Source organism: Coptis chinensis, chromosome 2, assembly GCF_015680905.1.
Source record: "Coptis chinensis isolate HL-2020 chromosome 2, ASM1568090v1, whole genome shotgun sequence".
In the NCBI taxonomy this organism is placed as follows: Eukaryota; Viridiplantae; Streptophyta; class Magnoliopsida; order Ranunculales; family Ranunculaceae; genus Coptis; species Coptis chinensis.
In genome coordinates, this window is record NC_141457.1 from 82969671 (window position 1) to 83041759 (window position 72089).

Genomic DNA, 72089 nt, shown 5'->3' on the forward strand with positions numbered 1-72089 from the left:
ATTTTAATTAAACTAACGAATATTCTATTCATAGAAAACAAATATAAATAACACAAGTTCATTCAAATTAAAAGGTTAACACATTACATATTGAACACATTCAAATTAAAATAAAAACAGAAGTTTACATATTGACATCCGTTTTAAAAGTTTTGACATTTTCCTTTACAGCACCCAAACACTCACATTTTCCACACACTAGGCACTTCAATAGATCAAGACCTTTTTCTTCAAGGTGCGCAAACTTCTTCAATTCTCTAACACTATCACAACCATTTGAGCATGTCTCTGCATAGGGGCAATACCTATCCCAATGATCTTCTTTGCCATAACAGTTGCACAATCCAAAGTCTTTATATATCTTACTAAAATCAGGACATGGATCATACATACATTTTAAAAATCTATGTTCTTCACCATCTTCTATGAGCATATAACCATTGCACCCTGGTGCTCTAGGACACCTTACATTCAAATACTTACATGACGATGCAAGATGTTTTCTTGAGTTGCAAATTTGACACTTCTCTTGATAGAGAGTATCAAAATAATTGGATTGTTGAGTTGATTCGACTGCCATGGTTTGTTGGGTACTTTTTTCCAATGACGAGAGTTGAGGAAGAAGCAAGCCATGGTAAATGAAAATATTGTGGGGAGATTTTGGAGATGGAGTGTGGGGAAAAAAGAATGTAAATTGAGATTATGACCAAAGAAAACAAAGGAACTTTAATTTTGGTTCCAAAAAAAGTAACGTAACATTTTTTTTTTATTCGAAAAAACAACGAATAGTTTCAATTTCATTTTGATTTTTTACCGTTTGACATTTTGACCAAAGCATTTCTCATGACCAATACTATAGTCACGTGTAAAATTAAACCGTTAGGAGAATATTTCTCTGCTCGCCGGAACCTTGAATTGGAGAGAGTGAGAAATGTGGACATGAGAGGTTTTGATACTAAAACAGAAGTTAAGAAGAAGAAAGGAGTTGAAGTTCTTGGTTTAATTGTGTTCCAACATGTAAGCATCTTCAAGTTGAATGACATTTTGATTTATTCGAAAAAATACATCTTCTTCAATTCCAGTAATTTGAGTTGAACAAACTCCAGATGAACAATGCGGTGCGACCGACAATAGGTGGGGAGACTCCTTAGGTGAGATAGAACTCATAGAAGGGAAGCTTTTACTGGTCGTTAATGGAGATGGAAGAATTCATTGTTGGCGGATCAACAAAAGTAGTTAAATACTTTCTTGGAAAGTTAATGGGGTTATGGGGAATTGGGGCCCACTGTTTATACTAGGAGTTATACCAACATGTATGATTGGATAAATATGATGGTGAAGTGTTTCTTCGATATGGAGGATACCGAGCAATTTTTCATGGTCATGGGAACTACTTTGTGGTTCATTTGGCTTACTCCAAAATGGAGTCAAGTTTAATAGCAGAATACAAAATCCTTTGAAATATATTATCAAAATGAAGAAACTGGTGGAGCTGATAAATAAGATTGAGGAAGGTAATTTAAGGTCTGGGAGAAACAAAGTCACTATTAACATTGGTTGGACACCACCTTCTCCTGGTTGGATCAATCTAAACACTAATGGATCCGTGTTGAATAATGAAGCTGCAGGTGTTGGTTGTGTGATTAGAGTAATGCCGGTAAGTTCATGATGGTGTTGCTATGCCAATACCATATGCTACAGCTATGTGCAATGTTTTGAAAATCGAACCGGTGATTGAACCAATTTTTTGTTAAAATGGTTCAACCACGGTTCGACTCGGTCGGACCGATTGATGTTTATTTAGCAAATTTTTTAATAATTACAATAATAAAATGAATAAATACATGTTTTAATTCAATATGAATTGGTATTATATATCAAAACGAATTTATTATATAAGAAACACATAGTAGTATGTTGGTTTGGAGTTTCGACTGTCTGGTTTAGGTGTTAGGTTCAACTCCCCACATTATCAATTTTTCAAAAAGAACAATGAATAAAGGTGATCCGGTTTAGAGCTGAACCGGTTCAACCGGTTCGCCAGTTTAACTACGTCCGGTTTTCTAAACACTGGCTATGTGTGCTGAATTCTTGGCACTCAAAATTGGACTACAGCCTATTATGCAAAATATTTGAAAAAAACTGTTGCAAAGCTGCCACAGTGTTGAACTTTCTTATAACGAGAAAACCTTGTTTTCATTATTCATAATAATATTTACAACTTGAGGTACAGAAATTCATTGGACATAAGCCAAACAAGACCATTTAGACGCTACTTATTATATTGAACTGCAGCCTTTTGATCATCTTATTCCGAAGCATAACACCGTACCTCCTTACTTACTAGAAGTCTTTACAATTGGAGCAGGAATGAAGCCACTTCCTGATGCGGGTACACCGAGGGCAACAGGTTGACGCGATTCAATATATTTGAACTGAAGTTACTTTGATCATCAAAATATTTATTCCAAAGCATAACACCACCAAACTTCCTAGAAGTTCTAATAATTGGAAGGACTTCATTGGTTAACACATTTGGAGGCATAAAGCCACTTCCTGCTGCACCAGGAGCAGCCGGTAGACCCATGAATATCTTCTTAGCCGGAATTGTGGAAGTCCATCGGTTCCACGAGTCTATAAGTTTCCAAATGTTACCAGGACTATATTGACACTGAGGATTGTTGTAGAACTGCACCCATACATAATCGAACAAACCAGTATTAAGCGCTTGGCCTAAATGTGCATCAGGAAAGGGACATTGTGGAGCTGCGGTCAATAAAACCTTTCTAGCCTGTGTGCTATGTCCCGATAAGTACCTAGCAAGTATATCCCAGTTTTCTGTGGAGCCCAATTCTATGTCGAAATCTATTCCATCTAAAACTGCATCTCCAAGGGGGCGCGATGTAGACTTACCCCCTAAGAAATTGTTCCACAAGTAATCAGCCACTTGTCTGGCATCCTCTTCAGAGGCAATTGAGTAACTGCCAATGCCGCCTCCAAGGGAAAGCATTACCTTAATTCCTTTGCTTTGACAACTTCGAATACCGTTGCTAACGAAGGTGCAACCATTATTTAAGGGGTTACAATGACCAGCCAAATTGAGCTCTGGGGTACGACCACTTCCAAATACATTGAGGAAAGCTATGTTAACATAAGCAAATCTTCCAGTTGCACATGTTGATTCTAAGGAACCTTCGTAGCCATTTTGCCCCCAATAGATTGAAATTGGCACTCCAGCTGCAAGAGAGGTGCTGACAAGTGTGGAAAGAAATAATAAGAAGAGCACTGGAGCTAGCGAAGAGTTTTGGATAGTCATGTTGGGCTTCTGTGTCGATATTGCAAGGTGTGTTCTTATATGCTTAAATTCGTCTTATAGAAGCAGAGTTGCCCTCATTTATATAGACGTTAATATTTTACGAGGCAAGGTATAACAAGTCTATCTGCTTTCCGGAAGGGTCCACCAGCAATATCTTATTAGGGCATCTTCTAAATGGAGAGTGTAGATAATATACACTTCAACAGTTCAACATAGAAAAAATGAACGTTTTGTACAATGAATTTTGCTGTTTTTATTATTTTGGGCCAAAAACTTTTTTTTGAACAAATTGGGTCATGACCTTTCTTTTTTGTATCAATTTAGGCCACCGGTATAGTTCCATTAGAAGATTTGTCTATGTGTACAAACAGCTGCCTATGTGTACAAACGTCTGTCTATGTGTGTTAACGGAAGATGACGTGTTGGTATTCAAATGGACAACTAACAAAATCTGATGTGGCGTTTATGTGACAAGCAACATCATGCTTGTGTGAAATTTCAAGTTCAAAACACGTGCAACGTGTTTGAAATTTCGATGCCACATCACCAGCAATTAGGTGTGCACTTCAACGGTGACACATGAGCATTTGGTCAGACTTATATACATCGGGCACGCCACATAAACATGCTCAGTAACGGAATAGTAACGGTGGCCCAAACTGATACAAAAAAGAAAAGTCATGGCCCAATTTGCTCAAAAAAAAAGTTATTGGCCCAAAGTGATAAAAGCAACAAAGTTCATGGTACAAAACGTCCATTTTTTCCTTCAATACATGAGCCACTAGAATTTTACATCCGCAATCCCACCTTATCGTATAGTTGAGATTTACACCGTAGGTGATCAACTAATGGAGATCGAGTGATAGCAGTTTGTAAATTAAACTCACGGGTGGCATATAAAACAACATACTAGTAGTGGCGGAGCCAAGAATTTGTTCAAGGGTGAGCCGGTGCGTCACTACAAATTTTCTACGCAACTAAAATATTGTGTCCATTGTGCTTATGTTTTTTGTTTCGGTTGAATTTTCTATTTCAATTGGAAAGTGTTGGAATGTGAATCACTAATTATGTTATAGGTCTCATTATCTTATGTTCTAAGACTCATTATTGGGAGAGAAAAAAGTTATAGGATTAAACAATATGTATACGAGCAGGTTCCATTTACCATACTTTATATACCATAGTTTATACCCTCTCCCCTACAAGATGATTTAAGCGTTAATAATTTGTGGATATGATATACTAACCATTGATAACATCTCTATAAAAATCCGTCTCATTTAGAAATCTCTAACCTAGTTAAAAATCGTTCTCAATTTTGATTTTTTTTAAACAACTCTGATTTTTCGATTTTGCAATCATCTTTTGACATAGTTAAACATTATCAAATGAGTTGAAATTTTGTAGAGGCGATCTTCATAGTTAGTTGAACACATCCACAAAAAATTAGGTTATCATTCACGTTGTACGTAAAGTTGTGTAGCATGGTATAAACTATGGTATAAAAAATATATTTGTGTGTGTGGGGTGGGGGGATCAATAGACCATGGTTTATACCATGCCCCACAACTTCACCCACAAGATGAACTATAACCTAATTGTTTTGTGGATATGCCCAACAAACCATGAAAATTACCTCCACAAAATTTCATCTTATTTGATGGTGTTTAACAATGTCAAAAAATGATTGCAAAATTGAAGAATATGGGTCGTTAAAAAAAATTCAAAGTTGGCAACATTTTTTAACTAGGTTAGAGGTTCCCAAATGAGTTGAATTTTGGTGGAGTAGTTATCCATAGTTAGTAGATCATGTATATCCACAAAATATTAGCTCTTAACTCGTCTTGTAAAGGGGCGTGGTATAAACCATGCATGGTATAAAAAACCATGGTAAACGGATAAATATTTTGAGAAAACTAAACATATTATATTAAAAAAACTATAAGCTCATCAATTTATGTAGTTTTTACAAATAAGGTGTGTAATTGTCTATTGTAAAGTTGTAAACTATTAACTATCTTAGTTTTTTTTTTTTTTTTTTTTTTTATCCTTTTTTTTTCGATTGATAAATATCTCAAGTTTTAAATTGAAGCTAAAGGAGCATGCAAGCATTAAAATCACAAGCGTACTATGACCGTATTAACTTTCTTTCACTGTATTCCTTACATTTGAGTCAATGTGTACCATTTTTGTTCCCCAATGATAATAATGAAGTTTACCAAAAGGTCTTTTAGGTTTTGGTCCTCCTAAATAATGGGTATTTGGGGTTTGGTCCTCACTAATTGACTTATTAGGCTTTGGTCTTTCTAAATCATCTTGACTTATTAGACTTATCAGATTGTTTGTAGGTTGTTAGTCAAAATGATTTAGGAGGACCAAAGCCAAGTCTATTCATGCGGACCAAACCCCAAATACCCATTATTTAGAAGTACCAAAACCTAAAAAATGATGAATTATACATCAAAAGTGTTTCTTTCTTCACTTATTTTCGACTAGATTACAAGAGAAATGGTGCATATAAGAAAGCGTCTCTTACTCATTGCAGCAGTGAGTTCTTACATTGTTTACCTTAGTGATCATGGTGAATATTGAACACCTATCACTTTTAAGAGGGCATGCAACGGAAAGTCTCATCTTGATTCCACCTTGTGAGTAACCTCATATATGTTCCATAACTTAACTATCATATTTATGTCTCTCAATTGATCTCTTCAGTTGTAGCAATTATATATGTCTAAAGTTGTATTATGAAGAGTTCATTGATTGGCTAGTCTACGTATTTAAATATTTATCAAATGCATTAGATGTCTACTTGCAATAAGTTGATTGTCTGGAGGTTAATGATTCAATCTAAAGAGATTAATGATAAAAGGATTTTTCCATAATTGAAACAACTTTGCTAATAAGATCAGGGTTTGTACTAGCTACAATATAGATAGCACACATTCAGTTCTTATAAATGATTAACAACAAATTTCACCGTGAATCGTGGTTATTAACTTATTCATAGTACCAACTATCAAAACACGTCTTTCCTACTACATGACACGTAGTAGCACTGAGGTGGAGAGTGATAGAAACAACTCATAGGATCTGGGATTCAAAAGGATGCTAGTAGCATCTCCCTTGGTGCACATATAAAAATTAGAAAGGAAGTATCATGTGAATGCCATTTGATGAGTTTCTCCCTCGCCATTTGAAAAAAGTGTGTAGCATTTTATCACGATCAGGTAGGTTTTCTTGAATGACTGGAACTTCCTTGAAATTTTTTATCCATGCATACAAACGTTGAAATTGTTGAGGTAGGTTCCATAATCTTTGTTGTTATTGCTTCCTCTACCACTCCAAACCAATGAGCTAAAAATCTCATGGCCAAGTCTGCTAGGCCAATCTCATCACCTTCGAAAAATATCTCCTCTCCAAGACCACTGTGTTCTTCTATGGTTCTCAGCACCGCCAAACCTTATCTTGCTATTTTTTCTTGTTTCTCGCCAGTTGTTAAAAAGAATTCAGTAATGCATGAGAACTCCAAATAATCAGGACAATTCTGATTCCAGCTAGTGATATTGTGAGTAATTTAATTTATTGGGATTTTAAGGTTTTGGTCCTCCTAAATAATTGGTATTTGGGGTTTTGTCCGCACTAATTGACTTATTAGGCTTTGGTCCTCCTAAATCATTTTGACTAACAGCACACAAACAGTCAGCTGACTATTTGGTCAAGATGATTTAAGAGAACTAAAGCCTAATAAGTCGATTAGTGAAGACTATTTTGACCAAATATGATCAAAACATCAAGTGTTGATAAAAGAGACAAAGAACGTAGAAAAGTAATTTAGAAAAATGATGGTGATCGGGGGAATAATGAGACTGTACCTTGCGGTTGCCTACGTACCCAAATTATCAATGGGATCAAGTCTCAAGAACGTAGTTCTGAATGAAAAATAGTTTGGTATTTATATAGGTAGAGTAGAGAGTCCTTGTAGCTCAAGTAATCTTGTAGCTTGAGTAATTATGATAGACTATAACTTTCAACTGATAATTATCTCTTTTGATAAGAAACGAATCTGGACATAAATTAATGTACGTTAGTGGCAAGCCATGCCATGTGGCTAAGGTTGACCTTTAGACACATGAGTTAATGGGCCAATACATTAATCCATGGTATTGCAAATTGGGCTTTAGCCCTGTCGATTAAATGAATAAAATAGAGACTCCTACTAATGGACGTTTGCCACGTAGGTGGGGGTCGAAACACCGCCCCCTCTTTGGCATGCGAACGAAGTTCACATGGCAAAGAAGAGAAGAAAAATCAATGAAAACTTCGAATAAAAAAAGAGTAAGCGGAATGTATAACAAAGTGTCATACGAAAAGAAATAATTGGAAAATTGACTGTCGAAAAAAATTCGCGAATTATCGGGAACGAAATAATATCAAGCTAACGTATACGGGACGCAATGTAGTTAAATAAAAGATGGCCGAAAATGCACAGAAATAAAATAAAATATGTACAGTTTTCGATTGGCGAAAACTGTACTGAACGCGTCACGTAATAATACGAAATTTGAATTCGACGATGCGTGCCAACGGAATAGCGATACTTGGATTATGCCGTTGAAAATTAAACGTAGGGGCAGTTTAGTAATAATAGTAATCAAAGGAAGTTAGCTACTAATCGGACTCAAAGTGTTCGGATGAGATAAGAATTGAGAGTAGAGATGAAGTTGGAGTTGGAGAAGAATCCCACTAGTACTTAAGTCGGTTTGGATAATAGAATTAGATAACACATATACCACTGAGTCTCCCACCATATCTTAAATTGTTTTGGATGAGTATTGTACTTGTCTATTTATACGGTTTTAAAACTGATAGTCACCCACTTCGTCTCTGTATAATTTTTCATCGTATATTGACGATTGCGTGAAAATTGCCTCTGTTTGAATTTGAGACCAAACTTCAAAAGTCTCGCACAACGAATGAGATAAGATAATAAGTCCTGTATCTCGTCTCGATCTTCGTATATAGGAAGTTGAAACACATATGCTGAGTCATGATTTGGAGTACATGCGACACTATACAACAATTTCATGAGACAGAATAAAATCCACTTGCAACATCAGGTTCGATCATCCTCTTAACCTTATCATAATGAGGAGGAACTCCTTCATAAGCCTTCAATCTCGTTGTCCCATCAAATATCTTTTGCCTTTGTTCTTGCTACTGACAATATTTGATAGTTCTTGTTTATAGACCTTGGCTGGTAAAAGGTCGAACATAGGTGGTGACGAAAAATATTCACTTTGGTTTTCTTATTTTGAGTGAACCCCCTCAAGACCTGGCTTTGGAGAAGATGGTGAGGCGATACTAATGGTGCCGGTATATACAAAACATGTTACAACCAAACAAGATACGGTGCGGCGCGGGGAAGGAAGGGCACCGTACCGGTGTTGCCTTGATCGACCGGTTCACCCTTGTGGAGTTAGTAAATCCGGTTTTTCAGCAATCTGACCTTTTTTTTTTTTGCAAGTAGAAACGACCGCACTATCAGGCGAAAAATAATCGAAGAAGAAGACTTCGATGGCGATCGCAGACTTGGTGAGGTGGAAAGAAGGTGACAGATACAGCGACTACACGAGGCCGCGTCGATGGTCGACACAATTAAGTTGCGGGAGTGCAATTCTGTGGAAAACTGACAATGTTGTTGATTTATGTAGTTGAAATGAAATAAAACGAGACGCCCCCATGTAGAGAAAACTCCCCCAATGCTAACTTAACTTGGTAAAATTAGAGTTAAGCGAAAAAATGCTCGACGCTTAACTCCATTTAAACGAAATGGGGTAACTTCATCAGATGTTGAAATAGCGCGAGTAACCGACTAAGCGAGCGTAAAATCGTTCAATTTAAACTAACGAAATTAAATGTGGTAAGTTCGTAAGATTTTGTCGTAGTGTAACAGCATTCAACTTAGACTGCCGAAATTAAACGTGGTAATTTCGTCAGATTTTGTCGGAGCGATAGTAACGACTAAGCGAGCGTAAAAGCGTTCAATTTAGACTGACGAAATTAAACGTGGTAATTTCGCTAGAGTTTATTGTAATGATAGTAACGACTAAACGAGCGTAAAAGCATTCAACTTAGACTGACGAAATTAAACGTGGTAATTTCGTCAGATTTTGTTGTAGCGATAGTAACGACTAAGCGAGCGTAAAAAGTGTTCAAACTTAGACTGACGAAGCTAAACGCGGTAACTTCGTCAGAGTTTGTCGTAGCGATTGTAACGAACTAAGTGAGCGTAAAAGCGTTCAAACTTAGACTGACGAAGCTAAACGCGGTAACTTCGTTAGAGTTTATCGTAGCGATAGTAACGAACTAAGCGAGCGTAAAAGCGTTCAAACTTAGACTAACGAAGCTAAATGCGGTAACTTCGTCATATTTTATTGTAACGATAATAACGACTAAGCGAGCGTAAAAGCATTCAACTTAGACTGACGAAATTAAACGTGGTAATTTCGTCAGATTTTGTTGTAGTGATAGTAACGATTAAGCGAGCGTAAAAGCGTTCAACTTAGACTGACAAAATTAAACGTGGTAATTTCGCCAGATTTTGTTGTAGTGATAGTAACGACTAAGCGAGCGTAAAAAGCGTTCAAACTTAGACTGACGAAGCTAAACGCGGTAACTTCGTCAGAGTTTGTCGTAGCGATTATAACGAACTAAGTGAGCGTAAAAGCGTTCAAACTTAGACTGACGAAATTAAACGTGGTAATTTCGTCAGATTTTGTCGGAGTGATAGTAACGACTAAGCGAGCGTAAAAGCATTCAACTTAAACTGACGAAATTAAACGTGGTAATTTCGCCAGATTTTGTCGGAGCAATAGTAACGACTAAGCGAGCATAAAAGCGTTCAACTTAGACTGACGAAATTAAACGTGGTAATTTCGCCAGATTTTGTCGGAGCGATTATAAGGTTCGCTAGAACCAAAATCATACCATTGGAACTGAAGTGAAAGAACTGCTTCTTTATTGATTACCGAGTCTTGAAAAGTGCAAAGATAATAACAGAAAAGAAACAATTGAACTGGAAACAGACTAGCAAATTTTTGTCCAGTTTTTCGTTCAACTTGTTAATTTTGTCCGCTAACTTAGTAAAATAATTTGTTGCGACGAGCAAGAAATGAACATTGTCAGGGGTTGTCGGAAATAAACCAAAAATGTCAAGGCCCCATCTCGTAAATGACCAAGGTTTATAGATTGGATGACGCTTCATCGCGAGAAGTTGACCCATATCATATATCATGTGTTTGACAAGGCACACACTTCGGACAAACGCTTTAACATCCTTTGGCATGTATGGCCACCAATACCATTGGGTCATTGCTATGTGGCGAGACTTCACCCCGGGAATTCGAGCATCGTCGGTGCATGATCGTCGCCGATAGATACCGAGACATTATCGATTGCCAAGCTCGTTAGAATCATCGACAACATAAGTGGTTAATCCGGTGTTGTCATAACAAATTGATGGACGACTTGATTTTCTACGGATAAGTATGCGATAGAATCGGGATGCCTTACATCATAACCACGGGATCTTGTCAAAGAATGATAGATGTAAAATTTCATGCAATTCGTTGAACGAAGTCTAAATAAACGTTCATTCTATCATTGCGAGCGCGATATTATCATTCAAATTGGCTAACGACTAGCTTAGAATAATTAATCGTAACTTAGTAAGCCCCGGTGAAGAGTTGTCATTATATACCACAAATGACGGTTTCGAACTTCGACCATATTATTTGACGCGTCAAATCCCCAATGTAGAGACCTCTCAATTATGTCTTCATTGACTTCAAGATGACACAAACAAGACCAGGAGACAAACTTATTATGCTTAACTATCGGTGTAAATCTAGCAAGTAGTCGATATATCCGATAAATATTTCAAGTCATCGCCCAGGGAGGTAATGACAATTAGAGATCAATGTTTTTCTCATCGAGTAATGCTTCGACATAGGAATATCATCAATAAGAAAATCGGTCATTAGCTTAAACCAAAGTTTGTCTCGTTTAATTGTATGAGTGTCGAGACAATGTTGTAAATGCTAAGGTAACTTTTCCATTCTGCGACTCGATCCAGTAGGCGTTGCGAAAAAACTTGGCGCGAACGGATATTCGACAAGTATAAACTTCGATTAATCCTTCTTTGAAATAAGCTTAAGACGTCTGACAGCATGAAACAAGGCCAGTGTAATATTTTCAATACAAGAATGCCTCGAGACATATGACGGACATTATCCGCAACAGATGACGAAGAATCGCCGAGGCAATAACTTCATCTTTGAATAATTTGGCGATCGGTGGAGCGGTAGCCGAATTGGTATCTGTCGGATGTTGAAAAGGAATAGGAGGGAGTAGTTCGATACCGCCAGATTGACCTGGAACCGCACATTCGCGATGATCGTCAGTAAATGCATCGAGAACTTAGGCTCATCGAGTATTCGTCATAACTTTTGTAGAACGTGATCGTCGGTTTTGCATAAGAACCGCAGACGGCGCCAATTATGTTTCAACCAAATATGATCAAAACATCAAGTGTTGATAAAAGAGACAAAGAACGTAGAAAAGTAATTTAGAAAAATGATGGTGATCGGGGGAATGATGAGACTGTACCTTGCAGTTGCCTACGTACCCAAATTATCAATGGGATCAAGTCTCAAGAACGTAGTTCTGAATGAAAAATAGTTTGGTATTTATATAGGTAGAGTAGAGAGTCCTTGTAGCTCAAGTAATCTTGTAGCTTGAGTAATTGTGATAGACTATAACTTTCAACTGATAATTATCTCTTTTGATAATAAACGAATTTGGACATAAATTAATGTACGTTAGTGGCAAGCCATGTGGCTAAGGTTCAGCCTTAGACACATGAGTTAATAGGCCTGTACATTGATCCATGGTATTGCAAATTGGGCTTTAGCCCTGTCGATTAAATAACTAAAATAGAGACTCCTACTAATGGACGTTTGCCACGTAGGTGGGGGTTGAAACAAAGACCAAACCCCAAATACCCATTATTTAGGAAGACCAAAACCTAAAAGACCTTTTACCAAATGACTTTTAGACCCCTAATAGTTCTAATTCTTGCGATAAATTAAACTTTTACTCGGCAAAAGTGAGAATTCAAGCAAAAGTGGGTGTGGTGTCAAGTGAAGTACAGAGAGTGTCACTTTAACAGTTTTACAAACAGTATACTAGTAGGTTAGCCAAAATCTAGAGCTGAGTTAGGGTGTACCATGACCCCCATGGCTCCGCCACTACATACTAGTGTGTTTCTAATCTAAACATCACTAAAATTGGACATGATGACATCACTAAACACTGAATACGGCGCAACTCCCCCTCAAGTTTCACATAGGTTGACGAAGAGTGATGACAATTTGTAAATTAAACTCACGGGTGTCATCTTATCTAATATCTAATAAAACAGAAAGAAGTGGATGACAGATTCCACATCATAAGGTGAGGCGTGGTCGGCAACCCCTAACCATAGCCACCAATTTATTATTATTATTTTTTGATTGGCATAGCCACCCAAAAATTATGAGGGGTGAGTTAAAAAATGTTTATGGAATGAGTTAAAAAATCTTTCTCACCTCATCTCATCCCACACAAAAAAATTAACAATGGGCTGAACTTTTTTAGATTGTTGGGTTGGATCTTTATGAATTTGGAAATATGAATATGGACTCATTTTAAATAAAAATAGTTGTGGACAGCGGATAGGCGCGTCAAGTGTCAGGGTAGCGGCCTTCGCGGGCCACAAAGCACGGACATGTCCTACCCTAGTATAAAACAACGTACTAGCTAGTGATCGCAGACGTCATTGGCTCATTATAATCGAAACGTCATTAAAAATGGACGGGATGACATCACTAAATTCAGTAAAACTGGAGATTATCGGGGAAAAAAATACAGTACAACTCCCCTCAAGTTTCACATGGGTTGTATGAAGAGTGATCGCAGTTAGTAAATTAAGCTCACGGGCGTCGTACTATTGTGTTTCTAATCTAAACAATCATTACAAATGACGAATGACGTGCCATCACTAAATACTGTACAACTTCCCTCAAGTTTATAAAGTCATCACATTGGATCGTGACTTTTTGTTTCAATTCTCTCTTTTGTGTGATAATACTCAAGTTTAAAAAGTTATCATGTCTTGTAGTCCAATGTGACCTTTTAATCTAAACACACAGTATGTAATGGCAATGTGCCTCTAGCTGTAAAAGCCAGCTTCCGTCGAGTCCAAGACGAGTTGTCTTTTTGCTATCTATTAAAACAGTCAGCACGTTGCTGATAAAATATTTTTTAAAAAAATGTAAACACACAGTAATAACGTCATTTCGAAAAACGTCCGACTCGTTTTTAACACTCAGACGTGAGACCAAATGTCGATCGTCTCTTTTAAGTCGTGTATATCGAGGTGCAAAATTTCTCAACAAGTTTACAAACTGTTACCTAACATACGGTATGCACACTATTGGGAGTGTCTTTTTTAAAGTTAGAGGTGTATAATTTACATACTAATATACTATATGGTTTACACTTCCGATTCGAGATGCTCTAAGTTGACAAAATTTGCTACAAGCCAGAGCCAAATGGGCTATGGGTTGGGCAGTGGACTAAAAGGCCTGGGTGCACCATATTTTCTTCGAATCTTTCTAAGTTCCATTTCATATTTGCCGTTGGGCAGTGAACTAAAAGGCCTGGGTGCACCCTATTTTCTTCGAACCTTTCCAAGTTCCATTTCATATTTGCCATAAAGAACATGCATCAAAAGTTTCAACCAAATCATGTATAATTCCATCTAACTTTTGTTCTGGGTCATGGTGAAAGAGATGGAGAATTATGTAATGGCTTTTAACCTCCAAAAAGATAAGAGGGCGGTCGAATACCTTATGGCAATAAGAAAGTGGCAAAGCTGCCAAGTATATATGGATAAATTTGGCAAAAAAAAAATGTGTCATCCTCCATTATAGGCTCATAATCCCTTTGTATACAAATAATAATTGTCCAATGTGCAAAAATAGTTGTCTTGTCGCCTTTGAAACCATGCACTGTAATAGTTGTCTTGTCGCCTTTGAAACCATGCAGCACAATGCAAGCACTTCTCTGGATTCAAATACAAGTATGACCATATGTGGGATATTTTGTATGATGTGGTTTGACAAGTTGGTATACATGAAGAAAGAGGCTCCCATTAACTTCCTTATAGACCCTAGAGAAGGCAAATAGACACTTCGGCTGGCAGATGTTTTAATTTTTAATTGGTATAAAGAAAAACATGCATGTGTCGACGTTACAGGATTATCTCATATGGTAGGGTTTGGTAACAGTGTATTTGGAGTAGGACAAACAGCAAATAGTGCAGCTGCAACAAAAGTGAAGAACCACGAAAGTTGTTGAGTTGTTTAGGAGAGAGCAAAAAATAATGGACAACAATGTGATGAGGCTGGCAACTGGCTCAAACAAATTTGTTTTTAGGACGATTGGTTTTGTCATTCAGAAAAGACTTGTAGCACAATTTGTAGACGGCACTTGTCCTCTAAATCATTTGTATAATTTTTTTATTTTTTTATCAGCAAGCGAAGTTGTTAACGGGGACCCCTACCCCTTTATTCATAATAAAAAGCTTCTGAACTAGATTACAATCTCTCATACTCTCTTCCTATTACATCATCATCTATAATTTTCATAACATCATTAGAAAAAGAGTATATACTAATATCTACATATGCCTCATCAGGAATAATATTAGCTAAAGAATCCGCTAGTTTGTTCGCTTCTCTGTAAATGTAGACTATACTGAACTCCTCCAGCTCTGTCTCCATTCTTCTAATGCTTCTCATCATCTTGTTCGCTTCCCATAAAAAAACAAATTTTTGTATAAAAGCTATTACATTTTGAGAATTTGTTTGTGCCCGAAATTTCCTAATGTTCTGCGCAATTGCTAACTTCATACCTTGTTCCACGCCTTGAAGTTCCACCAAAGCAATAGTGTTATATTCTGACTTTCCTTTTGCTGTTGTCGTGACTCTTCCCCTTTCATCTCTGAGCACAACTGCCCATGCCCCTTGCTGTCCTTGGATAGTCTCATCTGAATTCACATTATGCATACCTTCAGGTGTCCTTTCCCATCTGCAAAAAATCTTATTTTTCTTTTTTCTCATAATATCCACGTTCTATAGATAAGCAAACCACTCCCTCTTGGGCCCATCCTCCATCTTTAAGTTCATTACACTCAACTTCATCTTAACATCGCTCATTACATTGAAGACAATGCTAACCCCCATTTTACTTCGCTGTTCATTCTTTTATTTCGCTCCCTCCAAATCCAATGACAAAATCCATTAAACACAAGCTTGAACTCATCTTGCTTGCATCCTTTCCCAGCTATAACCAGTATTACCCATTTCACTTCTTCCTCCCAATTGATCGCTTTGATCCTTGAATACCCACATTCGTTCAACAGTTTACTCCATACCTCTTGAGCGAAAGTACAATTGAAGAATAAGTGCTCTTCAATCTCCACTTCCCGCCATCAGAAAATACACGTGTCATCTGTCACCACTTTCCTCTCTTTCATTCTGCATAATGTCTTCAAGCTCTTCTGTAACACCATCCATGTTATAAAAGAGTGTCTCGGAATCCTGTTGGTATACCAGACAATAGAGTGTCATGCTACTTGTTGTTTTGTATCCCTTATACTGTGGTAGGTATCTTTTAGTGTAAACCCACCCCTGTTCGAAACAATCCACACTATCGTATCTTCCCCACTGATGATGCTCACCTCTTCTTCCATTCTTTCAAATATGTCAGTGGCATGTACCCTAATATGATTAGGTACATACCACCTTCCATTCTTAATGAACACCAAAAGCTTGCTGCCAAGATTGCAAGTCGAGTTATATTTCATAGCTTGCGGAAACCTCTCCTTCAAAATCCCATCTAGGTGCCAAGAATCTAACCAGAATAATGTGCTTTTTCCATCTCCAATTTGATGCAATACAATGTGTTTTGCTTCAACCCTCTCTTTTAGAATATTTCGCCGGCTCCAGGAACAGTCATTGGCTATATTCATACTCCATAAGTTTTTCTCCTTAATAAGATTTTTTTTTTTTTTTAATAAGTTCATAATTTATTTTTGATATCTAATAAAATATGTTCTTTGTAAGCAAAAAAAACCACGGCGATTCAAGCGGCCATAGATTCACACAAAAACAACTGTTAATGATGGCTCCCTATGTGAAGTGTGAGCTAATTTAGATTTATATATAAAAGAACATTCTAAAACAGCTAACTTATATTGATTCCAGATATAACACATTCAAATCAGACCATTTTCTAAGGCAAGCGGTATTTGCACCCCCAACTTATGGAATTAGCAACCCGTTTAATATAAGTTCACAGTAAAAGCAACCCTCCATTAATCAATAGACATGACTTACACCTCCTCTATTATTCTCTCAACAGCAAGCACCCCCAGCCACCCTTTCCAACAAAATAGACAAACGGGCTCTTCTCCCGCTCTTCTCTCACTGCCTCTCCTCCTCATGTCGAACTTCACCTATTGTAGCCACCTAGCCACACTTTCACACTAGTTTTGTACAAATCAAATCAGATGAAACAAACACAAACATGAAACGTTGGCACGCTAACCTTATCATTCTTTTTGAAACTATCCGACCATTAATAGCGTCAGGATAACCAGCAAAAGTTTATTCAACATTTAAATGTTTTGCAAAATCACCCAACCTCAGCTTCACTATATTAGATTATTTTTTCCTCTTCCCTCTTACTTCTCTCTTTCTTCCCCATTCTCTTTCTGGTGACTTTCGCTTCATCAAAGATATTTTGATACAAAGAAACAACTAAATCACTCTTTTACAGGTATACACCCTTCTCAAAATTTTGTTTCTTCTTCGTGTTCTATCACAGCAACAAATCTCCATAACTTACTGGTTTTCACGGCAGACACCTGCCGCGGGAATAATTATGTGGCGGCAAAGTACCACCGCAACCAACTAGAACAAACAATGTGAATGGAAGAACGAAAAAACAATTCCATCGGATCTTCATTCCCGCGACACCTTCCTACCACAAAGTGTCCCTTGTCGCGGAAATACCGTCACCTACCAGAAACTTTTCCCATCAAAGTAGTCTCCCGGCAATCAAATTAGGTGAGTTCTTGTTGTTCACAGTACTATCTTAGTAGTACCACCGAAAATTCAATTTTGTTTCTTCTTCAGTGCTGGGACAGAGGTGGAATAACTTTTATTCTACTACCCTTCTGGTGTAAAGGGGTGCCAATCCCAAAAATTGGGGTGTATATACCGCCGCCCTTTTCTATTCTTTCATCCCAACTGTTATGATAAAAGTATTTGCAGTATAAAATGAACTCATTCATTTTACAGTATCTCGTCACTGGTGATGCACAAATATCAGAACAAGACTATTACGAAGCCAACACCATTTGAGTCAACTACGAGTCTGACCACAAGATCCAGACTTTACCTTACTTGCAAAGGCTAAACTCATCCTTTCAATGTTGAATACTTGAGGATCTTATGATCATATATATATAGTATAATATAGGTAGACTGAAACATTTGCTTGCAAACAAAATCACCAAGGCTCATGAAACCTACAATACAAACAAAAGGCCACAAGGTCAGATCTGAACAACACAAAAACATAGGCAGTGCCATTTCGTTAGAAATTTGATTACAGAATTGTCGTAACTAGCATCACTAAATAACGATGAAACATTTATACATCGAGAGTGTCTACAATGAAACCGATTAGCTGATGTCATCTCTCACTGACAGATTAATATCCAGGTCCCAGAACAGCTGCTAAATGCAGATGGTGGTGGTTGTTTTCTTATTACTATGACAACGACAACAAAACAACAAGGCCGGAAATTACCCACAAGGATCACTATCATTTAGTCAGCCCTTACTCCATATTATTCGACTTAAACAAAAGATGCACTACAATGAGTTGGTTACAAATATAAGCACATTTTCAGTGCCTTATTTTGGTAGGTGAGCTAAATTTGAAACCAAGGGTTGAAGGTGTTTGGTGGCTCGCAGGTTTCAATAAAGATTTTCAAGCATTTGAAGTGTAAAGCTCAAGCCCCATCTATGACACCAAAAATTTTGCTTTGATCAATTTGCAATTTTGCATAATTAAATTGTTAAGGAGATTTAGTTCATAATAATACTCTGTTTTATACGATTTTTCATATAATACGAATAAAAGGCGGTCGTTTTAAACCTAGGGATTAATATGCAAATTATATGGTCCAGGCTTATACTTATACTTGCCGAATAATAAAGTCCGTATGTAAAAACCGACTTTAAAAGGTATGTTAATACTTCAAAATGGAAGGTCTTGAAAATCCACTTAAGTTTCGATACCCAAAGAATTAAATTGATAACAAGTATTAACAAAAATCTAAGTTATGCACGTATCGTTAATGAGCAATTCCAGAAAAAAAATATTACATTTTAAACTTAAAACGCAAAAAGATATAACCAGATTTTTTCATATTATGCATGTATAAAATTTATAAAAGACAAATTGTATTTTTGGCGTTTTTTCGCTTTTTTGCTCCGAATTCTCAAACGAATTATTATCCAAACTTTCAAATTTTAGACAAATAATTTATGTATCGAATTTTTGTCGTCCACGAATTTAAAAGCTATGATTTAGTTAGAGTACCAGGACTTTCAAAACGGTTTACTTCTAATTAGGGCTGTCAATGGATCGGTTTGGGTCGGATTCTGGAAAATCCAAACCCAAACCGATAAGAAAATTGGAAACCCGAAACCGAACCGATAAGAAAATTGAGAGCCCAAAACCAAACCGAACCGATAATATATATTACAAACCGAAACCGAAACCAAACCGATCCGAACCGAAAACTATAAAATCAATTAAATCCTAAATTAAATCAATTAATTTCAGCCACACAATTGATACACATATACAAAATTAATCATAAATATTACTAAAATGTCATCTTATCGGTTCGGGTTTATATCGGTTCGGTGGAGGACAAACCCAAAACCAAACCAATATCTTATCGGTTCGGTTTGGGTCGGTAGAGGGCATACCAAATTACCAAAACCCAAACCATTTTTTATCGGTTTGGTTTGGGTCGGTTATCGGGCTGTCAAAACTCATTGACAGCCCTACTTCTAATTGTGGATTTCGTAAACATATATCTGAATGCTAGAGTCCGAATTTGTTCACCAGCAGTTTTGCTAGTAGATTCTACCAGCACCGTAATTGGTCCACGTGTTCAACATTACAGCTGGTTATTAGCATCTTTATTATTTTCTAATTTAATTAATAGTGCACCCAAAAGGAAATGTCACTCCCTCCATCTTCTTCTCGACAAAACCAGCACGAGACCATACTTGCAGATCAACCCATGGTGGTTTCCACAAACTCAGCAACTGCGAGAACCGGGACCGTAGGTCTTAGGATGAGAATTCCACACGTTCAAGTGCCATCTTCAAATCCTAAGTGAGAAAGGAGTAAACAACAGCCCTTGAGCAGAAAATTTACCACCAAAGAGAAAATTTTACAATATTTGATTATTGCTATTTCCACTGTTTGTTTTTTGAAGGGTTGCAATAGAACCCGAACATCCAAGTTAAAGTTTATATTCTCTATATCCTACATCAATAAAGAATCAATATATCAAGTTAGAGTTCCATGACTTTGAGGACAGCTTCACGAACCGCTATAGCGTCCAATTGTCCAAACCAACATCAACAAGAGATATGCAGAAAGATTGGTTATCTTTAATAGCAATCTCTGTTTTCTTTTTCTGTTTTTTTATTTCAATGGATTTTGGTGGAGAAGAAGAGGAATGAGAGAGGTCGCTCAAAGGTCTGGTAGGATACTCGTAAAGAAAACCAGAGCATATTTCCTTTTTGGAAAAATTAATTAAAAAGTAATTTTAATAAAAAGTAGCTAAATTGCTTCAAAAAGCAGCTGTTGTGGTAACACGTGGACCAATTACAGTGCTGGTTGCTGGTGAACAAATTCGGACTCTATCTGAACAGAGCTACTCGAGACCGAATACTAAGCTGACTGCAACATAAATGGCAGGTTTAAGATTGAGTAATCAACCACCTGATCTTTCACAAAGGAATCTGCCCCACCCACGAAAATCCACTTACCATCTGGACATCTGGTATATACTAATATTTGCTTTCTTAATATTCAGCTCTTGTTATGCTATGAAAATAATAATTTTACTTGGGAAGGTATAAAAACATGCATACAATTTAATTCTTCTTGTCCTGAGCCTGACTAAGTTACAGAAACATAAGTTCAGAAAGTGGATTAACTCTTACCAATATGGCATTACCTTATTCCTCTGTCCATTATATGCTGCTAGAAGAACAGTTTCCGAGAGAAAATCCATTGGAAGGTCTGGTACAGCTTGGAACTCGAGGATTATTGTTAGTGCTCACTGATTCATAGTTTTGTGGAAAGCAACCTGCAAAATGCGCAGAGTATGTTGGTCAGGACATCATGCATGAACAAGTGTGTGTGTGTGTGTGTGTGTCTGTTCTTCCCCAGGTGGAATATCGCTATCTTGGTCAGTCAGCATTGAGAGAGTTTTGTTGTTCACAAATTCATACGTTTTGCTTAATCTCGTAAGCATGGTGGGATTTCCTATGGTTGCATATCACCACTGTCGATGGCATTGCTCGGCCGCCAGTTCAACATGACTTATACAAACACTCCCTTGGTGTTTATAGTGAGGGTTCTCAGATAAAAGGGACTTCTAAAGGGCAATGCCGCCTGAAACCGTGTCACAAGTTTCTTTGGCTCAGAAGAATAGCCAGGTGGGGTATTAGAAGTGAAAATTAACAAAGGTCTCTTTTTGGAAGGAAAGTTTTTTCCAAGTTACTGCCAGATCTTGTTTAAGAACATTTCCAAAAATTGACATACAACAGTCATAATTTTCCATAAAAATTGACTTCTGAATAGAGAAGTGAATAGATTATTCTGGGACCTTGATATTAATTAGTCTTCAACCGGAACTACCAATAAATACACTGGCAAGATCCGGTTGACGGAAGACATTCTTTGTGTTAACAAGGAGTCAAGGACCAAAAAAATGTATCATGACCCTATATCCTCGATTACATTCCTCTCTGAATAAAATACATCTTCAACGCAGACAACTGTCCAAAACTTCAACAGTACAAAGTCAAGTTTACTTGAAGTTATGCAGTTGTTTTTTGCTTGATATATAATTTAATAAGAAAAGCAAGGAACTGATAAGTTGGAAAGACACCTAAGACATCCCTTAGGCCACTTATTGGAGTGGAGAACCTCTATCATTGCAACAAACAAAACTGAATAAAGATTCCACTTCTGTTTGTTAATTCTAGTCGCAATCAATGCATATGAATGAGCAGTAGAGCTTCGTGAACTACTCCTTAATGTCCTTGACATGGCAAAAGAACATACTTATGATTCTCATCCAATGTCTTCGGAACTTGGAAGTGTGTTCAGTCACAAATATTTGGTCAACCGACATAATGATGCTAATACTTTCAAAGTTACCAGTACATACCGATGTTGACAGTTTTAGAAGCTCTCTTATAGCCATTGTGGCATAGCAAGAAGCTGGCAGAGTGAAGCCTAGCTTAAGAGCGATTTGGGGTGACGAAGTATCAGGGTTTTGGAAAGAGTTGACTTGTATTTCCACCACTCCACCGTCCCCAGCTTCAGTTTTACTTCCCAAGGGCATTGCCCCATTGTTTAGATTCTCTAATTTTTCCCTGCAGTCGACAACTTCATTCTCGGATTTTCTTTCTTCTCTGAAATTTTTTAATGGTTTTGATTTTAATATGGCATCCAAATCTGTCTCCGCCAACGGTACATCACCATCTGTATAGTGGAGCAACTCCCTACAATGTCATACAAATGAATGTGGTTAGCAAAAAGATCTGGGTCTTTTTAGAAGAGATTGGGGTCTTCTTAAAAATCCTTGCTTATACGAATAATATAATTAGTATCCTTCAGTTTGGCATCTGTCTCACACCCCAAGAGAAAGTGACATGTAGAGAAAAGATCAGTAACAAAGAGAGAGGGAGAAACATAAAAAGGGGAGTAGATGTTTCCTTGGTAACGTTAACTAGTTATTGGTTGGGAAGCAGGTCGTAAACTTAGCAACAAACAAAATGCTCGTGTTAAGAGAAAAAAGGGTTGACAAAGACATACATACCATTCAAAATCTACTGGCTTTTGGAAAACCCGCCTATAACCTCCACTCATATTGGTTATTGAGAACTCCCTACAAAGAGTTGACAACCACAGTCCTTTTAGCATTATGCGAGATTTATAACCTGTGCATACCAAACAGGAAGTTGCTTCACGATAACTTACTTCGCGTTGTGTACGCAGTCTGTCAAGGTGATCCCATCCTGAGATAGTGGCAAACAAAAACCAAGGTTTAATATACAGCACTGTGAGAAAATCTGTTTGCAAATTCAAACAAGTACTGCTTATGTTCATGACGATGAAGAATCAACCATTGGGAGGCCTCTGTCATTGGGAGGCATCAGTCAATAGAATGACAGAGGCATCCGTGCATAGATACAAAAATAAACTGTCAAATGCCGATAACAACTCAACACATGGCAGCAATCAAGAAAACAGAGATAGAATTCACTAACATGTAGCAGAGTAAGAGTAATGATAAAAAAAATTAAATACCTTATTGGCCAAATCATGATAAACTTCAGCAATATCATTCATTGGGTAGAGAACTCTTGAGCTGTAAAAAGATTTAAGATGTTGATATGCACTGAAATCCTTGAAAAATGTCCAAATTAATGAGGCCAGCAAAAGGAATTTAGATCACTTTACCCAGGCAAAGGTAGTACCATATCCTCAGTTTTATACTCTCTTCTAAGCAAATCTTCTTCATTAACTGCCTGCAACCAGATGGAAGATTTCTGAGCAACCATTCTCCTAAGTAATGGAAAACACTTTCGACTCTCAACAAGGAAAAAGAAAACAATGACATATACTGAAGAAGATAACACATTGAGTTCTTTCTTTTTTATTTGCTTGGTAAAATATAACAACAAGTGGCAAGTGAAACACATTGAGTTCTTTTCAAGTGAGGTAAAAGAAAATAACACATGAGAATACAAGCGATTTGTTATCACTCCGAACATGAGAACAAAAGCTTCCAAGCAATACGATAAATATATAACCTTAATGTCTGGCAAAAAAAATATAAAAAAGGCTAATACATGTCTATCGAATGCTGCCAATGTCTGTTAATGGAAAAGGCAACTCGATGAAAGTTCAAATTGCCAAAAATCAAAATAGAAACAGAAAAGTTACGATCATACTCTGAACAATTTTGACAATGTTAAAAGCTACAATCATAAGCACGGGAAATTTAGAACTCTTGCCTTTACAAGAATATCCTTCTCTTCAGGATGTGATATCCCAGGTATCTCCTCTATATGGCTACAATCATATGCCTCAGTACTATCGCCATCTTCACATTCACTATTAATTGCTTCAATTGGTTTTTCTGCTGACCCGCCTTTGCAATACACCAAATCTCCTAACATAAGTTGGGCAGTGCCTGCCACAGACATAACTTGTCAAGAAAAAAAAATGTAGGAAAAAAAAAAAGGGAAACCCACCCAGGCACTCACTCACAAGCATAAAGTATTTCGTTTTTACATCTTTTTTTTTTCTTTATCAAGCCAAAAATAAGAGAATCAATCAAACTGAGTGAATCCAAGAGTTCGAAACACGTAGAGAGGTGAAAAATAACCCACCCAAACAGCAAACACCCATTCTACTAGAAATATGGGTAGACAGAGTCATGCTCCTAATCATGTTTTCTAGTTAGCCATGACCCCTGCCTTCCTGCACTCATGACAGTCAACGCGCCTCTGTCACACCATCAAAACACAAACAAATAACTTCCCTGTTTCTTTGGCATTTGCCTTCATCACCAATCTCACTTGAAAGGTCTCTGCAAAAGAGCTTTCTGAAAACACGGATTTTGTCAAGAACTTACTAGCAGATCAAACTATGGCATTTTGAATTTCAAAAACTAAAAAGTAAAGCAAATTTTCTCCCCTCAAAATGATCACCAAATCTCACATCCACTAGGTGCTTTGCTTTTTGCCTCTGTTTTCGTTACCCTCCCACATGCTATGGAATTACACACCATGCCACTGAACCTAAACCAACATAAACCAATCGTGCGAGATTCAAGAAAAGTACCACCTCGTCTATGTCGTTCACAACCGTTCAATATGTGTCACAGAAATTCTGGTTTTTCCGGCTTTCCGCTTGAAAATTTGTGTAATTTATAGGATTTATCAAGTCCTAGATCCACCATGACCTCTATTGAAAGTTTTAAAATAATCTGATTATTTATTTCACAGATACCCACTTCTAAGTGAGTTGCTGCCCAGTTGGTTCCTCATTCACTTAGAAGGACTGCAGTTCTGCAAGTAACATTAAACAAAGTTTTTAATGGCTAAAATGTTCATTGTATAATCACCAAGATGACCATATTTTTGTCCATTTTATGAAGCTTACTTCTCATTCTTAGGTTACATGATTCATATAAATTATCCCCAATTTCTAGATAGAAAGAAATGGTTTAAGAGGTTTGCACAGGACTGTTATACACACAAGCATGCATGTGTGCAGAGACTCAGAGCTGAGCCAAGCCAGCCTACCCACAAATGGGCACCAGGATTAATCCACACTAACCCTTTAACTAGAATCAAGTCACTCTTTTTAATTTTCTTTTCGGTTGGTAAAGCGAAGTTGTATAAAAATAAGTAACAGCAGGTATAGGATGGGAAGAGACATCCTACAATACTATAAACAAAAGCCAAAATAAGAACTGAACAAGAAAAAAGCAAAAGCAACTACAAAGCAGCTCCAAGAGTATAACTACAAACTCAAACAGGATCTGCCAACCGGATATGAATCTCCTGAATGGTGTGTCCCTCCACTCCTCTAATACATCCGACCAAAGAAAAATCAAACCTTTGATCGAGATGATAGCCTCCATGGAATAGTCTCTGTCATCAAAGCGTCTACCTTTTCTCTCCACCCAAAGACCACACTCATTCTCCATTTATCTAGCGCAAAGCCACTCCATTTCCCATGTTAAACACGTGACCTAACCTAAGTCAGACACATTTGACATTACGTAGTTAGTGTATCAAGTGGATCAATATGTTTGCCATATTGTAAGCCATTAGGACCACACCTGTGTCTATATCTACTGAGAATGCAAAAACCATCTGAGATCCAGAGCCGATCCTTACAAAGATTCTCTCCTACATGCTCTAAACAGTGTTCTAAAAAACGGCCTAGGCGGCCGTCTAGGCGGTGCCTAGCCGTACTGATTTTCACCCTAAACGGTTGATAAAACGGTGGACCGATTAATCGGGACTAGGCGGTGGATTAATCGGCCTAGGCGGTCTAGGCGGGCTGGACGGTTTATAAGGTCTAGTTTGTTTTTTGGGCCCAATTTGTTACAATCCCAATTAAAAAAACAATCGGTCTCTCTGGGCTTAAGTTAAAAAAAAGCTTAAGTTAAAAAAAAGCCTGATAGGGCTTAGAAACAATCGGTCTCTCTTCTTCAACAAACAAACAATCGGTCTCTCTGGTCTCTCTGGTCTCTCTTCTTCAACAAACAATCGGTCTCTCTTCAACAAACAATCAGCTGCTCTTCTTCTTCTTCTCGGTATGTATTTCTTCTCTCCAATTCTGCTCTCTTTTTTTCTTCTCTCCAGCAACCAAAATAAATTAAGTTGTAGTGAGTGTGAAAGAATCCATCTTTAATATTTTAATGGGAATTTCAAAAAGTTGGAAATCATCAAGTCTTAAATGAGGGGAAGAAGTCTTAAACGTTGACCCGTTTTTCCATTTTGTTTCGCCTTTTCAATTCCAACAACTTTGATATCAAGCTAAGTCTTGAGGTCTTGCCAGGTATCAAATAACCTGTTCTATCCAGAGAAAAAAAAAATTAATTATACATATATATTTAAATAATTAATTAATTAATTAATTAATTAAAACCGCCTAGCGCCGCCTAGAAGGCCTAGGCGCTAGGCGCTCCCCTACCGTCCGACTACCGCCTAGCGTTTTTTAAAACATTGGCTCTAAATATCCTTCAAACCTTACTTCTGATTTATACTTTTTATAAGTAAACTTTATAACATCCTCACCTTTCTATGAACATGTTTGCATCTTGACTACCATAAGGACATGAATATAGATACCAAAGCATATATAAGACACAAGATAATAGAAGACGTGACATAAGATGAAAACTAATGGAGTAACATATTTGAAGCAGGAATACCATACATTTAGAAAAGCATTAAAATGAATTAAGAACAAACTATACATGTTTGCACCAACGGACACACATAAGAGGGAGCACAAACCTTGTCTTTGCACTCTAGCACTTGCTGCATGGTTCCATAAGTAACTTTGGTAACTATGCACATACCTGTACATGGAAATACCAAATGCTGCAAATTAAGGTCTTATTGATTCAATAAACACAATTTGTACGAATAATGAAAAATAAATCTCCCTTGTTTGGAAACTAAAATATCGCAAAGGGAAGAAATCTTATTTTCCTTTTCCACAAAGGTAAAAGATAAAAAACCAAAGACCAACAAAAGAAATCTCATGGATAGTCTACGAATTGGCAGTAAATAGCACAGTTTTTTTTTTTTTTCGGGGACAATTGAAACAAAAACCCATCCGACGTGGAGGTGGTAAAGTAGTATAGGTGCATAACACAAAACAAAAAAGCTTATCAAGTTCTGACTTTTATTGATAAAAAGTTCAACACTCGAATTACAATCTATTTCATACTCCATGACTCTTTGAATATACCACTTACATCATTCTCAGTGTCCTGGGTATTGCCTTCAGGGCCTGCAAATAGTTCCCAGGGCATTTCTTCAAGCATTGGAGCTGAGAATGAAATAAAATAAGAAAGCAAATTGATAACACTAATAACAGGTTGCAGGGGTTCAGCATAAAAAAAAAATGACGAGCATGAACAATTAGGAAGTATTGAATGAGTAGGAAGCACAAAAATATACATCAAAGAGAAAAATGACAAGAGGAAGCACAAAAATATACATCAAAGAGAAAAATGACAAGAATCTTACGATGGCCCTTTCAGCAACCAGATATCGAGGTAACCGGCTTAGCATTCCATCAATATCACCAGTTTCCTTGTAATACTCACGTGCCTCTCTGATGATATCACGCTGTTCTAAAGGTTAAGTAGCAAAAAGCAGGAGTTCCACTTTTCTTAATATTAACAAATTTTCCAGTATTTTGATAATGCATGAGAACTGTAAAGAATTAGCCCCTTCCATCTGACGCAACAAAAATAATAAAGTGTTCATTTATATATATAAAAAAAAAAAAAAAAACCTTCCACATTATAACAACAGTAAAAGGATATCTCCTTCCCTCGGATCAAGAAACAAATTGATGGCAGTTTTCCATTCTCCCTTAAGTAATGCCACTCCAATGAGGTGAGTTGGCACCGAACCACTTCCAAAACGCTGAAACTCATAACATTTTATTAGTTAATAATAAGCAACCATAAGATTCTGGTTAAATGCATGCAACAGACTCACCTGCAGACCAAAGTAATTGATAAACCCATTCCTTCCCAAGGAATCTGCAGCCGACTTTATGATGTCCTCCGAATCTGAAACAACTCCTCTGTGAACATATGTAAGTACATAACATGCCGATTTACTAGCTAAAAGAAAATGGAAATTTTGTAAAAGGTGAACAAACATGTAAAAACTATAGGTTTCACCTCAAAGTAATTGTGAATCGATTTCCTTCGAGTTGTCCGAGAAGAATCCCTTCTTTGACATAACTGAATCAGATGAAACTTAAGCATCATGGAAATGTAGTAAAATAACAAACTAAGAACGTATATCATGCAGACCTTACCAAAAGTTTCCAACTTTAATACCAATTAGTCTGTCGTTGAGGGCAGCCAGTCTTTTCGAGTGTTGCTTGAAAACAGTTACCTGCAAAAAGCAAGTAATTCCATGAACAACCTATCCCCAAATTTACTCAGAGCACTAATATAGAAAAGACTGCCTTAAATCACTCTCTTCATGGAAATGACCTGGATTTATGCAATTAAATGCCTATGTAAGGTGGAATGACTGTATTGACGTAAAAAGGTAGGTGGTGATTGTGATCAATCTAGCACTCTAGATGAAATTAAAATAAACCCTCCCAACTACGATTTCAAATGGCACCTTTGTAATAAGTTACTAAAGATGGACCACATACATGTGAAGGAATGAAACTTCCATTTTTGTCCTCGCATATGGTCTTGTTAAAAGCTTCCTAGCTCCCTTTAACATGATGCCAATTTTGATATTTACTTTTTCTTTTTCTTTTTCTTTTTAATGTTCAAATATTTCAAACAATAGCAAAAAAACTGGAGGGAGAAGGCACGTGGTATGATTGTAAGAGTTTGTTTTAAAGGAGAAACTGTTCATTGGAGTGTTGAAAGTGCCCAAGGTCTTGGTATCAAATCCCACCTTCACTGTGGAAAGGGTTCTCTTTAAGGGTTTAGGCAAATAAAGTTGTAAATATCAAAAAGTAAATGCACAAGACAAAGGAAAGAGTGAAGTGGGTTGCGTGTCAAAGGCAGAGAAAGTGAGAGTTCACTTGGACAGGTAATTACAGGGGTGCTAAAGATGCCATTGAAGGCCTGTTGTACATCAATTATTACTTTGATTAATTGAAAATAAATTATGGCCGGTTAGTGCCTAACCCCAGCTTGCTTCTTGCCAAAAAATATATTTTTAGTTCGTGTCAAAAGTACGTAAAGTATAGTATTGAAGACACATGAAGCAGCGACAAATAGCAGCAGCACATATGAATAAGCATATAAAAATGTAAAATACTAAGCTCAATGCATTTGAGCCGGCTAAGAACAACAAAGGATCCAAGGGCATGGAAAAAGAATGAGAAGAAAGTTTTACCCTTTGAGTTGATACAGAACGCTTATCTTTTGTACCCGAAAATCCAAATGACCGTTGCTGCCCAAGAGAACTTAACATTATCAGTCAAATGAGTAGACATTTTGATAGTACTAGATGAGAAATTTCAAGCAAGGAATTAAAAAGAAGTTGAACCAAAGTGACTTTCACTTTTTTTTCAGAAACAGAAATATTGCCTAAAATGTAACTTCTGTAAAATGTTCTGACTGATTAATGAGAATAAACTAGGAAGTTTACTTTAAATTCATTAAAAAAAAACAGAAACATGACAATTTACATGTATAATTGGCACAACTACGTACCTGGATGCCAAGCATCTTTGCTATCAGTCCCAAAGCCTCTTGGGTGTCCTTATTCTCCTTATAAAGATGAAACCTGAGGAAGTATAAATATTTCTTACCAAACTACCATTCAAAGCAGAAGTGACAGAAATATACTGAGATCATGTTAACATGGCCCCTTCTCTTAGGAGTCTTTGAATCAATTACTTGAGCCGTCTATAAGAAATTAGTAATACAACACAAAGAACTTTTGCTTTCATGTAGTAACAACATTAATTTTGTTTTACTCACATACTAAACAACATTAAACATTTTATTTAGGTATGTCTTCTTTATTAAATCAATTCTCTGTGTAAAATAAGCAACCAAGTTCCAGAGAGAGAATAACTTAATATACGAATGCAATAAGGTTTCTGCAAAGATAATTTTTCTGGATAACTCTCTTTAACTAAAAAAATCGATGTGAAAAGAGAAATATATAATTGTAATTATTAATTAGTATTATCTAATATAACAGGTGTGATAGTGTTGGAGAGTTTACCAGAAGTTAGACAAGAGGAACCTCATAAGAGTGAGACACAAATCTTATAAAAGTGTTTCAGTAACTTCCTGACATGGGGCATAACATCGTGTCTAACACAAGAACCCTAAAAATACATTCTTCCTCTTCTATTAAGTTTTAAACCTAGTCTCTGCCAAAAGAACCTTTAATTAAACCTAGTCTCTGCCGAAATAAAAGAATACGCTCTCCAACAGGAATTAGCTTTTGAAACTAATCTGAATAATAAGAATGATTTCGAAGAGTGCCTTTCTTCAGGGGTGATAGAACATGGTGCTCGTGTATATGTAAAATGTACTTCTATCCAAGGATACAGTATGGACTGGAACACCACACAGTTTACTTTCCAAATTTACATACAGTATAAGACACATAATTGTTCCCTTCATTATTGATAGCCACACATATTTGTGGCCTTGCACATGTTTAACCAACATACAAACTTATATGGACAGTATACTGGGAAAAATACGTAGTAGAACAAGTTCTTGCACAATGACATGTTTTATCCAACTAAAAAAAATTCATATAGCATTTCAGAAAACTAAAATGAACGGAATGTAACAAAATAACAACAGAAAGATAGTATTTTATTGGAATTGATATCTCGTAGCTGTATTCCTGTGTCTTAAACCAACTTTGATATCTAGTACCCTATCTTGGACAATTTAGGCAACTGATACAAGATAATACACCAAAAAACCTAGTACATACGACAAAGGGAGAGACAAGGAAAGTACGTTCACCTAAGGAACTTCCCAACATTCTCAGGCCAATCATCTGAACCTCTGCTATCAAAGGGCTTATCACCCCTTTCTTTCCGTTTTCTCGAGTTCCTCCCCTTTCCATTCCCTGAATTCAACCTCACTCTAACGCATTTAGAAGCCGTATCAGGTCCATCGACCGTGTCCGTGACAAGGAACTTCAATCTCTCCTTGAAAAAATTATGAACAGCCTGGAATCTTACATTATTTCAGGGGGAAAAAAAACCCAGTAGCATACAAAAATAAAACACCACTAACAGGTTGAATTAAATACTTGCCGTTCGATGGGTTTTATCAGAATCCGGAGAAAGTACAATAGGAGATGCATCATCTGTACCACCCGACGTTACTTTATCAATTAAAGCTTTCAACAATTCAGCATCCGTATCACCCGCAAGCGATCTAAATGATTCAATTTCAGACGAATAAGACAGTTTCGTCTCCTCACTTTTCTTCTCCTCTACACTCTAACAAACAAATTAAACAACACAAGTTTTATCTATCAGCATATAATTACATTAAAAAAAAAATGTATACACATTTCCCAAGCAAAATTAGCCCAGTAATAACCCAAATTACCTCAAGGGGTGCATCTAAACAAGTCAAATGAACAACCTTTCCATCACAATCAACTTCATTCACTATGAAATCAGCATACCTACAAAAAAAAAAAAAAAAAAAAAAAATCACCCGAAAGATTAATAAAACAAAAAACCGCAAAATTTCAAGTAAAGTAAGTGCGAAATATTGAAATTGAATTGTGCCTTTGTTTTAAAATGCCACGAAATCCAGGAAGCTTAGAAATGTAATATTGAATTCCAACGTCTGATTCTTCTAGGGTTTTCATGGTTATGGTTTTTGTAAAGAGAGTGGAATTGGAGTAGGGTTTTAGCTGAGTTTTCTTAGAAATAATAAAAATGGGGACAGGGAAATTTAGAAACTTGTTCACCCACATTGTTTTACACGTGTCTCTGAAAAGGTTTGTTTACATATGCGGGTCCGGATCTGGATCCATGTTCCATTTTGTCAAAGAAGGAATAGTATATCTACTGAGCCCGTTATTTAGGTGATGGGCTCGAACCCTTCCACTAAACGCCCAATAAAAATGGGGCGATAATTTTTTCCGCACTTTCATCTTTGCTATTCACGCATTTCGGCATTTGACATAACCTGGACTCATGGACGCATAGTGCATGTGCCTGCATTCCCAATTCTTGATCATAAGTTACGAATATTTAAAGCACTACAAAGACAATATTTTATTTCAGATTTTATGGAATATTGGGGGGAATTGAAAGTTTTATATTATCACTAGATACGGACATACGGTGCAATTGAGTGACATAGATTTAAACCCAACACTACCCATATCCCGCCACTTCCTCGCCAAATCACTCAATTCCAACCCTTTCCAACCCAAATAACTCGATGCCCAACCTAAATTCATCAACCTTTTACCCCAAATCTCAACAACCCGGCTCCATCAATTCCCACAAAAAAAAATCTCGCCCCCATTTTTTATTTTCTTTGATTTTCGGTTTTTCGGTTTTTGATTTGTGGGAAATCACTTCTGGTAGCGGCGATGAAGAAGAAAAAGAAGAAATGGGTTTTTCCGCTCTGAACTTGCAGTCGGTAAATCGCTTTTTGATCGGCAATAGTCATGAGCTAGATTGTTCTTCAATTTGTGGCTGTGTTAAGGATTTCTTTCTGAGTTTCTGTGTTAATGATTTCTTTCTGAGGTTCTTATTCACCACTTTGGAGTATGATATGTCTAATAAGACCTACAATAAGCCAGATCTGTATATAGCTTTTAGTGTGGTTTGGTGTTCTCGTTTTGCTATCTTTGATTGTTGCAGTTGCAAGTCTACACCCACTAGTTTGAGTCATGAGTTTCTGCTACATAATCATTGTGTGTGTCAATTATGTTTGTTGAATTACATCTCTCATCTTTTACGCATGTTTATGAATTCGTTTTCTCCTTTCCATCCGTCTTGGTGTATCAATACCTTGATATGAATTTCAGTCAGGCCACCGCTGCACCTCAGTTGTGCACTTGGTGGAGTGTTTTCTTTTGGAAGCATCACTCTGACAATTGGGACTTTCAGGTCTTTTTAGATGAATTGGGCTAGAGATAGGTGCTTTGAAGGTTTCGTTTTGGTGGTAGTTTAGCGGATGTACATCAAACACTCTATGTGTTGGGGATTATATCAATAGCAATCGATTCCCCCACTACACAGATAACTTGTATTTGAACACAATTCAACTCCGGACAAAATCTAAATATCAACTACAACCTATACTAACATGCCCAACTCGCTAAACAACTATTAACAACAGATAATAATGTAAAGCGGTAAAAGCAAAACCACAACACAAAGATTTACCGTGGTTCGCCAATGATGCCTACTTCCACAAGAGCCGGTTCTTAATAAAGTGGGAAGGAAGATTACAATCTCCTTTTTCTCTCTCACCTTACTAGATCACTCTTATCTCTTTCTGAGGGTTGTATATCTCGTAAAGGTTCTCTCTTTGTTTTAGTCCGGATTCCAATCCTTCGACTTGTTAGGTTAGTTTTTTCCAAAACCTTGATTTTGGTTTTATCTCCAAAACCAAATTTCGCGGTCTTGAGCAAAGCCCACGAAAATTAGACTGGCCTTGGCCAATATCTTGAGAAGCTGGCGGGTCGCCCCTATGGCTGGTCGCCCTATTCTATTTGGAACCACGGCCGAAGTCGCTTCATCCGAGCTGGCGCAAGCTCTCGACATTTCCAACGCCGAATTAGCCCATTTCTCTCCGACTCTGTTTTCTCTCCTCATGTGAGGGATAACTCAACAATCTCCCCCCCCGAGCGGTGAGGGGCTTCCTCCATGCAATTTCCAAATCATCAGAGGAGGAGTGTCTTCGCCATTCGCAATAGCACAAGACAAAACATCAAACTTACCTTTCGGTAAGACTTTGGTCATCATATCCGACCCGTTCTTGTCGGTATGGATCTTCTCGATACACAAATGCTTGTCTCGAAAGTACTTCTCTAATCCAATGATAACGACGCGTGTATGTGCTTGGATCTAGAATGAAAACTTCGGATTCTTGCTCAAGTGAATGGCACTCGACCGCCACATAGAACTACAAACTGTTTTACGCTTTTAGCCCTAGTTCGTCGAAGAACCTCTTCATCCATAGCAACTCTTTTGCAACTTTCGATTGGTGCAATATATTCGCTTCAGAAGTGGAGGGCAACACACTTTTGCAACTTAGATTGCCAAGAAAACCGCTCCCCCGCAAAAGTAACCGGATAACCGGAGGTGGACTTCATCGAGTCAACATCACCTGCCATGTCTGCATCAGTGTAGCCTTCAAGTAAGGGCTTACTTCCACCAAAGCACAAACATGATTTGGAAGCGCCTTTGAGATATCGCAATATCCACTTAACACCTTCCCAATGCTCTTTACCCGGATTTGACAGAAATCTGCTTATAACCCCAACGGCGAAAGCAATATCCGGTCTAGTACACACCATGGCATACATCAAACTGCCCACTGCGGATGCATAAAGAATCTTTTCCATCCGACTCGCTCATGCTCACCCTTAGGACACATCTCTTTGGTCATGCGAACCGCCACCAAGCGGACAACCGACCGGGCGCTTTGATCCATGTTGAATCTCTTCAACACCTTTCCAATGTAGCTTTCTTGAAAGCCACAACTTTCCACTCTTTTCGTCACGAAAGTGATCCGCGATCCCAAGTATCCGCTTTGCTTGACCAAAATCCTTCATCTCAAAGGACTTACTCAAGTCTTTCTTCAACTTGGATATCTTGTTGATGTTTGGGCCAACTATCAACATATCATCCACATACAACAATAACCACAATGAAATCCCCATCCGGAAATCTCCGAACAAACACACAATGATGGGAAGCGGACTTCTTGTATCCTTGCCGCCATAAAAGAATCAAACTTTATGTACCATCGCCTCGGTGCTTGCTTCAACCCATACAAGCTCTTTATCGGCTTGCATACTAGGTGCTCCTTGCCTTTGACCTCAAAACCCCCTGCGGGCTGGTCCATGTAGACATCTTCTTCAAGGTCTCCATGAAGAAAAGCCGTCTTAACATCTAGCTGCTTTCAACCTCTAGGTTCATACTTGCGGTCATACCCAATACCACCCGGATAGAAGTCATCTTCACTACTGAGGAGAGAAGATCTCATCAAAGTCAATCCCTTTCCTTTGACCGAATCCCTTCACAACAAAGGCGAAGCTTTGTGCCTTGGGTGAGGATTGTTCTCCCTCATGCTTGACTTTGTATATCCACTTATTCTTGAGAACTTTTCTCCCTGTGGGGTTTCTCAACTAACTTCATAAGTGTGATTCTTATGCAAAGAATCCATCTCGTCATGCATGGCCTTCAACCACTTTTCTTTTGTCGTACCTTCAAGTGCCTCTTGATAGTACATAGGTTCTCCACCATCCGATAGTATGTATGCGTATGTGGTGGATACAGTTGAAGCTAGTCTCCTCGTCGGACCTCCTTGCCCCATCTATCGGGTGCCTCGGGGAGGTTGCACTTCTACTTGCTCGGTGGTGGTTCATGCATCTCATCTGCATCTTCTATACCAATAGGTTCTATCCCATCATGAGCAATAGGATTCTCATCATGAGCTTCAAACTCATGGTTCTCTGCAGATTCTCAATGCCTTACGCGACGTTCCACGGTAGGAACTTCGGTTCGAATCAACAAGATCATTGGTGAAAGCCTCGTAACTTCTCACCCTCCTCAAAGTCCGCTATGGTTTGGTCTTCTAAGAACACAACATCTCGACTTCGGATTACCTTCTTGTTAATCGGATCATAGAGTTTGTAACCAAACTTTTCATCTCCATAACCCGAGGAAAAATGCTGCGCTTGGCTTTGTCATCAAGCTTGGATCTCTCATCCTTCGGAATATGCACAAATGCCCCGCACCCAAATACCCTCAAGTATCCATAATCAACATCTCTGCCGACCATACTCTCTGCGGATAATCACTATTCGGAGGCTTTCTTGCGGCGACATGTTGATCACATGCACTAACAGACGCATTGCTTCTACCCAAGAGAGCTTCTAGGTAGCTTAGAGTGAGATAGCATGCATCTCATCCTCTCTACAATGGTACGGTTCATTCTCTCTGCTATTCCATTACATTACGGTGTCTTGGGAATGGTGCGCTCATGGCGAATCCCATGACTCGGCAATACTCTTCAAATGGCCCAATGTACTCACCCCCATTATCCGGCGAATACATTTCAACAACTTCCCGGTCTCTCTTTCCACCATCTTTGTGGAATTTTTCTCAAACACGCCAAGTACTTCATCCTTGGTCTTCAGACTATAGGCCCATATCTTTCTTGACGCATCATCAATGAATGTCAAGAAGTACGAAGCTCCCTGGTGGGACTTTACTCTCATAGGACCACATAAGTGCGTGTGCACTAGTTCAGGGACGTGTTCTTTCGTGAGGCGGGAATCTTTGGAAAGACACCTGTGTTGCTTTCCTACCAAACAATGAGTACATGTATTTAAATGTGTACCTTTAATGTCTGGCACGACCTTTTGCTTAGCAAGAACTTCCATCCCTTTTATGCCCATGTGACACAGTCTCTTGTGCCACAGTTCAGATGAAGCTTCTTCTTACGCGCGTTTCGCTTCGCTTTACACAAACTAGCCTGTGTTTTGTAAAAGAGCAAGTTTTCTTTCCTCTGGCTGCTACAATGGAACCTCTGCTCAGTTTCCATACCCCGTTACCAAACGAGTTTACAAAGCCATCGTCATCTAATTTCCCCGCCGAAATTAGGCTTAACCGTATGTCAGGGACATGTCTTACATCCTTAAGTGTCAAGGTGTAGCCGACATTGGTTTCTATATGAACATCTCCAATGCCTATAATCTTCGAGACGCCACTGTTACCCATCCTCACTTCACCATATTCACCACAGCTGTAGGTAGTGAAGAATCCCCTCGGCGATTGTGGCGTGATAGGATGCTCAGTATCTATCACCCACTCAGATATCGACATGAGGTACTAAGACAAAGACACACCACAACCGACACAATTCCCACTTGGGGTCGCCGACTAGTCGCGGTAGTATCTCCGCTTTGTGTTTTCGTTCCTCCGCACCATGTCTTCATGTACGGTTATTCTTTCTCATCCCTCTTCGTGGTGTTCGCGACTCATATCCGAAGTGGCCTTTTGTGGCACAATAGTAACATTGCCTCTGTCTTAGGAGTTCTAGCTTCACCCCTAGATTTACTTCATCATCCTCTAGAGCGAGATGGTTTTCGTTTCGACCTCTCCCCGTTTCTCGTGAAAAGGATCTCTCGAGTGAGAAGAGCGCTTCTTGCACTCCTTCTAGTCTCCTCATTCAACAAAGGCGTGGTAGCCATCTCCATGGTAACAATTCCATCCTTGGTCGCTCCATGTAGAGAAACCGCTAATGTCTCCCAACTTTCGGGTAGAGAGCCTAATAGAAACAAAGCCCTCAACTTCGTCTCCCAAATTGATCTTCATCAAATGCATCGATTGATGATATTCGTACTTCATTAAGATGCTCGGACATTGAAGAACCTTCTTGGTACTTCGTGGTTGCGCAAACTTCTTAACGACTAGCACTTTGTTTCCACCCGACTTCCTCTCATAAAGGTCTTCGAAGTTTCTTCCATCGAGGCGTCGTAGTCTCTTGGGCCACATGGTGAAAAGACACCGCCGTCAATCCATTTGTCGAATGTATCCAATCGCTTTTACGTCAGCTTTTTCCACTCGGCCTCATCGGGCCTTTTTACGGTTTTACTCCCTCATTCTCAATGGGAAGTGTCAAGTCCTTGCGGTATAGCAAGTCTTCCATCTTGGCTTTCCGGATGGTGTAGTTCTTCTATTCATTCAAACTCATCATAAATGAAAGTGTTCACGGAATGGTCCATCTCTACAAGTTATTTAACCTCAAATCTTTCTCGGGAATTTCACAAACACCTTCCCGACCAAGATTCGGATAACACCCTAGGCTATTCTAACCTGGCTCTGATACCACTTGTTGGGGATTATATCAATACCAATCGATTCCCCACTACACAGATAACTTGTATTTGAACACAATTCAACTCGGGACAAAATCTAAATATCAACTACAACCTATACTAACATGCCCAACTCGCTAAACAACTATTAACAGCGGATAATAATGTAAAAGCAAAGAAAAGCAAAACCACAACACAAAGATTTACCGTGGTTCGCCAATGATGCCTACTTCCACAAGAGCCAGTTCTTAATAAAGTGGGAAGGAAGATTACAATCTCTCCTTTCGGTCTCTCACCTTACTAGATCACTCTTATCTCTTTCTGAGGGTTGTATCTCGTAAAGGTTCTCTCTCTTTGTTTTAGTCGGATTCCAATCCTTCGACTTGTTAGGTTAGTTTTTCAAAACCTTGATTTTTGGTTTTATTTCCAAAACCAAATTTCGGGTATCAGAAGCAAAGCCCACGAAAATTAGACTGAGAAGCGCCGCCCTTTTTTTGGCCAATGTATCTTGAGATCGAGCTGGTCACCCCTCTATGGCTGGTCGCCCTATTCTATTGGAACCCGAGCGAAGTCGCCCATCCGAGCAAGCCTCGACATTTCCAACGCCCCGAATTAAGCGCGTTTCTCTCCAGCTCTGTTTTCTCTCCTCATGTGAGGGATAACTCCAACACTATGATGGTCGACAAAAGGAGAAGCACTTGGGGTTTGCCTATATGGGTTTGGTGTTATTCATTTTTGTTTTGCCTCATATTTTTTTCTGGCTTGTTAACTATTGTAATATTTGATTCAGATCATGAATACAAAAGAGGTTTATCTAAAAAAAAAAAGAAAATAAAAGAAAGTGACATAGATTTATTGAATGGAAACTTTCTAAAATAAATAATAATAAAAATGGATGACAAATAGTAATACCCATCCGATTCCATCGCGGGAATATGTTTGTACATTTGGAATATTGTATTTTCATGAAAAACTAGCCATGTTGCCCGTCCTATGGCCGGGCCTACTATTTTAAATACAAATTTTTGTTTGGATGGAAGTCTTGGGTCCTATAAGTTACATACTTTATGGCCTGGTAATTTAACTGAATAATATGTGTTTGTTGTGCATTTCCATTCAAGTTCCGTTATTGGTTTGATCTGTTTATATTGGGCTTTTGGTAAAATGTAAGAAGTCTACAATACACCTGGTCAATGTCCTTGAATTGCTCTTCCTCAAAAAGGAAAGGTACTTATATGGGTGACCAGTTGTTTTGATCCCCGATATGCCACTCTCCATTCGCCTTGTTTAACTTGTTTGTGTGGTGTCACATTGCAGACTCAATAAGCCGTGTTCACCCATCCCTTGCCTTAACACTATACATATGGCCCAGTCTATAAATTTTTTAGTGAACATCGATACGTACTAAGATATAAACAATCCAAAATATGTGCACAATTAAGATTGCGATTGATTCATTTACTCAAATAAGAAAACCCGCTATTCTTAAACCCATTATGTGTAGGCCCTGTTAATTTTCGGGCTTTTAATTTTGGTTGATGTGCTTAAGTCCATTTATATAATATATATATAGTTTCGAGCCCATGACAACTGCAAAACTGTTGTAAAGTTTCATCAAATCTTGACGACTTAAATGAAGTAGGGAATAATGAACTCAAAACATTGGCATAAAACCGAACAATCGACAAATCCTTCATAACTTATTAAATTCGACACGGGATGCCTAACTTTTACAAAGAACCACACCGGTCTTTTTCTGCTTTGTCGTATTATCACATCTCAAAATAGCTCGATGTACTTGGGTAACATGTTCAGATCCCTGGTGCCTCTTCAAAATCTTCAAAAATTTCGAGAAGTTGGCCAAATGCCTTCTCAACATTTTTTTAGAGTAGTCGAAACTATGCTCGGGCGCTTTGATAGTTTGAAGCTTTGAGAGCTGAACGCATAGATCAGTATGGAAGAGATCTTGTCTTGTAGCAGTCCACTGTCCCCATTTTATGAATGCAGGACCTGCTTTCTCCGTAGCAACATAGACAAAGTAAAGCCATTTTTTCCTAAACAGAGGACCAAAAGAATATGCAGAAGGCATCATTGCTATCGCTGTCGTAAACAGAATGGAGAGATAGAAAGCTCTACGAAGCACTTTAAGGACATCTAAGAGTGAAAACAGCGGAGACTATTAAGTAGGAATCCTTCTCGAATATTGGTGCAAGCTTGTAGTCCCCTAAAGGAAGAAATCCTGAGAGGGCACCTCCTCTTTCCATTCAATAGATGGTCGTGGACTCGTGGTCCAAATTTCCTTACAACACTTAGCATATACCAAAAAAAAAAATCTCACATGTGGGGGTACACCTCTTGGTAAGATGAGATAACAGTATGCTTGATCACCCCCCAAAAGCGACTTGTACGTGCTGCATTGAAAAATAAATAAATAATAATCCACTTAAACAATTTAAAGCAATCAAGTATATATATCCATCTTAAGACACTTTCAAGTCCTAAAATATAGATTATCCAAAAAGTCCTAAAATATATATATCCTTCTAGAACTAATGACCTTATCGCTGCACTGCTTCACCGCACTGCTGTCTACGATCACCGTTGTCCTTCAAAGAAGTTGGATCATGTAATCGAGCCGAGGGCCATCACAAGTCCAGATTCCATCTCATCAACTCTCCTTCCGATGAATCCATGTGCAACTATTTTCACTGCAATCTCCTCAGATGCTTCATTCATATTGGTATCCTCAAATTGCAACCAAGTTAAACTTAAATGGTAACATACTGACAATAACCTCGATATCTCATACATGTGCATATATGGGACCAAAGGTCACTCAAAAACTGGCTCAATGCCTCAATGGTTTTGAAGTACTTAGGAGAAACCCGCGAATATACCATCCGATGAGCGATATGTTTATCAGTCGAAAATTTAAATTTTTAAACAAACATTCACAATTATTGTATTCCACAAATGAGGAACGATAAGGCCAAACGACATCCCAAACAGATCAGCCCACCGTGGGCAAATGAGATACATTTTCCACTTTGTGATACGCTTAACAATCCAAGGAGCAAATATATTACTGCAGATAAAGCTTACAATAGGACTTACAGGCTGCAGCTAATTAAACTATAGATATTCTGGGCATGCACAAATTTGGGGAACAAAAAAAACTGACTTTGAAGCATAGTAAAATTTCAGATAATACGTCGACATTGGGTGCGTTTGTGTACTTGAAATAATCAAACAACTAAAAACTATGAAAACAATCAACTTTCACAACATCAAGGGTGGAAATAACTGCACTCCCAGCCCCAGCGTCTTTCCCATATAATGTGCATTCTCTCCACCTTTATTTAATTCAGCTCTTTTGTCGACGGGCGAATCGGGATCGCCACCATATCCAAGCTTTGAAGCTGCCATATTTTACGGAGAGGCTCGCTGAAGAAGATCTTCTCCGTGTAGTCTGCTTTCTGGTCTTGCGGGCTCTTCAACGAGACTCTATTGTCACAATGGGCACACCAGCCAGATGGCACATTTTCTCAACTATCAAGTTAGACATCCCACCGCATGGGTGGTCGCATCATTTAGAGTAATTTGAATCTAGTTGCCTATGGAGTAAGGCACTTCGGACCCAGTAGTTCCAGTGCTTAATAAAATCATTCGGTATCTAAGTTCTTCCCAATATAATGGGTTAAATCCCCGTGTCTAACATATATAGTATGCTAGATTACAATTTCTTTATCTTCCTCTGAATAAAGAACCTTATATCAAGTGGTGGAATAGAATATTCACAACATGAATATGAATGAAACCCACCAGTTCATTTTGTATCTCTGATAACTCTTGTATCAACTCCTTATAAACCTCATTGAGGTATTATACATGTTCCATATAAGTTCTGATAGATTGTTGTGGCTCCAGCTAGGACCAACTTCTTCCTTCTTTATAACCTAGATGGCTCTGTAAAGAGTTTGATTTCATATCCCTTGCTAAGACATTCATCACCCCTTCTACAGTTCAAGTAGTTCTACCTGTAAGAAAAACTTTTGAGATCCTTGAGCAGCAAAACAACTGAAGACAACATAACAGAGAAAATTGAAGTTTTTATCCTAATTAATGTCTAGGCCAAAAGAAATGTTGCGAGATATCAAAGAACAACATGGAGTTCTTGTACCCATTACATATATTTTTCACTAAAAAGATGTCTAAAGATTTTATGCTACGTTCGACACAATACACTTTGAGTTAGTTGATTTAATACTATTGGAAATGACTAAGGTCAGAAGTATATCCTCTTAGCCTGATCCACCATTTCGAAATGGAGACTATGATAACCCACCCTATTCAGCCTAGTAGGGAAATGGATTACCCTGACTAAGTTTAAATTGTATCCTCCTACAGTTTTACGATTCATCACTCTAGTGCAAAAAAATAATCAGAAAGACTATAGAGCTAGCTAAATTCACTTACTTGCACGACTACGTAATTATGTATATCTCAAGTAAATAAAGATTTGACTGGAAGAGGTCCTCTTTGTGCTCTTGTTATAAATCTATGCACACACAAAGAAGTTTTCACTCCTTCAGGATTAAACATTTCAAATTGGAAGTCAAAGACAAAACTAAGAACAAAACAGAAATCAGGGAAATGTTATAGATGAATATTATCCTTAGGAATTAGTTTGACCTTTGTAACTGTTATTCGAGATCCTTGAATGTGCATAAGCATCCGGTTGGTTCGATTTTACTTCTTCAAGTTCAACATCTAAAACCTCAAGTTTTACACATAAACCCGTCACTTTGGCACCCAGCTCCTATGCCTGTGTATTGAGTGTACTGTATGATTCTGCTACGTTTCTGTCAAGCTGTTCAATATTTGAGATTATGCCAATAGTGTTTTCAGTTCAATGATAAATTGCCGAGTCTGCATGACATGAGACACCAAGAGCAATGAGTCAACATCGAAAGCTGTAGAAGGGTAAGGAAGTCTCTTTCACGTTGAAGGGAAATTGCACGTGTCCTACATCATGAGAGTCAACTGGCACAAATGATAGTGCTAAATATATATTGGATAATAGATAAGCTCACGAACAGTACTCTTTTTTGTAATCCCAAGTGATCAATCAAAACTTAAACCACTACTATGCACCCCACAACCATTCATTTGAGACCTCCTCCACCAAGTTCCTCCATTCAAACAGCTAGCTTGCATTGATAGGGTTACTGCCGTTTAAAAAATCATTCTCAGATTTCTTTTAGGAGTACTTTCATACAAACTTGACTGGTCATATGATAATTTTGGATCTAACATCAAGAAACATAATCTATTGAACATATGATCATATTTCAGAATAGCAAAATAACTTCCTTGGTTGTTCTTAATTAGAAATGAAGAAGACATTCTATGTTAAACAAAATCAATCCAGAAGACGTGAACGAAAAGCCACTTCACCATTAAAAAAAAAAAAAAAAAAATTAAAAACACGAACACGCTTTACCTCTTTGTTCTCACATATCATTGCACTCATGAATGGCGTTTGACCTGCTCTATCAATACAGCATCAACATGTGCTCCTTCCTTGATTAGAAGTTCAAACAAAACTTGAGTTCCCAGTGATTGTTGCCTGATGCAATGGTGTGCAGCCAACCTGCAGAAATGCACTCCAAAAATACCAATGACGGAGATAGAAAGCATCCACATAGAACATTTCATAGAAATTTAAATGGACATGAGAAAAAGTATTGGATACAAAAGATAAAATAGGACACACTTTACCACCATATACAACAATGATTATTTGGGGAAAAGGATAATTACATTGTCCTTCTGATTGAGCTTTGCATAATGGGAAATCAGGATCTCAACTATCTTCAACCCTTGCTGGCAGCGTAGTGAAGAGCAGAGCGACCACCATCATTTTTCAAGTCGACATCAGCTCCTGTTTACGTTTATATAATTAGAAATAAAGAAATGTGCATTGGCAAGGGAAATGACGAAGTGTCCTGTCTCACTTGCTTGCTCTTGTAACTGCCTCAATCCAGCACGATCAGCTGCAGACCCTTTTGCCACAGTGTGAATGCAGATGAAACCCTACTACATAAATATTTTCCTAGTAAGCTAGGTTCCAGAAAGCTATTTATATGTAGTTATGAACATATTGTATGTTCCCTATGAAGGAAATCACCTCTTCGGTTTGTTTGATATCCATTCCAAAACGACTTTCAGCTGCTCGTGTTAACATAATAGGAATCTCTAGAACTCCGGGCAAAACCATAGACGTACTCCTTGCACAATATTGATGGTCGTGTTGAAAGTTTTCATGCGCCCAAGTCATTTTCGTCCAATAGAATTACTTCTCTCCTTCAATACATAAAAGCATAATTAAATAAAAAAAAATCGCCAAATTTCAGATTGAATATTTAAGTTTAGAGATGTGAAACCCATATCCGACCAACACTAAAATCAAAGCTTCAAATTTTGTACTAAATATCGAAGAGACCGAACTCCACGACCACACATTGCATCGAGAACACGGAGAGTCCCTTTAGATTTCTTGTAGATCTCAATTTCTTGAAAAAATAGGGAAAAATAAGATTGGGTGTTGATTGAGATAGAGAGAAGATAGTAGATGAAGACTTGTTTAAGGTTTTGCAGGAGTTTAATTATGAAGAGTTTAATATATGGAACTTGTGGAAGGCTTTTTGGATTTTTGGGTTTTTAGGATTCTTAGTTGAAAGTTGAAACTGAAGGTTTTTTTTTTTTTTTTTTTAGATTCAAAATTTGTGTTTGAATGATTCGTAGTTATCGCGAATTGGTTTAAAGATTAGGCGTGTAATTGTGTTGTTCTTATTATATGTATCTCAAACAAATCCAACGCATGATGTAATTTGTAGTAGGGACTGACTCGCAAATAATCAACATACTGTCCTGACTTTTAATTAATTTTGTGTATCTACTTAAAAATTGTGCTGATGTGGACGGGTTTTTTTTTTTAAATATGTTGACATGGCTCTCTATAAGCGTCCTGGGAGAATGAATATTAATGTAGGTAGGAAGTGGAATAGTCTAAGATGGTTTTACAGTGTTTCTAAAAGAGAACCCAGTGAAAAAGAGATGCCTTGAATTTCACATGGACCATAAGATGGATTTTTTTTCAAACCATAGTCATTTTATGAATTTGTTTCTACATATAGCTTCAATTAAACCAGTTGTAGGGACTCAATTTCTTATATAGGATCTTCTAAATCTAAAGGAATTTCAATTAAACAAATGGTCCAGTTCTAGAGGCTCAATTTCTTATCCATAGGATCTTCTAAATTAAATCTAACGTATATTCTCACAACTCTCTTATTACCTCCCTCTACCATTCAAATTTTTTAAACAACTAAAATTCAATTTTTAGTTTAATCGCAAATTCTAATGTAGCTTTCACCCGTCACCATTTTCATCTATAAATTTTAAGTTCTACTCATTATTGATTTTTAATACCATTTCCATCCTTAGCAACTCCAAAGCAGTGACCACTTTACAAAAATGTTAATCCAAAATCCATTGCTAAAACTTTAAAGAACAAATATAATTCGAGTATGTGGAGAACATGAAATCTAATTAGTAGATTGAGCTCTATTGTTTCTTTGATCAGTCAAGGAATTGCTATAATCAGTTTGGAGAAGAGAGAGAGAATAGGTGAAAAAACTTAAACGAAAAACGACTAAAAAGGGTATCGAACTTTACAAGTTTTGACAATATGGAGACTAAATTTTTTTTTTAGTCGATTTGGAGACTAAACTTTTTAATTTTTGCAATGTGGGGACTAGTTACACATGTAGTCTAAATTTCTCATATGGTGTTTCATAATTCACAAGTTACATACATTTATATATACATCGCGCTAACATTCTACAATCTCATGACCATGGAAATTAATTCGAATTGTGAAACACCATGTGAGAAATTTAGATGTCATATTACATATGTCTCCACATTGCAAAAATTAAAAAGTTTGGCCCCCAAATTGACCGAAAAAAAAATTTAGTCCTCATATTGTCAAAACTTGTAAAGTTCAATACCTTTTTTAATCGTTTTTCGAAACTTAAATAAACATGAAAAAAAAAAAGTTTTAAAAGTATTGTCGACCTACTGGTTTAATTTAATGAGATTGAGAAGATCCAATGGCTATAAAATTGAGTTCAAAAGAATCGAGTCCCTATAACCGGACCCTTCAATTAGACCTTAGACCTTTGAACGACAGCGTCAAGTTGCCAAAGCATACATACAAAAGTCATAAACCATTCCATGTGAATGATTCATTGATTCCAATATCCAACATCAGTTACGAGATCTGTGATGGACAAATTGGAAGAAAGTTAGTGAACTTGTAGAGAAAAGATCCTAATCAGTTATCACGTCAACCATATAGAAAATATTAGATCCATTGCTTTGTCAAAAGGAAAAAAGAAAAAACTGATTTTCAGCTAATGAAACACTAGGAATAAAGTAACCTCAAATGGTCCTAAACATACATTTATCTCAAAAACCAAAATTGACGTACAATCATTTTCATGTATAAATATGATATTCTACGAGCTCGATATTGACACGTTGCACATCTTTTGGAGACCGAATACGCTAAATGCCACTATATTGTACAATGGGCACTGCTTTAGCTGACTCTAACCATGGTTCATACAATGTTGTCCTTCGCCTCTAATTCAGCTGTGGCATGGCCTGGTTTTCCGGTATGAAGCTTGAAATTGCACGCACCAACAGCCTCCCCTACTGTTAGATAGATCCATTCTTGGCCTATGTCGTCAATGAACTTGGACTTGTCTAGCTTCTTCATCACCTCACTTCCAGGGTTGGCCAACACAAGCTGATCGTACAAGGAGATAAATAAGCAAGAAGTTCTAAAAGCATATCTGAAACTAGATAGTTAAACGTAAATATTTACCGTAAGCCCCCTTCTATCGATATTTTTCTTAACTTCTTCGAACATGCTAATCCCGCTTGTGTCAATGCTACCTACAGCTGTTAGACCATTTTTAAAAGAATCATTAGTATGCCTATTATCAAATATATGTTGAAATTGGGAGTGTCTCGTATTTATTCTTAACCATTTACCTCCCATGTCTAGGATAACATATTGTAAGCTCATCATCTCTCCTTGCGATTTTAGCTTCTCTTCTTCCTCATTAATCCACCTTGAGATTCTGAAAAATAGTTCATATATATACCATATGTATCCCATTAGCCCAATACTCACTAACAATATAATCAAAGTCTTAATTGATGCAAATGTTTGATACATATAGTCAGTGTTGCAAGGAATTAACATTCTATGATAATAATTTGGTTGTTCAAAGTATGTACCTCTCTCTCAAGTAGCTGGAGTTGGCAAAGTAGATGGGAGCATCAATTTGAAGAATTAGAACTCCAGGGACACTCATAGCATTTGGGTATTGATTAACATTTCTATATATCATGGAGTTTGGAATGTTTCCTAGAACAAATGTCCTCGGCCTTGCTACAAATAGAAGCACTCGAAGCATAGACAGTGCAACCTGCGTTCACATAAACAACTTCAGCAGTGAGTAAAATTAATATGAACTCATCTTGCCCTGCTCTCAAATTGCATTATCGTTTAAATTTTAATAATAAGAATGAAGTTTGAATGGATCATGTAGAGTTGATCACTTACCGCCAATACTAGTCCAATCTCCACACTGCCAAAGACCACACCAACATATGCAGCCATGCAAACGATGAAGTCAAATTTGTCGACTTGGAAGAGATGGATAGCGGCATCATAGTCAATCAGGCCAAGCATTGCAGCGATAATTATTGACGAGAGCACCACCAGAGGAGTGTAATGGAATAATGGTGTTAAGAACAACAATGTTATCATCACAGCAATTGCCATAACAATGTTTGAAACTGCTGTCTTGCATCCAGCGTTGAAGTTCACAGCAGATCTTGAAAATGGTCCTGAAATTCCAGTAAAATTGATAATACTTAGCAAATGACCTCAAACACGCAGTTAAGAACAACAAAATTTAGGCTTGATTTGTCCAAGGCCTATGATTTAATGCAAGCCCGAATTTGGACCCAAAGCCCAATCTTTGATAGTCTTTAGTCATTTTTGGTCATATGCACCTGTGGTCAAGTAGCAAGAAGTGCAAGAACCAGCAATGTTCATCATCCCAAAAGCAATCATTTCTTTGTTCCCATCAATGTGATAGTTCTTGAACATGGCAAAGCTCCTCCCAACTGCAATTCCTTCCTGTAGACACCACAACTACTAATTTAGCAAAATCCTTGACTGAAAAACACAGACCATTTTTGAAACGGCCAGTGGGCCAGGTAGAATTATCTCGGGACGACCTTGGACTGGGCCAGCCCAGTCCAGTCCAGTCCAATAATTTCTGGTGTTTCCAGTTAAGGCCTAATCGAGGCTAGGAGTCCATACCATGGATAGTCTCTTAGCCCATGCATGTCAAATAGATAATGGGCTTTGTTCATATCCATAAACACATACTCAATCAAGGTTGATATGTGTCATAGACTCATAGGTGCGTTATAGTAAGCCGATAAAGTGACTCACTGCTAGAGCGATGATACCGGTGATGAGTCCAGTTTTGATAGCTGTCATCAGATATTTAGACCCAAAAGCCAAATCAGTCACGGATATAGGGTTTAACCCTTTCTTGAGATCTCCAATCTGAAAAACATAAAAGTTTCACAAAATGCAACATATCAATATCTCGACCAATCCTAACCATTTGCCATTTTAATCAAGATATGATCAGATTATTGGAAAATAACACAAAATGGAGGAGGCCCTACCATCAAAATAATTAAGGTGGTGGGACAAAGAAAATATTTTGGGAAAGAGTAGCGATGTATATTGGATAGTGATCGACTTACCACTTGAACACCATGTTTCTCCGCGTGAGTGAGATAAACAAGAATACTTCCCAATATGACTGATGTAAGAGGTGCCATTGCTGAGACCCAGAAGAATTTCGGTCGTTTTTTGCTCTATAGTTGTCGTCAAGAAAAGCATATTAAATAACAAACTTTTAGTCATGCATAGTGAAATATAAGATGCCATTTTCAAGATATAATACTGCATTATTTGGATTTATCTTTATTATATATTAGTTTATGTTTGTTAGTTGAATTTATTGAACTGTAGAAGAATCATTGGATGCTGGTTCTCATTTTGAAGGACATACATGTCTCAGATAATTGTGTTTTGTGTTGGACTCTTATGAAAGTTTATTATGTTATATATATATCAATGATTGAACTGATTCTGCTTAGAAAATGCAAAAATCCAACAATTTGGGCCACAAGTGAAAAAGGAGACCTTCATCGAGTCATCGATATTGTCATGGATATTAAACACAATATGTTTACCAAAAAAACAAGGGGTCTTCAAGTTTTGATTATAAAAGATTATTATTAGCCGTAAAATGCATAAAGAACCCTTCAAAAACTTTGGTATCTAGCAACAACGATAGAAATCATAGAATACTACTTGGATGATGAGTACATTGTTTTGCTCCTTGTTTAGTCACATTAATTATAATATATATATAATAGATAACTCGTTGAACGATTGATTGTCTTTGTTGAGGCATGTTACGTATAGCTTATAGCCTTGTAGAGTATAATTTCGAATTTGACTCCTTTACCGAATAAAACTGCACCTTCTCTCTTATAAATGTATTCTAGTGTACTCCCCGTGAGACGGGGGGACACGTAATTTTCTTAGCTCAAGGACTGAATTCAAGATTCTAGTCTCCAGAGTACGACAATCTAATCTAGACTTGGACATCTCAATCAAATCGGAAGGAAAAATTACAGGAATCTGTACACAAAATAATGACAACGAGGGAATTGAAACAGTCCATTTTTTGAAGGGACCGCATTTTTCCACGCTCCTTTTTGACTTCCACGGTTTTACAATGTGAAAAGACAGGAATAACCTTGGTTCATCAACTAGATCCCTAGATTGGGAAAAAGTGAAGGACCCAAATTCTTCTTCCTCACACCTTCTCTCTTCTCTTCTCAAATGCAAAGAAATACTACCAAAACCAAAAGTAAACCGACAGAAAATAGGAAAAATGGGGACTGCTTTCCTTTCAATATTAGCTCCATTCAGGCTCTAACTATTGAATTTTATGTAATTTGGCTTTTAAATACATTTCTTTTCTTGTACATAATATAACCAAAACATAGAACAATTAACACGGCGAGTTGGCAACTATATTTAACGTTTTAGTGTGTGCATTGGGTCAATTTAAATTTTTTATAAACAAAGAACCTTAACGTTTAAAATTCAAAGAAGAAGAGGATTCTTGGTTTTATCTTTCATGGGTGTAGAGATGATCAATGACGGGGTGATAATACCGAAGATGCCGATTGGGAGAAGAAGAGGATCGAAGCAGGTCAACAATTTGGTTCCTCCATTAGTGGGAAGAAAAGAAGAAAACGAACAGTCGTCTTTTTTCTTGTTCTTTTGTCTTTCAATTTAACCCATCTCCGAGGGTATTTGTGTCTAGTGAATTGAAAATCAGTGGAAGTGGTAAAAAGAGAAATGGAAAATTCAGTTCCCTTTTTTAATCTTACTAATTTAACCTTTGAATTACACAACTAACTAAGCAGGGAAGTTGTGCTGTGTGGTGTGGATTGGATAGCTTAGGCGAAAGATAGGAACCAGAGTAAAAGTAGATGGCTACACTGCACCTTCTCTATTATTGCTCCTAACTTTGGAGTAGAGCGAGTAAACAAAGGTTAAAAAAACAAGTTGTGAAGTTATAGATAAAAAACAAGTGGGATCTAATATGACAAAATCCTATTTTGGTTGTTTTAGGGAAAGAAAGTAATTATGTACTCTGGTTTTTTGTTGTTGGTTTTATTAGCATCTTCGTGGCATTTATTGCCTCACACAATCAAGCTATAGAACTATTTTGTTCTTGTGTTTACTGTACATGATTTGAAATTGATAAGTGGTTTGATGTTCCAAAGTTTTTGCTAAAGGGTGTTTTCCTAAAGTCTTGGTGTTGTTTAGTAATGTTGAAATCTCAAATTGGAATCAGACTTAAAATAATAAATATTACGTAATTTTGTGACCGATTTTTCACTTACAAAGTATTTGGTGACCATGAGGAAGAAAAGAAAGACACAGCCCAACACACCACTTTCCCATCTCCACTGCAACAACCACAATAATAAAAAGATTCATTTCAGTTACAAATTAAGTTAAATTTGCTCAAGTCATCAATATACCGATAAAAGATTAAAAGTAGATACGGCGAATGTGGAATGTGGAAAGAGAGAATATAATAAAAGCACCTTTTACTTCATAGATTCAAAAGAACCAAAAAAAGGAACAAAATCAAAGCATGCCATGCACCATTAAAATGATATTTGCAAATAATAGAGAAAAATATAGTCATAATAAATTTAAGAACTCACCTCGTGTGTTTGGCTGAAGATTGAACGCATGACAGACACAAGATCAGTGCCACGAGTAAAGTGTTCAAGTCCAAGTATTCCTTTAAGCTGTTGAAGTATCACAACTGTTGCTGCTCCAGCCATAAATCCCACTATTGTTGAATGTGAGAGAAAATCCACAATAAAACCAAGTCTGCAATTTCAGAAAAAGGAAAAGAGTTAAAATAAAAGAAAATGATATAAACAAAAACCTTCTAGAAAACGAAAAATATGGAAAGTAATTTTTTATCTCTGTCTACACACCTAATGTAACTGAGAAATTAATTATAAAAGTCACATAACAAACCTGCAAAAAAACTGAAATCCCCACCAAGGGAGAGAAAGACAGAGAGACCCATATAAATTTTCTTTGGCAAGCTAGTACAACTAACCTTAAGAATCCCAAGGCAGCTTGAAGAACTCCAGCAAAGAACGTTGCTGTGAAAGCAAGATGAAGATAAAGCTTTGGATTCTCACTAGCATTAACCTCATTTCCTAACATAGAAGCTGTTAGAAGTGATGCAACAGCAACTGTTCCCACTGCTAAGTCTCTTGAGCTTCCCATCATTGCATACACCAAAGGTGGTATAAAGCTCGAATCTACATTACCGAAAACCGCGAAAAGGAAAACTCATCAATTAACGAAGTACACTCTAGAACTTCAAAAAACTTGGAAAGTTTTTTTTTAGCAAACTTCACTAAAGGCTCATGGAAATTTTAACTACTTACATAGGCCTAGAATAGGTGGTAAGTTGGCAAGTTTAGCATAACTGATTCCTTGAGGTATAGCAAGACTTGCAATGGTGATTCCAGAAATAAGATCAGCTTTAAAGAACTGTAAAGTATACCGAGGACCCCATTCGAGGATTGGGAAGAAATATTGAAGGCCTAATATTAACTTCTTTGATAAAGGTTGGTTCTTAAATGGCCTAAGAGGGTCATCAGGAAAAAATGTTTCTTTGAGGTTGGACGCAAATGACTTGAAGAATGGTACTGGCGGTGGAATTGCTACTTGGTGCGCACATTCGACGTTCATCGATGATGGATAGACTAAATCAGCATTTCCCATTTCTACCAACGTTTGTGGTATGGCTTTGCTAAAATTAGTAGTAAAATGAAGCAATGAAAAAATGGTTGCTCAAAATGTTTAGATGTTGGTGGAGATAGAAGAACTTGTGTGTCAACTGTGTATGAAAAATGCGTGTAAAGTTTGGAGATGAGGTTGGTTTTTTAGGACTTAACTTGGAAATAGGAAGAGTTTGTAGTTATAGTGAGAAGAGGAAATGGGGGTTTATAAGGAGGAATACATGGTGGGCTGTGGGCCCATTTTTGAATGACACGTAGGAAATCGCACGTGGCCGGCTTTGAATTACCTAGGGAAGGCAGGATTAGTGACGTTGGTAGCAAAATTGATGTTTCTCATTTACTATATATTTGCAGTTTGACTGGAGTTTTTCTACTTGGCATGTTCCTATTGGCTATTAGTTTTGTCTGCTGGCCACGTGGTTGTGGATTGACTAAGGAGTCATAGAACAGGAAGCAACAAAGAAGTTGACTAGTGGAGCTTTAGCATTTAAAGATGGTCGTCAGGAGGTCCTAACTTCAATATTGATTTTATCCCAAAAATCAAAACAATAGTTTACACTGTCTTTTCTCTATTTATTTTTTATTTTTCTGAAAAATTTCTGAGTTAAGACGACGTGAACTCTGACGTTATATATTAATTGCTATTGCCACATGCCATATGATAATTGTATACTTATGTAGTTATGTACGTCTTTTATTTAGAACCACAAAATGTTTAAATTGGTGTTACTATTATCAGGCAGGGAACTGAATCTCTTCTTATTAGTGAACCTACTTTTTCGTACAAAATTTACCTTACTAATTTAGCATCCCAAATCGCCATGGGGAGGGTATGGGAAAGATACTACTATACATGAAACTATGAAAGTTATTAATGGTACGTGGTGAAGAAAGTTTCTTTAATTTCTTGTCAAAAATTTATACCTTAAGCAATCTCCTACTACTAAACACACCATGTACGAACTAATTGTTTATCTTAATATTCTTTTCAATTTCGGGAAAAGATTAAAGTTGGGCTTAACAAGTGCAATTCAATAGACCCTTTTGATGGAGTATCGCTCGTGAAGGTAATGAGCTATCGTTGCTGCGTTGTCCATCCTGTCGATAGCGAGGTGTAGGTTTGTCCTTAGTCCTTACGATCGAAGATGTGCTAATCCACTCACCGACTTCATTACTTGCGGCATCGGTAAACATCGACATTACACAATATTTTTTTTGATAAGTGAGAATTTATTAAAATGAGAAAAATAGCAGTCAGAAAGAGTGATGGAGAAGATCACACCTTAGCTGTTACAAGGAGAAGAAAACAGTAGACAAGAAAGATACCCCCGTTTTTGACTTTTTGTTGTGTTTAGAATCGAAACAAAGAATTCCAGTTTGCGACAATCTGCTGAAATCGATATCCTCGATTAATAGTTAGATCTCCAATCCAATACCAAGCGATAGGTATAATGTCAAAACCACTTTACTATGGTTGTACTGCTTGCCCTTGAAGATCAGATTGTTGCCTGCATTCCATGTATACCAAAATATACATGGAATATTTATAGATTTTAGTTGTACATGTTATTATTGATCATTCTCAATGAGTTGAGTTGTTATGACTAGGGCAGGAAACGGATCGGGTTCGGGTCGGAAATGGCTATATCCGAATTCGAATCAAACAGAAATCTTCAATCCAAACCTCGGATAACACTAAAAATTATATCTGAACCCGAATTTAAACCCGACCTGAATAAATAAATAAAATCCGAACTATTTGGATTCGGGTTGGGTCGGATTCAGGTCAAACCCGACCCGATTCCCTCCATGAGTGTACATACATATTTCAATTCTTATTAGTATATTTGTTTATTTTTTCTTCCAAACAATAAAGATAAGAAGATTGTAATGCTGATAATTATACTTTATCAGTAATCAGGAGCCCACACAATCAAAAATATAATTATTCTACGTTGAAAAAGAATAAACGTACAGTGAATCAGGTCTATATAAAAAATAACTACATAATATTACCAGACTATATATAAATTAATTATGTGGTAATATACCATAATACTTTGTATAAAATATATAAACAAATACAAGTATTATTTCTTTAGAAAAATGAAAATTAGAGAAGAAAAGAAAGAAATGAAGTAATGAACTACAGCAGATACGAAGTTGCATAATTAATCAACTGGTACAGTAGACAAGTGTAAATACATACACCAATCGTATAGACCACACTAGCTCCAATACAGAGTACAGACGATTGTTGCATTGGCGCAGCTGCTACATCAACATGTTTAGCCGCAATTTTATTATGGTAACTGAATTTTTCACATACGTTTTTGCCACTTCTACGGATTGTCAGTATATTGTAGTGGTGTGCATAAAACTGATCAAACCGAACCGGTCGGTTTTGGGTCGGTTATATTTATAAGTTGGTTGGGTTCGGTTATATATATTTGAAAACCGATAAAATTAGTTTGGTCGTTGGTTTAGTCTCAAATCCGACCCGAACCGACCCGCTACATATAATATATATTAAAAAATATATATTTAATTGATTTAATTTAAAAATATATGAAAACTGGTCGGTTCAGTTCGGGTATTGGTTCGGTTGGAAATTAGTTTGTTCAAAAAAAAAATATAAATGCAGGTGCCAACTAACAAAGTCGATAAAACCTTTAGGTGATGATACCAGAGGTTTAGGATTCGAATCCCGCCAGCATCAAAGAATAACTAATCTCAAATAACCGATCTGTGCACACCTCTAGTATATTGGACATGAGGGTAGTTTTGTCCAATGCACTGAAAATATTTAGATATGGTAAAAACGTCCGTGGAAAATTGTGTTCCTATTATTATTCCCATTTAGCGCAAAACTTTTCCATCTTTCGTTTTTTTGCTGACGACTAATGCTTCACGATTGGTTCACCCTAGGAATGTAAAAAAAAACCGTTGACCCATCATCCGGTAGGGTACCCGGTCTTCACCCGCCACCCAAATCCGCAATGATCCGAAAACAGACCCGCCCCACCCCCCCCACTGTTTCTATACGGTCGGGCTATGGGTGTAGATTCTATGCTCAAACCCGACCCGTCAAGCAGCTTGACCCGTACCATGTCAAAAGTCGTTGACCCAACCCTGTTGACCAGCACAATTTTAAAACTCTAACTCTAATATTTTTGTATTTTGTTTATATTTTCTTTTAACTTTTGTAGGAATTTGGGAAATATGAACACAAACTTATGAGTTCAACATCAATTTCAAATATTCAAGTTTGAACATTGGGCAAATATCAAAAGTTCAAATTCAACTTTCGAATTTTTGAGAAGATGAATCATTCATCCTTGTATTAATTTCGATTTTTTTTAGTTTATATTTTATTGTTTTGTACTATAGATTCTTGCTCTTATCTTCATTTTGTCATACTATGGAAAATAATTAATTTACAAATGGTAAATCACGAGAAAGAAGTTTCAAATTTACAGATATGGTTTTGGATTCAAGTTAAAGTTTTTTTCCTATTTTTGTTTATTTTTTATTGATTGATTCAATTTTTTTATTTATGTTGTGAATTGAAAATATATTACTTGCAGAATTAGAAAAAAAAATTTGGGTGAAATTGGGTTAAAATGATAATTTCCATCCGACCCGCCCAAAACCCACCCCGTAAAGTTTCCACCAACAGGTAGGGTGATGGTCTTAAGACGACACTTCAACGTACCGCCCGGGTCGGGGACCACTGGATTTGTATTCCCTAGACCCGCTCCGTCCCGACCCATCACTATTTGACCCGCAGTTGACCCGGCCCGCCCTGTATTCCACCCCTAGTTCACCCCCAAATATTTACGAAAACTCATTGTATTTTTAATACATAAGTACAGTACTGTTAACAACCAGTTTCAAATTATCTACTGTGTGTACAAATATACTGTACATATTGTGAAACTTACGAAATTTTCTACTACAGTTCGTGAAAACTTCGGATCTAGCAATTTAACTATTGAAGCTCGTAATAATTGAGAATCATGTTTACTGATTTTATTTGCAGGCCAAATAAGTTAGACTGGAATACACTTTACGACTTTAATTAGACTCGCAAAATTGGTAATGCTCTTGAATGAATAGTTTGAAGAAAGGTGTCCCGTTTAAATATCTAAGGTATGGTCGATTGAAGATCCGCAGGTGTTTGGTCTTAAAGTAGATACACAACCGAAAGCTTTTCAAGCATACATGTGTCATTCACATCAAATTTCAACTATTAAAGATCATTCATTTTCAGGTACTAGTGCTTCACCTTTTCAAAAACTGGTGAACACCAATCAATCAATCAATATCTATATATATATATATACATTAAAGCGTATATATAGGTCTATTATATTAGAAGTATGTTTTTAACTCTCTTAAAATTTCAATAATCAATTTTTATTAAAACGATAATGTCTCTTCTATTGAAAAAAAAATTCTAACACTTTTAATTAAAACATGAATTATTCTCCTATTATAATAGAAATTCATCTCTTATTGAAAAAGAAAAATTTAACACTTCTAATTAAAACGGGAATTCTTCTCCTATTAAAAACGGAAATCCCCCCTCCAATTAAAAAACGAGTTTTTAAAACTTAATTAAAATAATTTGTTGAGAAATTAAAACAGATTTTTAAGACTTGATTAAAACAATTTGTTATGAAATTAAAATGGGCTTGCAAATAAAACAGGAATCACGATTTGTTAAAAAAATTATGTATGTATAGTTATGATTGTTGAGCAAGCAGTTTTTAAAAGAATCGGTGCGTATGCACTGGTCTACTTTCTAGTGGTTTATTATACTTTAATCTTTTACATGAGATTTGTATTAATTTATTTACTATGTTGCATTCTTAATTTTTATACAATATATAATATATATTTTTTTTCAATTAATGATACACAGGGGTTTGGCAAACCGTGGATGCCTTAGTTGGTCCCACTTAAGGTTGCTTTCATCATTCAGAGACGTTGCACACTCATCCCGCGCCACCAAATAGTTTCCAAGATATTCATATGTTAACCCTAATGAATGACAAATTAAATCTCTTTAATTTCATTTACATATTCATATGTTAATTAAGTATGTTATTGTATTTCTATTTCTATTATATATGCATGGTTGAGTGATTGATCAAGTCACTGTATTGAATTTACTTAGGAGATAGGTTATAGGGACACATGCTACTACTTACTAGAACACGTATCCAAACTCATGAACATCAAGTAATGAATTTATAAGTTTTAGATTAAGCTAATTTGTTGAGTATATAATCGATCTCCTAATTGGTTCAAACATTGTCACAAATTTCAAACCTTGCCAAATATAGGACCAATTATTAGTAAAAATAATAGTCCACAATTCTTAATTAATTTATTGACTAATTGAATATTTTTTGTGAAAAATAAGAAAGTGGGTTGGAAATTGTATCTACTAAAAATTAGCCTAATTTAAAACTTAGACTGCCCTAGTGATCATGAGTTTGTTGTTTATGTGTTTTATTAATGCATGTCCCTATCCCTTCCATTTATTTTTATTTAAAAAAAAAATTGAATTTTCCATGTACGTTTGTGTTTTAGGGTTAATTTGAGATATCCCCTGTTTTCAAATTCATTAGATATACCCCCTTATTGCTCACTTCTGTTGGTCACCAAACAGAAAAAAAAAAAAAAACAATTTGATGCCCTTTTTGCTATAAACCCTAATTCTATATTGACACATTCATCCGACACAATGACGTTGTGGATGATAATGATGCATGTCATGTATCATCATGATTTATGACATGCATCATCCTCTTACACAATGATACATGACATATATCACGATGATACAAGACGTGTAACACGACGATACAAGATGTGTACCATCTGCCACGTCACTGTGTCGGATAAATTTGTCAATTTTCTGTGTCAATATACGGTTGAGATTAGATCATGCATCTAATTTATTTTAGATCGACGGTCGAAATTAGATCTAACCATTTTGGTAGTCTTCCACACGTGAACTAGTGCTGAAGAATAGGCTTAATTAAACTCTATGATAGTGTATGCACGTGGAAGGGCAAAAATGGCATCAAATTGTTTTTTTTTTTTTTTTTTTTTTTATGTTTGGTGACCAACGGAAGTGAGCAATAGGGGGGGCATATCAAATGAATTTGAAAACATGGGGGTATCTCAAAAAAATATGCAAAACAGGGGGGTATCTCAATTAACCCTTGTTTTAACACTTCCACTGATTTTCAAAGTTGATTGACACAAATACCCCTTCTGATTGTTGAATTGGAAAAATATTCTCTTCTTCTTCTCAATTCCATAAATGAGAACCCAAAACTGTTAATACACAAACTGGGCTCATGCCCTCATTGATAAAACCACATGACCACATCCCCTCCTCATTGGTATCTCTATATATACCCATAAAACTTTAAAGCAAAAAGCCTATTGAATCATGGGTTAAAAAAATATCAAAATCAAAATAAAAATTGTTATGGTTTTTGTAAAAACAACTTCCTATCCAAACTGGTCCTTGATTTTTGTCTCTAAAACCAGTGGGTATCTTTGGTTTGTTAATAGGTAAATGAGTTCATTGTATGTTGTTGATAACTTAACCTTGTCTCAAATTAGGCCTCAATTGAAATGGTGAAGAAGTCCCTTCATGTTTAGTTGAATGCATCGTCCCCTTGTTATTAGAACAAATCCTAAAAAATCACTAGATGAGTGGGTGAGAAGATGTGAGATTCGGGTAGAGTAATGGTGTTAACATTGAATTTGAAGTTTGCCCACAACTTATTTTATCTCTTTTAACTTGCTTTTTGTTTTGGGTTTTTTTCCCTTTGAGAAGAAGATGACAAAACAAAGAAAAACCAAAGTGCATGAAATTGTATGAAGGATTTTGGAGAGTTTGAAAATAGGCGTGAAATTGTGGAATACCCTATGGAAGGTGCGTCTTATACATGGTCCGATAACAAAGAAAACCCAGTTATGTCGAAGCTTGGCAGATTTATCTCCTTGGTAGACTGGGACACACATTTTGGAGATGCGAGGCTGATTGCTTTGCCAAAGTTCACTTCGGATCATAGAGCTATTATGCTCGATTGTAACAAGGTGAATAGAAAACTGAAACCTTTTAGGTTCGAACTAATGTGGTTGGAGGATCCTTCTCTGGGTAAAAAAATAGAGGAGTGGTGGACATATTTTTCTCCTAATGGGAAACCTAGCTACGTGTGGTGGCTTAAGATTAAAAATCTTAAATCTAAGCTTAAAGTGTGGAACAAGGAAGTTTTCGGGAGAGTGGACAAGAAAATTGAATTCAAGATCTTGGGTATAGAGAATCTGGACAAGAAGGAAGAGAACTCTCCTCTGACGATGAGGTAGTTGAGAGGACTTACCCTAGAAACGATCTCCAAGAATTACTAAGGCTTGAGGAGATTAGCTGACGTCAAAAATCAAGATCTCAATTAGCAACTGATGGAGAGAACAATACTAAGTTATTCCACAGAATGGCGAATATGAGAAACCGGAGTAATAGTCTTGCTTCTTCGGTAATCGAGGGGAATGTTAGTCGAGACGGTGCACAGATTAGGAAGCACATTGTGGATTTTTATACTGATCTCTACAAAAACCCACACCTCAAACGTCCGGACATTGATGGGCTGGTCTTTGATGAGTTAGATGAAATCCAAAAAGAAGATTTGGAATCTGATTTCTCTGAAGAAGAAGTGTTTGGAGCACTTAAAGAACTAGGTGACGACAAAGCCCTGAGCCCTGATGGGTTGCCCATGATAGTGTATAAAAAGTTTTGGAATATTTTCAAGGAGGATATGTTGGCGGCTATCAGAGAATTTCAAGATACCGGGTTCATGGACTGGCGAAATAACACTACTTTCGTATCCTTAATTCCAAAAAAACAAGGTTTGCTAGCCTTGGGTGACTACAGGCTTATTAGCCTAATAGGGGGTATTTATAAAGTTCTATCTATGGTGTTAGCTACAAGGTTAAAAGGCGTACTGCCTAAGCTTATTTCTAGCCATCAAGGAGCCTTTGTTAGAGGGCGTCAAATCCTTGATAGCGCACTCATTACAAATGAATGTATCGACTCAAGAGTGTGCCAATGCAAAGTGGATATAACCAAGACATACGATCATGTTGATTAGCAGTTTTTGGTCTGAAGCGAATGGGTTTCGGTATGAAGTGGAGGAAATGGATAAAAACATGTGTGCCATGTGTGTCCACTGCGCACTTGTCGATTTTGGTAGATGGAGTGCCAGAAAGCAACTTTAAAGTACAACGGGGCCTTAGGCAAGGCGATCCAATGTCGCCATTTCTCTTTATTTTGGTAATGGAAGCTTTGGCTCGGCTAACTAATAAGGCAATGGACTTGGAGTTGCTAGAGGGATTTTCCATCGGCACTTTAAAGGTCGGTATTCTTCAGTTCGCAGATGACACTCTTTTCCTAACTGAGGCATCACCAGAATGCATCTTCACTATAAAATCCATTCTCCTGTTGTTTGAAGCGGTCTCTGGACTGAAAATTAATCTTTCTAAGTCATCAATCATTAGTGTGGGATATGTCGACAACATAAGCAATTTGGCTGAGACATTGGGGTGCAAGGTAGATGTTCTCCCCTGTAAGTATCTAGGCATTCCTATAGGAGCAAAGTATAAAAATAGTGAAGTGTGGACCCGGTGGTGGAGTCCTTCCAAACCAAATTAGGTGGCTGGAAAAGAAAGCTTCTTTCTAAGAGTGCTCGGTTGACCCTTGTTATGAGTGTGTTGTCAAATCTCCCTTTATACTATTTGTCTTTGCTGACTATTCCCTCTTGTGTGGCTAAATGGCTAAAGAAAATTACGAGAGACTTCTTGTGGGGATCATGTGAAAAGAAAAGAAAGTTCCATCTGTTAGCTTGGGATAAGGTCTGTACATCTAAAAAGGAAGGAGGCTTAGGGCTACGAAAACTCAAACTTATTAAGCAAGCTTTATTAGCCAAGTGGCTGTGGAGATATGGTACTGAAAGTGAAGCCTTATGGAGAAAGGTTATTATCAATAAATATGGTATAACAACCTTATTTTTCGTTCCCATTTTTATTAAATATATATAAAATTAAATAATAATAATAAAATGTTAAAGATAAAGATAAAGATAGAAACATAAAAACGTGGGAAGTGGGATGAGTAGTTGCTGGAAATAAGGGATGGGGGTTTCAGGTGTTTTGGTTTTACCAAACACTCGTTCTTGTTTTTGGGGGGAGTTTTTTTAAAAGAAAAAGAAAACAAAAAGAGAAGATACGTGCTCTAAAAGGGAGAGAGAGAGAGAGCTTACGGTTGTGAGAGAGATAAAAGTCGGAGGGAGAAGACAACCTTCATATACACGCAACAGTGTGACTTTCGGTTTCGTTTCTTTTCGCTGGTTTTCGCTTTTCTGATCAATTCACAAGTGAGTAGTCTAAATCTTTTCTTTACAACTTATTTGATTGATGAGCATATAACTTCTTTTAGTTATTTACTTAATTTATTAATTGAAATTTTGGGATGAAAAATTATTAATTTGATCAATAGAGATAAATGGCATACTGAGTTACTGACTCAAGGTTTACTTCTGCCATATCTAGATATTTATGGGTATGTTGTTGTACCCATGGGTGTTCTGTAGGCTATTGGTTGCTTTGAAGTATTTCATTATATATGTGAGAAGTTTAGATTTCTTTTGTAAGGCTTCGACTATAGCTACTGTTGGAACTAGTAATGAATTGTATAAGTGGCAATGATTGATATGAATGCTATGCATGAGATGGCTACAGGTGCAAACCTTACCGAATACTCTTTCAATTAATGATATGTGATCATGAGTATAAATGATTTATTGATGTACATGCATTTTATCCCGTTCCAGGAATTTATTCAATGTTGTCTCTTTGGTTTTGACACACCATATGGTAGAATGGCGCTGGTGAAGTCGTGAGTAATCATTCTACCAATTTCTTGTGGATTTTGAAATTTGAAATTTTGGGTTTACACATATCAATTGCCTTTACCTATATATGGTTCCTATCATACTGAAACGTGGATTGAGGTGGAGATGGTATTTGAATCAATGAATATTGCTTAGTTGGTTTAATTGTTTGGGTTCATACATATATTGATTTCATGAAACTAAAAACTGGAACACTTATACTTACGTCCTGTTTTAGAGCTGATTTTTTTATACTTTAAGTTTAATTTAGATTTTCCTCTAAACACGAAAAAGTAAGGTCTGGAAGTCTGCTTTCCAACCCAATCAAACTCGTTGCATTCCGAGGTTTGTGGATATGGTTATGGTGTTCAGAAGTTGGCACGTCAGAATTTTCTGACTGCAGAAATCCGGTCTGTGACTGGTTTAGAATCGAGTTTTCACATAGTTAGGGACAGATTAAAAGTCTCGCCAAAACTTGACAAAAGTGAGTTTTCTGAGTCTTCTTTCCAGCCCAATTGGCCTCGTCATGTTCCGAGGTCTGTGGAGATAGATATAAGGTCTGGAAGTTTGGTTGACAAAAAACAGTGCGTCAGAAATCAATTTCTACGCACTGTGTTCAAGTCCAGTTTAAAAAGAGTTAGGATGAGAGTTAGAATTTTTATAAAACATAAAAAAAATAAGATTTGGAAGTTTGATTTCTATTCCAATTGGCCTCATTGCATTCCGAGGCCCGTGGAATTAATTATGGTGTTTGGAAGTTTGATTGGCAGAAAACAGTGTCTTAGAAATCAGTTTATGCGTACTGTGTTTGAGCTTAGGTATCGAATATTTAGAATGAGATTGAGTATTTTTGTAAAACATAAGAAAGTAAATTCTGTGTGTTAGCTTTTCAACGCAAAAAGCCTCAATGTATTTGGACACCTGTGGAAAGTGTTGTGTCATTCGGAAAATAGTCCGTCAGAAATCTAGTTTGCTGAAAAATTAGAATTTTTACCGTTTTCAACTTAAGTTTTCTTCTAGATGGGTTGAAGTTGGGACTTCGAGTTCTATATAAAAAAGTATATCTACATACCTTAGTTTCTAAATAATTAAGTTACATGTAATTTGGATGAATGTAGGAAAAACTATAGCATTGACTATGTGGCTGATAAGAACTACGAAGGCTTGATTTCAATCTTGAAAGATTTGGATACGTAGGCAGCTTTGAGAAAAAGTGCAGCCACTACACTATACTATATTATATATTATATATTATTTATTAGATATTGTGATAACTATATGTGCACAATGTTAGTACTTAATGGTGTACGTGATTGTGGGTGTTTAAAATGTATTCACGAGACATTTAGCTAATATGTTATTCCTGATTGAACCTTTTGATATCTATGATTTATATAATTGATAATGAGATGAGTTGATTAATTATTGTGTTTGGAATCTTTAGTAATGATTCTATTGTTTGAGACGATATTTGTTTTGTAATGAAAATATTATAATAAATGAGAACTCTTGAGTGTTAAAAATCCGGTGTAAAAGTGTCCGATGAAAATTTAATGTGTTGCCCACATCTTTAGATCTCTCAATGCCTCTTTGATGAAAAGAAAAAAAATGAAATGTTTATGACTAATGATGTCATGTGAAAATCTGCTTTAGAGAGAAACTAATGTATTCGCCTTGCGGGTTGGCTGTATTCCTTGAATGTACGGGAATGTATGTTGGTATTCCTTGAATGTGGCGGGAATGACCCAAGGTATTCATTGAATGTGCCATGAATGACCTGTTAGTGTTATGAAGGATATTTCTTGAATATGGCGGGAATGACCCAAGGTATTCATTGAATGTGTCATGAATGACCTGTTAGTGTTATGATGGGTATTCCTTGAATGTGGCGGGAATGACCCAAAGTATTAATTGAATGTGCCATGAATGACCTGATATTTTGTTATGCCCAAAAGAGGCTTTGTGTATGTGTATGGAAAGCCCAGAGATGGCTGTGACTCACAAGTTACGAGTTTACAAGATGAAAGTATGTTTCCTAGAGGCGATATCCTGCTTGGGACATATGTCTTGTAGTAGTACTCGGTGTGAGTGAGGCACACAAATATGTTTGATTTGGCAAATGTGTGTAGTGCAAATCGTGGAGTAGGAACTAAAGGTTGGGATGTGTCTTTTAATGAATGAGTTAACGAGATAATTAATAATCAAAGTAAAATATTGATTTTACGTGTGCTGGAGTTATTGCATATGATGTATATGATTTCTTATGAGAAATGTTTATGTGGTTTGTGTGAGTTGATACTCACGAGGGATGAATGTACTCCTTGGTTGTGACTTTTTCCTCGTTCTCATAAGTAGACGAGTGATATTAAAGTAAAATATTGATTTTCCATGTGACTGAGTTATTGCATATGAATATTTATGTATTATGATGTACATGATTTCTTACAAAGAAATGTATACGTGGTTTGTGTGAGTTGATACTCACGAGGGATGAATGTACTCCCTAGTGGTGATATATTATGATATGATGCATATAATTTCTTATGAAGGAATGTGAATATGGTTAGCGTGATATGATGGATATGGTGGTGTGATATGAATGTTAGTTAATATTTGTGATATATTATGATATAATGGATATGGTGGTGTGACATGAATGTTAATATTGGCGATATATTATGCCAGATTATATATACCCATGATGGTTGCAATGAGAGTGAAATTGATGTATATTATAAATGATTACGTTTGGGAAATCTAACTTTGTTTTGTAGGAGGGTAGGACTTATTAACCTTTTATGCAGAGACGTTGTCCTACCCTAAGAAGACGTGCTGGCTTAAAGGTAAGGTGTGTCAAATTCATATTTAATTAGGTTATCATATGTGCATTTACTAAGTGGAACGTAAGTGATATTTATGTTGTGAGTTATTTTGGAAAGTGGAAATGATGAGTACTGTCATATGAGAGCATCTCTAGGTGGCTTTATATTTGGTCGCATCCTTCAAATTTGAAGGAATGCGTCGGAATTTGCCGAAATTCCATCTCTAGGTGGTAGTATTTGTGGTCGCATCACCTGTTTGTTCGTATTTTTGTTCGCAAATTTGGCAATTTGGATGCGGATCTTGGGCGACATTAGTAATGTCGTAGCGCCATTGCAAATGTAAGCCTTTTTTTTTTTTGACTTTGACAAAGACCACGCGCCCTGGTAATCTTGTCGTAGCGCACTCCTAATGTCGCGTGGGTTACTTTTGGAATGGTTGCGCCACTCTTAATGTCGCGTCGGGGGTTGTTTTGGAATTAGACCACACGCCATTATTAATCGGGCGCTGACGATACCAATGGCAATGGCGATTAATCGTAATCGGGCGCCCAAGACTAATGGCGCGTGTGGTGGCCCCTACAATCAAATTTGCGGTCGAAATTTGCGACCACCTAGAGTTGGTAGAAATTTGGGACCAGTTTCTGTGGTAGCATTCTTCAAATATGAAGAGTATGCTACCACCACCTAGAGATGCTCTGAGATTCTTGGAATTGTATATTGGGGGTGAAATCTTACTTGGGAAGAAACTACATGCCGTTTTGAGAAAACGGAACTAACTTGTCTTCCAAGTTGAAATGATTGTAATAATATATTCTTTTATTTGAAATATTAAACACATGGTTTTTATATTTAGTCTTACTCATACCAGCAAATTCAATTTGCTGACCCATGTTTGCTTTGTTTTGCAACGTGCGTGTGTTCTTGGAAACATAGATGATGGAGTGCAGTGGATGAGGACACGTGATTTGAAGTTGCTCTTGGAGTCTTCGGTTTAAGTTTTACGAAGTGTACGGTTTTGTTTTGGGAGACGGATGTAATAGAGTTGGTTAGTTTCTTTGTAGTTTAATAATGTGATGAAGAGTTGCTCCTTTTAGTTTATATATATATATATATATATATATATATATATATATATATATATATATATAGGTGTTTGATAACAAGGTATTGGGTTTTGTTTCACCCCGGGTTTCCAGATGATTGAATATAATTGTTTTAAATATTGTCTGGAAATTTGGGGTGTGACATATGGCCACCAAGAGAGGGGAAGGCAACCGCCGAATGTGACGTCTACTTATGGGTGCAGTTTATAGAGGGGTATACTTGCATCGTAAACACTCTTTTTCGACGGTATTCTTCACTGTGTGGGGCGGGGTAATAACACTCGTTTTTGGCTTGATAAGTGGTGTGGGGATATTCCTTTTGTGGCAAAGTTCCCTAACATTTATAAATATGCCTCCAGTAAAGAAGGTACAGTGGAGAGTCATATGAACATTGAAGGTGATGAGGTGATTTTGAATCCTCACTTAAAAAGATAGAACCTCTGAGAGAGTGAGGCTATTTCCCTGGCTGCTCTATATAATTCTCTGGCAAACGCAAAAGTCTACGGTAGTGATGATAAATGGGAGTGGAGGTGGTCTAAGGAGAAAAGTTTCATAGCCAAATCTTTTTACACTCAATTGGTTAATCTTAACAGGGAGGTGGTGGTTCCTATCCCTCCTTTTCCATATAAGATTGTATGGAGAATTAAAACTCCCTCAAAGATTAAATTCTTCATTTGGTGTACGCTTTGGGGACATATTCTTCACGGTCGATAACCTGAGGAAAAGAGGTATGATCATCCCCAGCAAATGTGTGTTGTGCCGCTTGTGTGAAGAGAGTATTGAGCACATTTTTCTCTTCTGCCCGGTGTCAGTTCAAGTATGGGGTTATCTCTCTCATCTCTCTATCTCCCATGTTACATCAGTGTGTGAACTGCTCAAGAAGTGGCCCAAGCTTCCTATGTCAAATGGTTTTGCAGATCAATTGTGGTGTCTGCTGCCATATGTCATCATATAGGGGTTATGGAACTTGAGGAACAATGTAATTTTCCATAATGGTGGTGTGAGGGTTGATAGGATCATTAAGGATATCAAAGGAATCATATGGTTTTGGATGGGAGCGCATAAGGACAAGAGAAACTTCTTCTTTGCTAATATGATGGTGAACTGGGATTCTCTCATAGCTTCACTCTGAGGGCGAGGCGTCTAGGTGCAGTGTATGGTGCAAGCTTTCTATGTATGTTTCTTTTGTATTGACTAGATAAGTTGTGTTCGTCTGTTGTTTGGGGACCTCCCTCATACGTCTCCCTTTAAGGAGAAGATGTCATGTTTTATGTAATTTTTGGCCCTATTATATATTACATATCACCTCTTTTAACCCGATAAAAAAAAAAAAAAAAAAAAAAAAAAAAAAAAAAAAAAAAAAAAAAAAAACCTACCAAGAACCCACTTAATTTTGTTTTTTTGGCATGAATGTTTTTTTGTAGGAACGGACTGCACCAAGAGAGTAGAGTTGAGGAAAAAGAATAAATAGTTATGGGTTTTGTTTTATGCGTTTTTTCCCCTAGTTGAATAAGGCTATTCATGTCATTTTACATGAGCATGGAAAAATGTGGTCCCTAAAAAAATCCTTACCTCTTGATGATTTTGTCTTATATTTTGGAATCAAACTTGTATTCATCATTGGTCTCTTTGGATAGTTCGAAAATTTCCAGAATGTTGCACAGCTCAAGTACTTACTGCCCGTGATAGAAAACTTCTGTTTTTAATATGTAGTTCAAAGATAGTAGGATAATGTAAAAAGCAACTAATCCATAAAAGTAGCAAAAACAGATCGTGGCTATGTCTCAATGCGACGAGACACATGAATGTTAACACGAAGTACGTATATCAACATGGATAGGGAATTTTTTGTGATTGAAGAGGAAATGTGAAATAATTGGTAGATTTAGATTTATGTAGTGGATCAAATTATACTCACATTTTCTACCACTTCTTTTAAACTTAAAGTCTTAAAACTGCTTCGTAACTTGTAGTCATGTTGGTAAAATATTCAGGGACAATCTATCCCACAAGACAAAGAAGATAGCTTAATTTACCATGGTTAATTCGTCATTTCGTAGTCAAGAGACTCAAGAAACAGTACGTGCTTAAGGGCTATATATATATTAATCCCCCTAAAAGATACGGTGGTTATAATCTTATGTATGCACAATGCGCGTCAATTAGTGTTCTAAGGGTTATATATACTAGATTCACTGTAATGTAATGCAGTTGGTGTGAGCGTAGCGGATGTGGAGAAGAGAGAGAGTATATGGTGAAGAAGAAGAAGTAGAGAAAGAGTGGGGGAGGTATACAGACAGACGGGAGAAACGAAGTGAATATTAGTGAGGCTTAACTTGTAATATTCACCGAGGGCCTTAGGCTACCAATTCAAGCAAGGCTTTTTTTCTTTTAAAAATTTATTGAAAAATTGAAAATAGTATATGTGAGAGAGAGATGTTGAGAAGAAAAGACGTTGGTTAATATGCTATTTAATGTCGTTAATTAGTTAAGTTGAAAAAGAGTGAAAAATGCGCATGCATAGAATGTGGAGATTCTAGAATATATTGTAGGATTTTATATTTTCTTTCATTTTTTCTAATTAAGATATCTAACTAAATGAGGACACTCCCACAAAAATTAAGATAACTATGTACTAGCAACCATTAGATCCATCCTATAACTCCGAGATGCAAATTGTGTAGTGATCTATTGGATTAAATTTTCTTCAAACCAATTCACTTATGAGATTTAGTGCGTGAGGAGAAAACAAATAGACCCCTAGTATCATTTTTTGTTTATTTTTTTCTTTATAAAATATAATAATATTATATTTATGTAAGGAGAAATAAAGAAATTTGGAGACCTTCTAAATCTGAAGCCTTAGGCGGCCACCTAAGTCGCCTTATAGATGAGCCGGCACTGATGTTCGCTAACGCTCACGGATTAATCGTTCACATAGGTAGCTAAGGACTACTATACTTTATCTTCTACATCCATTATTTCTTTGGCATCCTTAAAGTGCTTTGATTTGTCTTCAGTTTCAACATTAAGCTTTGACAAAACATCCAGGGTTGGACTTAGCTTATTAAGATCTTACTATATAAATTAACAACCTCTTTTTTATATGAAAAAAAATATAAACAACCTGTTTGATGTTATTTCGCGTAAGATCGAGTTTTGGAACATACAATTATCTCTTCAGAAAAAGAATAGAATCTAGCTAATTCATTCTTATTCAGCAATTATTGGATGTTTGAGACATCCATAAGTCATAACATGATTACTTAGATTAATTGGTGGGTGGTATATCTTGAATCCAGTTCACATAGAAATCACGATTAATCAATAAACAATTATTTTTTTTCCCTTTTTTCTCACTCCCAAAGAAAGACTATGCTGGTGCCTGGTAGCAATCGTAATACACCCGAATGCCGTGGTAGGACATGGACATACATGGGATCTCCAAGTAGCTAGATGGAATTCTCCGTATATATATTAAATCACGGCCTTGAATGTCTACGTATTCACATCTACTAAGCTCCTCATATATGAAACTCAAATACTCGATTAGTAATATAATAGACATCATCTATCAAAGTTATGTTCAACATCAGGGTGTACCCTGTAGGAGGGCGGTGAACCAGCCAGTAAATCCCACAAGCAAACGTCACTGAGAACATGTATCCTTATGGTGGTGATATAAATTGCAGCTTTACATCCAAAGTGCGTGCCTTTGGGGACAAACGCAAAGGATATACCACCAAGACGTCAACACATTCTCATAAAATTATGCAGCATACGTTGAAATAATTCAACCATCATTCCTTCTTAGTCATTGCCTAAGAGGATATCCACAAAATTACCTAAACATTTGATGAATGTGTCTATTGTCATTGGATATGATTTGTATATGTGACCTAATTGTCTGAAACACATTCAATCCAGATATTCGAACGCAATTCATTGAGATGTATGGCTTAGAACATTGGGCTATAAGCCTGTAAGCATAGTTCACCAATCACCACATGAGCAGAAAACACAAGTGCGAAAGGAATAGATTCAAGTATGGTGTATCTTTGACCATATGTTTATATTAATGTTAATGTTAATATTAATGTTTATCTGCAACTTTGTGAAGTTCTGGGTAGCAGTCTTTTGGGACTAAAACATTAGTTCACTTCGGCTTGGGGTTCAAAAGCCTTGAAAAAGGATATATATGTAACAGATAAATAAATCACAATGTACTACTCCATATGTGCTTATTTGTAATATTTATAGAAAATTGCATCAATTCGTGGGAAATAACCTAAAACCCAAAATAAATATGCAAGTCCAAATGAAAACTACACATTCTCTTCTTTGAGGCTACATCAGTACATCTGCAACTCATTTATCAAATAGTTTTTTTTATCACCACCGTATCTTACTAACTTGCGCCAACTAAGCATAGCACTTGATCGAAAAGTGTCATGTGCTAGTTGGGTGTTGGAGAACGCTTCGACACATTAAATGGAAAAGGCAACTGTCAAAGTATTTTGCGTGTTTTTTTTTTTTTTTTTGTTAACCTGGTGTCCGGACTAGCTTACACGCACCTCGACTAATCGGCTAATCGCGGAATCTGGTTGGAAATTCGACCGGGTACTGTCTCGCAAGTCGCCTTAAAGAGAATCGTAGGAATTTCATAATCATGATTAGTAATCCAAAAATATTAGTTTTGATGCAAATAATGCCCGTTGTTACCTTTTTTTTAAATCTATGTGTGATCTGTATCTCCTACAGTCCTACTAAGGCTAAGTCCAATGGTTTGGTGCGCCATCCCGCCAAACCACAATAGCATAGTGTATAAAGGCGGATAGAATTTTTTTTTTTTTTTTTTGGGACTCTCCAACCGCCATTCCCACAGGCGTGTGAGAAAAAAAAAATAAAAAAAAAGTTTTTTTTAGGACTCTCAACCGCCCGTGCCTATGGCGGGTAGGATTTTTTTTTTTTTTTTTTGGAACTCTCCAACCGCCATTCCCACATGCGTGTGGGAAAAAAAAAATAAAAAAAAGTTTTTTTTTTTTTAGGACTCTTAACCGCCAGTGCCTATGGCGGGTAGGATTTTTTTTCTTTTTTGGGGACTCTCCAACCGCCATTCCCACAGGCGTGTGGGGAAGACTCTTAACCGCCAGTGCCTATGGCGGGTAGGATTTTTTTTTTTTTTTTTGGAAAGGCGTGTGGTTTAGATTTCTTTTAAAACTGGCGCTATATATAAGTAAATTTATACCGATAGCGTTGGCGGGTTAGCATTTTGACGCACCATTGGATCAAAATGTCCATTATATTTGGTGTTTTGCCGCACCATTGGACTTAGCCTAAAGCGACAATCTAATTCCACCTCTACCAAAAAAGGATATTTAGAAAAAAGTCAAAAGAAAAACGTGAGCACAATACGCATAAACTTATGTGGAAAACAGTCATTAAATACTCCGGAGTGTCTA

At 36.9% G+C, this 72089-nt stretch overlaps 3 protein-coding genes and 1 long non-coding RNA gene across 8 annotated transcripts; all 4 read right to left on the bottom strand.

Moving 5' to 3' along the window:
- Window positions 1-2170: 2170 nt before the first annotated feature.
- Window positions 2171-3395, bottom strand: LOC147518326 (hevamine-A-like). The gene has a single exon (XM_086590188.1). It carries the CDS (start codon window positions 3314-3316, stop codon window positions 2354-2356), a length of 963 nt encoding a protein of 320 aa, XP_086446314.1. The 5' UTR covers window positions 3317-3395; the 3' UTR covers window positions 2171-2353.
- A 13297-nt stretch (window positions 3396-16692) lies between these two features.
- LOC147518327 (Pseudouridine synthase family protein) lies at window positions 16693-32043 on the bottom strand. 4 transcript variants are annotated; one of them, XM_086590189.1, is made up of 21 exons: window positions 31850-32043; window positions 31665-31743; window positions 31364-31552; window positions 31068-31276; window positions 29784-29856; window positions 29464-29520; window positions 28412-28491; window positions 28272-28334; window positions 28084-28171; window positions 27905-28008; window positions 27604-27706; window positions 27330-27403; window positions 26863-26927; window positions 23839-24017; window positions 23282-23349; window positions 23129-23189; window positions 22799-22836; window positions 22638-22706; window positions 21984-22320; window positions 20763-20894; window positions 16693-18017 (listed from the first exon to the last, which is right to left on the bottom strand). In XM_086590189.1, the coding sequence occupies exons 1-20, from the start codon at window positions 32038-32040 to the stop codon at window positions 20865-20867; spliced, it is 2157 nt and encodes a 718-aa protein (XP_086446315.1). In that variant the 5' UTR covers window positions 32041-32043; the 3' UTR covers window positions 16693-18017; window positions 20763-20864. The 4 variants fall into 4 exon arrangements, with proteins under 4 accessions (XP_086446315.1, XP_086446316.1, XP_086446317.1 ...); XM_086590190.1 differs by having other exon boundaries at window positions 20749-20894; XM_086590191.1 differs by lacking the exon at window positions 16693-18017 and adding an exon at window positions 19603-19905.
- Window positions 32044-41756: 9713 nt separating this feature from the next.
- LOC147518328 (uncharacterized) lies at window positions 41757-44370 on the bottom strand. Of its 2 annotated transcripts, XR_015214043.1 has the most exons (7): window positions 44327-44370; window positions 44154-44232; window positions 43960-44080; window positions 43640-43789; window positions 42829-43065; window positions 42613-42694; window positions 41757-42173 (listed from the first exon to the last, which is right to left on the bottom strand). It is a non-coding gene; the product is annotated as an uncharacterized LOC147518328 (long non-coding RNA). The 2 variants fall into 2 exon arrangements; XR_015214042.1 differs by having other exon boundaries at window positions 43640-44080.
- Window positions 44371-46558: 2188 nt separating this feature from the next.
- On the bottom strand, window positions 46559-52911 carry LOC147518329 (sulfate transporter 3.1-like). Its single transcript, XM_086590193.1, has 12 exons — window positions 52372-52911; window positions 52035-52242; window positions 51625-51796; window positions 51295-51360; window positions 49066-49179; window positions 48743-48859; window positions 48295-48421; window positions 47840-48126; window positions 47512-47702; window positions 47263-47351; window positions 47093-47169; window positions 46559-47014 (listed from the first exon to the last, which is right to left on the bottom strand). Exons 1-12 carry the CDS (start codon window positions 52709-52711, stop codon window positions 46826-46828), a joined length of 1977 nt encoding a protein of 658 aa, XP_086446319.1. The 5' UTR covers window positions 52712-52911; the 3' UTR covers window positions 46559-46825.
- Window positions 52912-72089: the final 19178 nt, after the last annotated feature.

Excerpts from the sequence above, each read along its gene's own strand:
- LOC147518326 (XM_086590188.1), bottom strand. The coding sequence starts at position 3,316 with ATGACTATCCAAAACTCTTCGCTAGCTCCAGTGCTCTTCTTATTATTT.
- LOC147518327 (XM_086590189.1), bottom strand. The coding sequence starts at position 32,040 with ATGTGGGTGAACAAGTTTCTAAATTTCCCTGTCCCCATTTTTATTATT. Across the intron at positions 29,857-31,067 it reads AATGTTGGGAAGTTCCTTAG|GTTTCATCTTTATAAGGAGA; the intron begins GTGAACGTACTT and ends ATACTTCCTCAG. Across the intron at positions 27,404-27,603 it reads TGGTTGCTGAAAGGGCCATC|CTCCAATGCTTGAAGAAATG; the intron begins GTAAGATTCTTG and ends TTTCATTCTCAG.
- LOC147518329 (XM_086590193.1), bottom strand. The coding sequence starts at position 52,711 with ATGGGAAATGCTGATTTAGTCTATCCATCATCGATGAACGTCGAATGT. Across the intron at positions 48,422-48,742 it reads CCGGTATCATCGCTCTAGCA|GAAGGAATTGCAGTTGGGAG; the intron begins GTGAGTCACTTT and ends TGGTGTCTACAG. Across the intron at positions 47,170-47,262 it reads TGTTATCCTAGACATGGGAG|CTGTAGGTAGCATTGACACA; the intron begins GTAAATGGTTAA and ends ATGGTCTAACAG.